Source organism: Amia ocellicauda, chromosome 15 (genome assembly GCF_036373705.1).
Source record: "Amia ocellicauda isolate fAmiCal2 chromosome 15, fAmiCal2.hap1, whole genome shotgun sequence".
Taxonomy (NCBI): Eukaryota; Metazoa; Chordata; class Actinopteri; order Amiiformes; family Amiidae; genus Amia; species Amia ocellicauda.
Genome location: NC_089864.1, coordinates 2585494 through 2652927, shown reverse-complemented (window position 1 = coordinate 2652927; position 67434 = coordinate 2585494). Strand labels below are relative to the sequence as shown.

General features: G+C 43.0%; 4 protein-coding genes and 1 long non-coding RNA gene across 6 annotated transcripts; 4 read left to right on the top strand and 1 right to left on the bottom strand.

Annotated features, from left to right (window-relative positions):
• Window positions 1–7624: 7624 nt before the first annotated feature.
• Window positions 7625–15026, top strand: LOC136771774 (uncharacterized). Of its 2 annotated transcripts, none has more exons than XM_066724287.1 (5): window positions 7625–8325; window positions 9562–9605; window positions 9895–10164; window positions 12816–13094; window positions 13263–15026. In XM_066724287.1, exons 2-5 carry the CDS (start codon window positions 9575–9577, stop codon window positions 13577–13579), a joined length of 897 nt encoding a protein of 298 aa, XP_066580384.1. In that variant the 5' UTR covers window positions 7625–8325; window positions 9562–9574; the 3' UTR covers window positions 13580–15026. The 2 variants fall into 2 exon arrangements, with proteins under 2 accessions (XP_066580384.1, XP_066580385.1); XM_066724288.1 differs by lacking the exon at window positions 7625–8325 and adding an exon at window positions 8672–9003.
• An 8284-nt stretch (window positions 15027–23310) lies between these two features.
• On the bottom strand, window positions 23311–25706 carry LOC136771679 (uncharacterized). Its single transcript, XM_066724141.1, has 3 exons — window positions 25558–25706; window positions 24420–24809; window positions 23311–23525 (listed from the first exon to the last, which is right to left on the bottom strand). The coding sequence occupies exons 1-3, from the start codon at window positions 25598–25600 to the stop codon at window positions 23329–23331; spliced, it is 630 nt and encodes a 209-aa protein (XP_066580238.1). The 5' UTR covers window positions 25601–25706; the 3' UTR covers window positions 23311–23328.
• Window positions 25707–29362: 3656 nt separating this feature from the next.
• On the top strand, window positions 29363–34767 carry LOC136771378 (uncharacterized). Its single transcript, XM_066723654.1, has 5 exons — window positions 29363–29425; window positions 29624–29778; window positions 30879–31211; window positions 31452–31754; window positions 31890–34767. Exons 2-5 carry the CDS (start codon window positions 29739–29741, stop codon window positions 32207–32209), a joined length of 996 nt encoding a protein of 331 aa, XP_066579751.1. The 5' UTR covers window positions 29363–29425; window positions 29624–29738; the 3' UTR covers window positions 32210–34767.
• A 2972-nt stretch (window positions 34768–37739) lies between these two features.
• LOC136771755 (basement membrane-specific heparan sulfate proteoglycan core protein) lies at window positions 37740–50164 on the top strand. The gene is made up of 10 exons (XM_066724254.1): window positions 37740–37808; window positions 39649–39695; window positions 41019–41351; window positions 41762–41806; window positions 42126–42416; window positions 44510–44800; window positions 45477–45767; window positions 46025–46339; window positions 47348–47434; window positions 47897–50164. The coding sequence occupies exons 2-10, from the start codon at window positions 39656–39658 to the stop codon at window positions 48340–48342; spliced, it is 2139 nt and encodes a 712-aa protein (XP_066580351.1). The 5' UTR covers window positions 37740–37808; window positions 39649–39655; the 3' UTR covers window positions 48343–50164.
• A 5520-nt stretch (window positions 50165–55684) lies between these two features.
• Window positions 55685–62653, top strand: LOC136771667 (uncharacterized). The gene is made up of 7 exons (XR_010822357.1): window positions 55685–56711; window positions 57220–57309; window positions 58649–58695; window positions 59407–59748; window positions 60735–61016; window positions 61414–61683; window positions 62517–62653. It is a non-coding gene; the product is annotated as an uncharacterized LOC136771667 (long non-coding RNA).
• Window positions 62654–67434: the final 4781 nt, after the last annotated feature.

The following is a 67434-nucleotide window of genomic DNA, read 5'->3' as shown; positions in this document are numbered from 1 at the left end:
CTGACACTGGTACATCAGTCTTCTGTCAGTTGAAACACATTATCTCAATTCAGATTTCAAACCGGTCAACATTTCGGACAATGCTGACCGAAGGATGAGACTCAGATTCAGAGCACTCGAGAACATGGAGTACAGTATGTCACAGATGTGTTCATCTATGCCACCTCAGTTCAGGAAGGCTAGGGCCTCTACAGTAGGCTTTACCACACTACTCCCTTTTTGCCCCAATAACAGGTGTCTTTTGTCGCTGATTCTGGCACACATGACACTGAAAGTGAACTCCAGTTACAAAATGTATTAATAGAAATATGCAACTCCTTGGATCCCCACCTGGACTCCTTTTGCCTCAACAGGGCAACTGGTCACCTAGAGCACATCAGGGGTTGGCATCTTCAGCACCACTTCCCTATGGCTCTGGATATCTATGGGGGCCACCTGATGCAAAACACTGCTAAGGGTTTCTCCTATGAAATCTCAGAGAAAGGGTTAAGATTACACACTCGCGCCTGGCCAACTGAAATTGCACCAGGGCATTTGGCACTTACCATGGTGTGTCTGCCTCTGGAGCCTCAACTAGGGCACAGTAGACTTCTCTCTCAGGGAGTCAACAATAGTATCTCACTCTGCGGGGGCACCACTACCAGCTGCTGGCGGACCAGCCTTGCAGTCCCAACTCTGCCACCCAGCGTATTGGCGGCCACCAGTGGCCATGAGTAAAAGCCTGATCCCACTATGGTCTTGGGAGTCATGGTAGATTGGAAAGTCTGCAGCTCAGTTCTTTCAAACAGTTATTTCCAAATTGGGCCAATCACATTCATGCCCAATATGCCTTGGCTGCTGCTCATGCTCTTGTCCTTCACTATGACCACTTCCTTTTTGGGCACATCAATGCCACCAACTGAAAGGTTCAGCGTATCCTACATATGGTATGGGCAGTCCATTTGCAGAACGCAATGCGAACTAGGATAGACCCATTCATCCTCTAGCAGCTCGCTGGCCTACATAATTCTTAAATAAAGTATAAATAATGTTACTTGTGAGCCTGTCTAAAAGGCAGGGAAGACAAACCCCCTCCACCATCACTTCCACCTCTGGACATGCAACAACAAGAGTGGAGTTCCCCCTACCTCCACTCCAGGGTTCCCCGCCACTTGCCCTACAGTGGCCGGGCCTCCAAATTTAAAGGTCCTCATCAGGGTGCTTCAAGGTGTACTTCAAAGGGCACTCACGTTGGAGGTGGCCAGCTCAATTACACTGTGCACAAATTGGCCAGCCCTGCTCATTCCAGTGTAATGGTGGACTTCATTGATATTGCCCTTGTACCACTCTCCCGTGATGTCTAACTGACCTAAGAGCAGGTGACATTGGTGGAGGTCCCTATAATTCCCATCTGAGTCTTTCTCCAAGGTGCATGCATTTCCATTCCTCTAAGGACAGGTCAGGTGCAGGGGAAGCTGGGGCAGCGATATTTTGACTGCACACCATCTTCTGCCCAACCTTCCTTCTTCAAGTCTTTGTCTGCCTGTATTAAGACTTTGCAATGAAATGTTAGGATGTACCTGTCATTTCAGTTCTTTCTGGATTGGCCAATGTTGACCCAAGAGCAACTGGTCCCGGAGCTACACACAGTTGCAGGGCATCCTGCTCAACCAGTACAGCTAGGAGAGGGACCAACATAGCTTTACTGTGCCGAACAGAGTACAAAAGCGAGGTCACGGCCTTCATCCCATCAACTTATCACAGGAGTAGAGCCTCCAGCTCAACCAACACAGCTCTACTGTAATGCATACTGCACACAACAGACCAACAGACCACTGACTTATGCCTATGATTGAAAACAAATGAGCAGGGGCCTCCTGTATTTCCTACAGACGTGTATTGATGCCACCAGGAAAAAAAAAAAATGATGTATATATATATATACTGTACATACACACACACATTATTTTAATTTAATTTTTTTATTTTGGGTGTGTGTTGCTGCCACACAAAAAAAAAGTCCAAGACCATTTGTAGTTCTTATAGGTAACCTCGCTAGGGTTGGCCGTGAACCGGCTCGGGAGCACGGAGCCAGCTCCAGGACCCAGAGCCGGAGCGGAGCTGGACAGTTTTTGGTAGTTGTGCTCCGAAGCCGGAGCGGAGCTGGAGCTGGCATTGCTGGAGGTAATTATAATGACACCTTCACTTTCTCACTCTGTTCAAGAAGTGATTCTATAATCTCAGGGCACATCTCTCATGAACCAATTCCAAAAGAAGGATTTTATAGCCATCTGTTATCTGACATGTCCTGACTAGTTTGTTCAAAAAGTTGGTTGCCAGGGAGTTAAGGTCGCATGCTGGAGTCACGCCTCCTGCACCTTGTTTGCCACTAGGGTTGCCACTTTTAAGATATGAAGATACCGGACCCCAGGAGGCGGGGAGTTGGTGAAATGTAAACCGAGAGTGGGTGCTGGCGATTTGACGATGACGGGGGAAGGTTGAGTGCAAATTGTACACTGATAACATTTTTAACGACACATAGATTACATTACCTAAAATAAGCGGACATCTTCCAAAAATACTGGGCAGGGGGTCAAAGTACATACACTATATGGCCCAAAGTATGTGGACAACTGCCCATCAAACATCTAATTCTAAAATTATGGGCATTAATATGTAGTTGGTCCCCCCTTTAATGCAATAACAGCCTCCACTCTTTCCACTAGATGTTGAAACATTGTTGAGGGGATTTGCTTCCATTCAGCCACAAGAGCATTACTGAGGTTGGGCACTGATGTTGGGTGATCAGGTGTTCGATGGGGTTGAGGTGTGGGCTCTGTGCAAGGCAGTCGAGTTCTTCCATACTGATCTTGACAAACCATTTCTGTATGGACCTCGCTTTATGCACGGGGGCATTGCAAAGGAAACAGGAAAGGGCCTTCCCCAAACTGTTGCAAAATCATCTAGAATGTCATACCGATGAACAGTTCTTGTGCTGACGCTACTTCCAGTGGCAGTTTGGCCAAATATTGACTGAAGGAGGTGATTACTTATGCATTAAATTATTTTGTTTTGTGTTTGTAATTAATTTATACAATTTGCTGATTATATTTTTCACTTTGACATTATGGACATTTTCTATGTTGATCAATGGCAAAAACTCTTGATTAAATCCATTCTGATTTCAATGAAATGTGGAAAAGTCCAAGAGGGGTTAATACTTCTGAGAGCTACTGTATACACCTGTCAGCATAGGGTGTGGCTGAAATCGCCAAATACACTAATTAGAAGGGGTGTCCACATACTGTTGGCCTTGTAGTGTAAAAATACAGGACAGTCCGTTAAAATACTGACCATCGGGGAACCCTAGTTGCCACAGACATCTTTACAATTTTCTACTTTTTCATGTTTGAATGGTTAAACAGATATTTGTTATTAATATTTTGGTTTTGTTAAACAGTTATTTACATCAAATAAGTAAAAAAGGAAATGTTATATATAATGATCGATTTTATGTGGTTCCGGAGCTGGAGCAGCAGTGTGGAGCTGCACTGGAGCCACTCCGGAGTTGGAGCCGGAGCTGAACCACTGGAGCCACTCCGGAGTCAGAGCCAGCAAACCCGGAGCACTGCCAACCCTAAACCTTGCGATACAACAGAACTGGATAAGGATAGAAACATAATAAACTTAATAACATATTGCTTGTGTGAGACAATGTAACACAACTCCTTCAGGATCCAGTTTGTGAAGAAGGTGTCTGGTGTCTTGAGTTTCCACAAAGTCTTGTTGAATGCAATTCAGGGGCACTATTTTATACCCATGTAGCTTCCTGTGTTTACCTATTTCTGCCATCACAAACAATGCTACTTTCTGCTTTGATAATGCTACTGGTTTTCTATTAAAACCCTTCTGAATATTCTCATACTGATTCTGTTTGTAACAGGGGTAACATACTACTGAATGTATATCCAGTCCTTTTATATTATAACAGTGCATGACCACAGTAAAACAAAGAAAACAGAAACTATCAATTAGTCCCTTTGAAACAATGTACAATTCACTACACACACATACACACAATATATGCATATGCATTTTAAAGTCAAATTCTTAGTTTCCATTTAAACTCTTATGTACCAGTTTTATTCACATGAGCGCCATGACTAATCAATACTCAACAGTTTTAAAGTAATCTATTGCATCCACTAAAATACCTTAACCAATAAAACTAGATCTACGTGTTGTCTGCTGTTTCACATCCTACTAAGCTGCAGTGTTAACTGAAAAGAAATAACATTTGCAAAATAAACCAGTATTTTCAAAATATAACTCAAACGATCACAATATTCACGTTAGCCATTATACAAAACAGCAAAAGATCGTTTTACTTGTTCACAATACTCTCTTAGACTTATACAATAGTTTTTAACGAGAAAATACTCGTGCATAACTAAGTTTTAAACGCATTTTCTAATATTTATGCATGCGATTGTGAACAAACACGAACGCATTTCTTTTTAAACTAAGGCTTCCTACCAAAAACACCTTCCCACACTCGCATACATATAATTAACATTATGTAAATTGAGCATTCAGAAAACAATTACAAAACGTATAGAAACAGAGACATACCTGAGCACATCATGCAGTCCAATCAGTGTAATATTAAGGGACCCCATAATGAAAGAATAAGAATTGAGAATAAGATTGAGGCTCCCCAACTGCCTGTAACAAAACTAGTGCTACAAACACCAACAGCAATTAAAATAACTGCAGCATTATATAATGTTACATTAACAAAATTAAAGTCCTTACAATTGTAATATTAGTTCATGCCATGGTTAAAGTAAAAGTGGACAATGTCTGACACACTTGCAATTCCTGTTTATCTAGTGAAACGGGGATCATATGGTATATGTGCACATTACAAGTGACTTAAGCACGTCAGAAAAGTCAGTACAGTGTTAAGTGCTGTTGTGAAACTCGGTGTAGCGGGTTTAACACTGTACGGTGCTGCGCAGTGCGAATCCCAAGCTACACTTACTATTAGCATTTTGTCTGGTACGTTTCTAATTCGTATATTTTGTGCAGCATTTTGTTCTTGTTTCACGACAACACAACACAATGAAATATGTCAGGCTGTTTCTAACTAAAGAGACACATTTTAGAACGATTCGCAAGAGCAATAGAATGTGAGACGCAATAACCAATGTAGTAGTGGGTTTATCATCTTAAGTTTACTTTGTCAATGGAGGTACAATTGTATTATTTTAGTACCTCAATGGCCTCTGTAGACAGAGAAGAGAGGGGAGAAGGAGGAGGCGGAGTGTAAGAGTCCGAGATTTTGCTAATTTCATGTCACCATAAAGTGTGAGAATATCTGCTGTCGCTACTGCATTTCCTTGCTGAGTCCCAAAACGTGTAGGGAGCCGTTACTGAATAAACTCCAGCACAGACGTACTGTACAATGCTGTGCTCCTGCCTGCTCTACGGCCCACGCTAGCGACACAGAGAACCAGAGGTAACCAGAGGTCTTACAGTAGTTTCAGTTCTGCTACCCTAGGTCTACAAATGGGTGTTGTCTGTAGTAACTACAGTGTTTTTGTATATCTCAAATGTATGTTTATAAAGTGGTGCTTTATATATATCAAAGTAGCAATGTTTGTTTTGAGTTGAGTGTCGCCCTCTCCTGGCCAGTTGCAGTTAATATGAAGATGCCTTGCCAAGTTTACATATACATCCCCAAAGACACTTAAAATACACGAGAAACATCAAAACTGCCATGCTATTTTTCAATGGTGTACATTCACAGCTGCTGTTGTCTACGTACATAGGTGTCTTTGGTGACACTATGCTGGCTGTGTGCACGGTAACAAGCTTGTCCATCTGTGTCTTTGTTTCTGCTGTGTAGTAATGCAGTATGAATCCTCTATCGCCCTCTTGTGTTCAAGTTGCTTTGGCTGAGTTTCTATTAATTCAAATTTCCGGGACTGATACTCCCCCTGCTGGAGCCCGAGTCCAAGTGCTTTTGATTTTGATATGCAATTTTTATATTATAAATGGTTTTAAAATAACGTTAATGGATTTTAATAGTTTTATTGCACTTTGTATTGATATGTTGATGGGTTTTTTTTTTTTTTTTTTGAGTAATGCATTGACTGTTCCTTTTTTCTTTTAAATTGATCAGATGGTTTTATTTGTTTCTCTGATTTATCTGATGTATTTTCTGTTAATTTCAATGCATTAGTTGTTTTTGTTGGATTATTCTGAAATATTGTTGTTGTTTTGGCAGTTTGCCATCTTTACACCAATTATTTTTGACCAATTGCTTTTGAGTTCACTTTTGGATAAAACATTTTAGGATTTTAATGTTTAGAAATGATTTTAGAATCTAATTAAAAACAAAAAGTTATAATTTGTATTGTTTTTTTTTTATTGTAATGTAAAACACTCAAACTTAATAAACAGTATTTTAATTCAAATATTGGCGGCCATATTAAGGGGAGTTCCAACCTGGAGTGAACATGAATGCTGCCTTTGAAGGGCCCTTCCCAAAGTGTAAGCGATGTACACTTCTATGGAAGAGAGTGCAGTGGCATTACCTCATCACTAAATGCCCCAGGCTCAGGATCACTGCAATATACAAGAAAAATTGTGTATTCACATAAAACATTGAGTCTTAAAGACAATATAACGAAAAACAAAACACAAAGATGGAATCAGAAGATGGTGCCCCCACCTACCTCACCAACAGAATCATAATACATATCAGATAGAAGATGTAGCACCCCCTGTTCAGAGGCCAGATGCTACAACTATTTTGGGGCTTGTTTCCTGAACTGAGCCCCACACCACACTACCTCTCTACAGACTTGCTTCAATTCTCCCTTCCTTGCAATGCCTGGTAGAGTTGCCAGCCACAGTGGCCTTGGACCCCCGAAAGTTTACTTTCTCCTGATAGCATATGACAGGATTTATTTTTCTCCCTCATGTACTGTTTGTGTTTGTTTGTTTGTTTGTTTGTTTATTGCTCTGTTATTTATGTGTATCTGATGCATATTTTCTTTTTACGCTGGGTTGTAAAATGCTCTGTAGAAATTCTTGGGAGCTGTTTAAAAAAGAAATAATCACTGTAATGAATGAGATCTGCTGTCGCCCTCTGCTGGCCGTTTGCAGTGTATATATATATATATATATATATATATATATATATATATATATATATATATATATATATATATATATAGATAGATATATAGATAGATATATATATGGACCTGGAAAGCTACCATGATGCCTTGCTATATTTGCATATATCACCCAATGTGTTACAAATGTTAAAACTTAACAATCGCGATGTCCTTACTACACAAATCTGCTTCCTTGTAGCGGTTGTCCGCTGTGAGAAGTATGTGCATTTGTAAGCCATATTGTGTAATGGGGCTCGTATGCCCACCCTAACCTCATGGGCATTGATTGAGGGTTGGGATTGCAACTAGAAGCAGCTGCGCGGTTCCCTGCGGCCTCTGGGTGTGAAGTTGACAGGTAATGGATGATTGTTTTTAAAACGATTTTAAAAATGAATCTTAATTGTTTTTAAAGATTTAGTTGCTTTTAAACCACTAATTGTTTAGGGGTTTTTTTGGTTTAGTTTTGTTATATTCTTTTGTCAAATACATTGACCGTTTTGGATTTAATTTTAAATGCATTGGACCTTTTTTGTTTGTTTTTTATTTTTACCTTTTTAATTGTTTCTTTAATTTGTCCAATGCACTTTCAGTTATTTTCAATGTATTTGACTTTTATGTTGGTGAGCAGTTTTTGCTTTAATCACATTTGTTTTGTTGTTTTGGGCACGTTTATTTTGAAGTTAATTGTTTTGTTTTTTGTTAAAATCACAAAGATTTTAAAAATTAAGTGATTTTAAGAATTGATTTTTAAAGATTTTAATCATAAGTATTAAAAAATTGAATTGTTTTTTTAAATAAAATTGTAAAATACTATACCAAATAAAACAGTACTTTGCGATTATTCTGCGTTTTGGGCTTTGTATAGATGTGTGGGTCGAGCCTGTACTGGGCATGCGCAGCTTGACGGTGTAAAAACCTCCCTCCACGCGTGACACGTCAGGACTCGAGTTCAGTTCAATTCCTGCGTCTAAGTGACCAAAATAAAGTGGAATTAAAAACAAGAACTAACATATATTGATAATAAATACCAAAATAGTCAAGAAGGAAATTCATAGGAAGTGGAATAAGGAGAGAGAAAACAGAAAATGAAAAGACCATGAGGGGGTGCAGTAGGGAAAGGGCGAGAGGACTCCAGACTGAGGAGATCATACAAGTTGTGAGTATACCTACTTTTGTGAAATATGATTTATAAAAGCAGTTATTGTCTATGCATAGCCTGTCCTAATCTTAATTGTCATTGCTAGTAAACAGCGAATGAAAACATAGGTTACTAAGTAGTAATAAGTTACTACTGTGATGGCAGCAGGAGAAACACTGACGAAGTGGTGCTTTCAAAGGGGATTAAAACAATAAGATAAATATATGCTTGATCTGAAAAGGTTGTTCCTGCTCTCCAAGTTCGTGTTTTTTTAGCTACGGACTAGAGGATTAATATATTTAGCCTTCACATTACATTACTCTTGCTTATTTGATCTGTATTGTTGTTGTTGTGGTTAAATAATTACAAATACTTCCTTTTGTAAGGTGTAGACTACGTGGGCTATTTATATACCATTATGTGCCTTTTGTATATTTTCAAATTAACTTAATCCTATTATAGTAAACCAAATGGGGACCCCAAAAACTATATTGTATTAGACTATTGCTGTGTTGGAAATTTCAATAAGACATTGTGCATCTAACAGGGAGCGCTTAGTGCATAGAAATCTCAGCGCGGTCCCTTTAAGAGCAGACTCGGCATGACGGAGCTGCGCAGAAGGGCGTGTCTGCGCAAGTAATCCGGCTGCCGTGCAGTTCACACCTGCTTCATATAACAAGGGCTACGGGATACACAGTGAGTCGCAGCTGAGTTGTAGATAAATGCGAAAAACTATTTATTTCATTGTGAAAAGAAAAAAACCCACAATGGCGGCGATGTGTTTTTGCGGAAATGTCGCAAATAGGCTGTAGTCATGTGGTTACAAAACCTGAAGAGTCGCGCAGCAGCGGTTTGTAACGCAGTCAGACTCGAGGACATGTGAGCATGGGCTTTGTCGTCTCTGCTATACATACAGTACTTTAGAGAAAACTTTAGAGTAAAGCGCGCTGACCTGCGACTTCTCAGCAGACACCCTTATCCAGGATGACTTAAAATTGTTACATTTCATTATTAAATGTGATTTTGTTGCATTATTATTTTTTGTTTAGACTGGACTCATGCTTACCATACAGTATTGTATGATATTGACCAACTATATTGAACTTCATCACGTTTGCCAGCCTCTTCCACAGGTGAAGGACATGTCTGGACATGTCTGTCTGTACATACATGACCAGGGAAACGCAGCATGCTGATGTGATGGGAGAAGCTGGTTTGTTTGAGAGGTGACCTCTGTCTCTTTCTGTATTGCAGGGTTTTAGGAACAATGCTGAGACTATGGTTTCTCCTGTTGGCGGGTGAGTTGCTGGCATGTGCCGTCTCTCCTCTCTAATCTGGGCAAGTTCACATCAAATCCACGCTTGCCCCCCTCAGTTTGTTACAGACTGTGCCAGTATGTGCCCAGCTGAGCTTGCATTGTTTAAATTTTTTGATAAATACTATATATATATTTATTTAACCAGGTAGTATAGTGCACATCATACATCATATGCTAGTGAAAGTTAAACTGCATAAGCCACCTTGGAGACATGTCTGACCTTTATAGTAATACCCACATTTAACAGAATATAGGTCTCCTCTTCCCAGGGTCAGCGCTGTCGGAGGACGTCAGTGCGTCATATGGGCAGAACGTGTCGTTCAGGATTGGCGGCTACACAGAGGTGGAATTCTCGACCAGCAGGCAGACCCTGATGTTCATCAAGGGGAAGCCGCTGCCTGCTGACTTCCAGGGCCGAGTGTCCATGGAGGATGAGGAGTTACGACTGCGGGGGGTGACTTTCCAGCACCAGGGTTTATACATTGCCTACAATGGGGAAGCAGAGAAGCCTGCTGCCACCATGAATTTAACTGTGACAGGTGAGAGGGAAGGAAAGGGGGGGATCTATTGACCGTGGTGTGGGGCACAGGTTGAAGGCAATGCTGTTTGGAGTGCTGGGAGAGACAGTGGGGCAGCAGTGAGGAGTAGTGGTCAGGGCTTGTAAGTGCCCTGGATAATAGTGTCACCGCCCCAAACACTAATAATAATTTTATGAAAAAAACCTACTTCAATGCTTAATCTGAGTTTGCTGGAGTTTGAAGTGCATAATCAACTTATCCTGGGAGGAACTTATGACTGAAACACAGATCTCTTGCCCAATGCTGGCAGCAGGCCCAGCACCACGAGGGGGCTAAAGGGGGCAATGCCCCCTCAGTTTTGTATCTGTATTATGTTCTACAATTTGCCCCCTCAGTCATGCCCACCCGATGTGTTGATGTTATTCTATTCTGCTACACAGCGCTAACACCATCAAAGTTTTCAGGGGCACACAGCTCACTTTTGGTAGGTCATTTATATTAATATTAAACTGTCTATGTGCTTCATTCATGCAACTCCATAGCACCATTCATTCACCAGTCACACACATTTTACCAGGATTTTAAATTTATTTTTGGCCTTCACACCAAGAAGGGTGTGGTCAATTTGACTATTTAGGTTTGCTTTCAAAGTTAAGTATGCCTACAACAACAACAACAAAATATTGCACAGTGATAACAAAATATCTAACGTTAATTTGTAGGCAAAGTGAGTTTTGCAGTGCTCACAATTGTGTGGAAAAACTGCAACATTACAGTGAGTTTGACGATTTCAGGGAGAAATACAAGGACACGGACAGCCCACCCAAACAAACGGCAAAGAGACAGGTACACAGATTTTCAAATCACTATTCACAAGTACGTGTGGTTGGTTGTGGTAGTGCAGTGTACAGTATTGTTTCATTTCTGTGATTGTAAATGCATTGTATTGGCATGGGAAAGTGTTATGTTGGTATTTAGCAATTGTTTTGCATTGCATAGATGGGTATTGTGCATGTGGTGTAGCATTGTCATAACTTGCATTTTTTTTTAGCCAATTTTGAATTATCCATGTTGTTAAACTGTAGCCTGTATTCTTGTGGCGGGACGGCCGTGTGTGGCTACAAATGTTTCTCCTGCAATGAGGCTCCTCACACATTCTCCCTAAAATCTTACTCATTTGCCCCAAAATGTTCTGTGCACACCCACCCTCTGGCCCCTTGCTTTTGCCGGAGGGAGCGGTATCGGTCACCTCTCTTTTTTAATGTGACAAATCTCATGCATTGAGGGCTATGCAAACACATTGTGTGTAATTGTACTATACATCCCGTTTTATCATGTTGTGCCCCCTCAGTAATTTCTGATGTCCCCTTGCGAGTTAATCCTGCTGCCGGGACTGGCTCTCAGACGATCGGTTTTGATTTATTAAAAACTTTAATCACACAGGTAGATTGTTGAAAATGCATTGTTTGACACTACTGTCACTACAAATATTAATGTGTAACAGTGAACCAGAATGTGTCCAATTTTAAAACTACAATCTATTCTTAATTCAGCAAGTTGCTCTTGGGTTGATATTGAAATATTTTTGCACTTTCTGCTGTAGAAAGGTGAATTTTGAATGTGCCTAGAGGAACTTTTCTTTGGCTGAGAACTATTGTATCTTACAATGGGAGTCAATGTGCTCAATCGGCTCCTGAAAGTCAATGTCCCCCACAACATAGGAGGCAATGACTCCTATAACTTTCTCAGTGATGCCTTTAGCTCAGGCTCTGTCCGGGCTACCCAGAGTGTCAGATTGCATCAGGGTCTGCAACATGTGGCTCTTTAAGACCTAACTTGCTGCTCCCGACAGCTATTCTTTTTTTTTGGCCAGGAAACATTTATTCATTTTTTGTTGCCTTTCCATTTAGACCAGGGGTTCCCAATGTCTGGTGATGGAGGGCCAATTTCCAGAGATTGCATGGGATGGGGGGGCACAGTAGAAAATGAGCCACCGATGAAAACTAAATTTCCCAAATGATACCCTTTTATTTCCTATTAATTTCTGTTGGGGAACATTTATGAACATTTATAAATTAGGTTAGCTAGTACAAGCACCAAAACCAGTCAATAAATGTTATATTAAAAAGAAAGACAATTCATGCATAAGTCACCCGAAAACTGCAAATTCCAAAGTTGCTTACACATTAACAGTGCATTGTGCAACTGAAACAACTGAGCAATAATTATACCAATATTTATACATATTTTTTCAAATGTTTCTTATTATCCAGTAGACTTGCTTGATGTTGAAATACTGTCCCGAGCTTCCTCCTCTTGATACTTCATTGGAATATGCTTTACAAACGGCCATTCTGCTGTCCCGATTGGCACAGATGACATTTTCAGGTAACCAGGCATGTTCAAAGCGCATATAAACATAACATAGCACTTAATTACTACTTATTTAGAAGTGGGAAAAGCAGCACTATCAGTCAGAAATATCGGCAATTTTAAAACAAAAGCTGGACGATATATCGGGGCTTCCCAAGTTCTCTCTCTCTCTCTCTCTCTCTCTCTCTCTCTCTCTCTCTCTCTCTCTCCAGGACCAGGGCTGGAGAACCAATTCCAGTACTGTAGTATTACCTTTTAATAAGGTGTCCTCATGCTGTCCTGTATCTTTTTCCTCTCAGCTCAAACTGGAAACCTCTCCCTGCCGCACGGAGTGGATCTCTCCCTCCCCCTGTTCACTGCAGAACCAGTGCAGGTGCTGTTTGGATCCGCTGAGTCTACCACAGTCCTACTGAACAGCTCAGGGCTCCCTGGCCCCGGGTACGAGCACAGAGTGTCAGTGCAGAGCGGCTCTCTGACCCTGCGCTCACTCACAGCAGCTGACCAGGGAAACTACACAGTAAGGGACTGCAGCACCAACCGGACCATCAGCACCATGTCTGTGTCTGTCACTGAGGAAGGTGAGCGCATCTTGGTTAAGGCCCACACCAAAACTTTTGACCAGTTAGATAATTATAGATATTGTTGATAGTTATTTGAAAAAAGTATTTTGTTCCTTTTTTGTGTAGTTCAGAAAAGCCCCATTGAATTCGAGCTGATTTTTCACTCCTACCCCCCACCCCCTCCAGAGTCCACCACCGCTGCTGGGAACATAGTTGTACTCATTGCCATCGTGAGCCTGCTTTTAGTGGCTTGTTTGCCACTTTGCTTGGGATGCTGCTTACGTCTGAGGAGAGGAAACCTCATCGATACAGACCAAGGACTCCCCCAGGTCAATGCCACTGAGAACGGGAACGCCAACAGTCATTCCCCTACAGCACTCCAAGGCCCGAGCAGCCAGACAGAACTGGAAACCAGCCATCCCGCCGTTGAGACGGACATTCTGCTGCCCAGTGCAGGGGAGCCCTCTGTGGGAGCGGGGCTGGAGGAGGTCCACAGTGAGTAATCGGGGTGGGGGGGCATAGAGCCAATGTGTTCCGTGTCCTACCAAACCAAACTATTTGTAAATTTTTATGTTAGGGGGCAGCTTGTTTACACCTCATAACCCCACTCTCCATTACTCAATGGGACTGATGGCACAGTGGTGACCAAACAGTCCTTTCATTTGAAGCTTCTGCATATAAGCTTTTAACTCTAATAAGCTGTCCCACTCCTTACTCCCTTCATATATTTTTTACAATTTTACTATTCAGCATTAACATGTCATATTTTGTATTTTCATATTTTAAAACTTCTTAGCCATGGATATCATAAACATTGTTTTCCATTTGCCAAGTTGTTTTACACAAAGCCTGGATGATTTGAATCAAATCACTTTTACATTCCCTCAATTCCCCCACTGCCACATCAAATCTAGACCCGGTTCCTTATGACCGTTCATTTGATCTGTAACACATTTCAGTACTAATGTAGACGCAGAGGTGTTTTGTTTTGCTGATCCTTAACTGCACACAGACATTACATATAGTAATAAGGCTCAAAATAGGGGCCAATCAGTGATGCAGTGTTCACTCCTAGATGGTTTCTGATTATTTTTTCATTAAGACAAACTTGTTACCTCCTCCACATTCCTGTGGACGTGTAATTGGCTGGAGTTGCTGTTGTCCACTGCTTTTCAGCCCTGGTCCTGGGTCTCTCAGGTGTTGAGTCCCTGCCGGGTCATTCAGTTCTCTACCTCAAACACCTTCCAAAAACTGACCGTAATGACAAAGGTATAATCAACTTTAGTCTTACAAAGCTTCTGATGAAGTAATTTAGAAGTCTGGCAGACACTTGAACACTCTTCCCACTTCTGCGCTCTCTCATGTGACTCCCTGTATTATTGATTTTATTTGATGTACTGTTTGTTTGATTTTATCTACAGTCTGTTTCTCCTTGTGCCAGAAGCTTTGCCTTAAAGTAAAAACAAATTAATATGCAAAAATTACCCTGTATCACTTCATCTGATAAAATGTTTACATGAATCGAAAGAAAGAAAAAAAAAAAAAATACAATTCCCACGCAAAGCAGTGCTCAGGGAACCAGCTTAAACGGGCTGTAGCACAGAGAGGGTGGGAACATTGCACTGAATGTTAAATACACAATCTACCTGTAGTGTGAGACTGAAGAGTCTACTAGCTTGCTGGGTGTGACTGAGTGAGAAAAAGAAATAGTTTTGGAATTTCCCTATCAAGTGTTTTACTCTGACAGCTGCCATTAGGTGTGCAGATGAAATGAAACCAGTGATTAATAAGATGGTAGAGATGTAGATTTGACCCAGTGGCCGGAGAGAAGTTTATACATGATGATTGTTTGTATTTATTTGCGCAGATACAGTGAGGGGAAAAAAGTATTTGATCCCCTGCTGATTTTGTACGTTTGCCCACTGATGGAGAAATTATCAATCTATAATTTTAATGGTAGGTGTATTTTAACAGTGAGAGACAGAATAACAACAACAAAATCCAGAAAAACGCATTTCAAAAAATGTATAAATTGATTTGCATGTTATTGAGTGAAATAAGTATTTGATCCCCTATCAATCAGCAAGATTTCTGGCTCCCAGGTGTCTTTTATACAGGTAACGAGCTGAGATTAGGAGCACTCTCTTAAAGGGACTGCTCCTAATCTCAGCTCGTTACCTGTATAAAAGACACCTGTCCACAGAAGCAATCAATCAATCAGATTCCAAACTCTCCACCATGGCCAAGACCAAAGAGCTGTCCAAGGATGTCAGGGACAAGATTGTAGACCTACACAAGGCTGGAATGGGCTACAAGACCATCGCCAAGCAGCTTGGTGAGAAGGTGACAACAGTTGGTGCGATTATTCGCAAATGGAAGAAACACAAAATAACTGTCAGTCTCCCTCGGTCTGGGGCTCCATGCAAGATCTCACCTCGTGGAGTTTCAATGATCATGAGAACGGTGAGGAATCAGCCCAGAACTACACGGGAGGATCTTGTTAATGATCTCAAGGCAGCTGGGACCATAGTCACCAAGAAAACAATTGGTAACACACTACGCCGTGAAGGACTGAAATCCTGCAGCGCCCGCAAGGTCCCCCTGCTCAAGAAAGCACATGTACAGGCCCGTCTGAAGTTTGCCAATGAATATCTGAATGATTCGGAGGAGAACTGGGTGAAAGTGTTGTGGTCAGATGAGACCAAAATCGAGCTCTTTGGCATCAACTCAACTCGCCGTGTTTGGAGGAGGAGGAATGACCCCAAGAACACCATCCCCACCGTCAAACATGGAGGTGGAAACATTATGCTTTGGGGGTGTTTTTCTGCTAAGGGGACAGGACAACTGCACCGCATCAAAGGGACAATGGACGGGGCCATGTACCGTCAAATCTTGGTTGTGAACCTCCTTCCCTCATCCAGGGCATTGAAAATGGGTCGTGGATGGGTATTCCAGCATGACAATGACCCAAAACACACAGCCAAGGCAACAAAGGAGTGGCTCAAGAAGAAGCACATTAAGGTCCTGGAGTGGCCTAGCCAGTCTCCAGACCTTAATCCCATAGACAATCTGTGGAGGGAGCTGAAGGTTCAAGTTGCCAAACATCAGCCTCGAAACCTTAATGACTTGGAGAGGATCTGCAAAGAGGAGTGGGACAAAATCCCTCCTGAGATGTGTGCAAACCTGGTGGCCAACTACAAGAAACGTCTGACCTCTGTGATTGCCAACAAGGGTTTTGCCACCAAGTACTAAGTCGAAGGGGTCAAATACTTATTTCCCTCATTAACATGCAAATCAATGTATAACTTTTTTGAAATGTGTTTTTCTGGATTTTGTTGTTATTCTGTCTATCACTGTTAAAATACACCTACCATTAAAATTATAGACTGATCATTTCTTTGTCAGAGGGCAAACGTACAAAATCAGCAGGGGATCAAATACTTTTTTCCCTCACTGTATGCTGACTGCACTGTTTTGCACAGGATGAAGGGAGATCATACACTATTAATCATGTCATTAATTTTTAAAAAGGAATATCAGGGTGTGGGTTAGTTTATCCTATTTTTTTTTTTTCAGACTATGCAAAAAAGATACCTCAACATCCAGAAATGATGTTTCTGAATTTAATTGAATTGGTTTCAAATGGTGCTAATGGAACTGCCATTTTCCAAAACTATTTATTGGTTAGTTTTTAAAGGTTGTGTTGTATAATGTGAAAGCCATATAAAGCTTCTTTATTTTAGTTTTGTGTAATGAGTTCAGCCAAATGTATTTGCACAGTGTTTGTATGTAAATATCCCACCTGTTCGTCCCTCTGGTTTCAGTTCAATGTCCTCTCCAGCACTTTATGCGAATGCTGCAAACATTTTTGTATTTTCTGTTACTTTAATCTGACATTTCTATTTTGTTTTAAAATAAAATAAGAAAACCAGTTACACGTGTTGTGGTGTGATTAATTCTACATGCGTTGGAAGCTGTTTCTGTGGTGAATTTGTTTTTAGCTGCTTACACAATGAAATTCAACGATTTTTAATGTAAATAAACATCTTGCATTGCTGATGCCAGGGGTGACATCGTGAACTGTAACCCCGTTTCTGACAAGGGCTGTGATGCACTTTCCAGTAACCGCTGCCTCCAGTACAGGGTCAGCCACAGCCGGGGCCTCACCCAGCGGGCACAGGGCACAGGCAGGCCTCGCCAGCACAGACGAGCATTATTATAATGTCTTCTATTGCATTTGAATTGAGCACTTTTTATAGTTGTTTCACTTGATTTAAATGTGAAATAATCGTTATTGGACGCTTTAGAATGGCAGTTGCATTGATTTAATATTTTTTTCAGAAACTAGTTCTAGTCAGACACATTTTGCCTTATTCTGTCAGTTTTATTCTACTTGATGCTGGAAAATTAAGCCTGTTCCTCAATGAAACCAGCTGCTGATAAAACCAGTTTGATCTTGGTTGTTATCACAGTCTCACAGTGCTGTACCATAGGAAACCTCATCCATTCACTGAAGAATTTGCTGCACAAAGTTCTGTAAGGGATAAATCACAGTAACCATCGGCACCGTTTGGAGTGCCACTAAAAACATATCTCCCTAACTTTTACCCTAATTGATTAAGGAGCTAGTTGATTGGTTATTTGATACAGGAGTAGTGGTGTTTTTATTTGTTTATTTAAAATGTTGAGCACCAGCCTGCAGTACATAACTGAGCTCTAGAATGTGAGACACAAAAACAGTTGAAAGTAAATAAAATTGAATCGATTAACAAATTGACACCACAAAGTCCTGTTCAGGGGATTGTCTGTACACTTTAATGCGGAACAGCTATTTACTGTATAATAAAGTGCAGATATTTGGTACAACCACTAGATGTCGCCGTTTCCTTATTCTGTCTAAACGTCTCCCCTCTCAGCCTTTCTCTGTGGCTAACTTCATCAATAGTAATTAACACATAATGTGTTTCACATGGTTTAAATGTATTCTTACACACTTATAAAGGAATTTAACAGTCTGGACAGAGGGGTATTCAGTTCATCTGGGTTAATCATGGCAGTTCAATACCCAAGAGACCAGAGACAGTGGCCCCTCGGCAAGTGAGTGGGAGACCCCAGGGTCACACTACTGCTCAACTGCATCAGCAGGCTGTAGCTGTAAATGGAGGCCTAGTGTTTCTAAGTTCCAGGCAACATTACCATATCAGTGTATAGTAATGTAATGAATACATTAACTACAGCTCTCTCACTCAGTCCTGGAGGGCCAGAGTGTCTCCGATTTTGTTCCACCCCACTTCCCAGCTCCCAGGGGCCAAGCTGGGCTGACGAGTTGAGAGACTGGGTGAGTCTAATCCCTTCTCTTCCGGCTGCACAAAAGTGTACAGGGAGTGACACCAATATGTAATTAACAAGGAGAATCTTTCAAATACCAGAAGCATTCAATCTTTCCCTGCAAACTCTATGAGAGTGGACAATGTGAATGGGGTCACATTCCCTTCCCACCGAGTCCTGGGCAGGTTTTCATTAAAACGTGCAACGTAAGAAATTCAACAGCATTATGGAGGTTTGTTGCCATCTAGTGTGTACTTTGTGTAGAAATGAGAATCCCTTTCATTTACAGATTTATGTATTTAACTATTCTCCCTGTTTCTGTGCCCTGTCGCGTTTCTCGCCCCATATTGAATAATAAATTAAGTGATATATTTTCTACATTAATGCTTATTGTGACAAATATGTTTAATAATCCGAGTAGTTTTAAGGTTCAGTTGAGGTCAAATTTTATTGTCCTTATTTATTAATTAGCAAATCTATCCTATACAGTAAGTAAATAACTGACAATGGTAAGGTATTGATTTCTGCTTTGTTCATGGGGTTATGGGTAATGTAGTTCCTAAATAACTGTGTCGTAGTTCCTGATATTTGTCTATATGTTGTTTCATCTTATAATAATTGGTGGCAAAATGGTGCAGTACTCACCCATCACTGAGGAGCCACTGTGCTCAATGGTGGCGCTATACTTTAAGTACATTGTGAACAATTGCCTTTCTCTGGTTATATTATCTTGTAGAAGGCAAAATAGACACTAATAATGAAGCCCACTTACGATTACAAGAATTCATTTTCTATTGATAAACTACAATATTTTACATACTAGCATGACACTCGTCCTCCTATTAAATACATAAACCTGTTAAGCAATGGAATATTGTACTTTCTTTACATAATACCAATTAGAGGTTCTGCGTTTAAGTGGGTCTCAGTCTGTTTGGTGTCGAGAGCCGCTGCTGTGTAATTCAGTTCTTCCTTCATTGTGACGTGGGTTTGGTTTGTTTCGTTTTAAAAACAGACGGAGAACAACACGGAGGCCTCGGTCCCACTGGCTTAAGCGCCGTGTGGCGCCGCAGTCCCAGCGCTGCTTCTGTAAACCGGCCGCTCCAGCGCAGCGGAGTAACAGGCTGGTCATTAACACTAAGCCACTTTTACCGAGGGGTTACGTCACTTTGTAACGATCTCATTATTACACGAATGAGCCCCGTTACCCTCGTGTACAGGGATGTACGGTTATGGAGGCCCTAGGCAATTGCCTATAGCCTGTAGGGAGCGCCGGCCCTGCCTCCGGTCTGATCGTAAGCTGGTCGGAGCCGCTGTTTATTAAACTGGTTTCCTATCCCCTGATCCCACGTGTCCTGCACATGTCCGTCCGTGCGTGTTTCTTGTCTGTGCGGGTCTCTGTTCGTGCGGGATGTGGGGTTGCAGGCTGTGACGCAGATCCTCGACCCGGATGTCAGATCAGTCTGTGTCTGTACTGAAGGCTCGGCTGCGCGCTGCTTCACCACGCAAAACACATCAATCCGGTGCAAAACAGTGTGAGCTGCGCACTGTGCACAGAATCGGGTCGGACTGTAGAAATCGTGTAGTGTGACCCCAATAGGTTGCTGTGCGTCCAGACCGCACCCTCCGCCGGCTCGCATCCAGCACAACATCCCCCTTCGCCCCTCCGTCCCGCTCAACATCCACTCCATAGCGACGACGTGCAGGTGACTGTACTGTCCACGTCGCGCCGAGGGATCTAGCTGCCTCTTAGCTATTGTGTACTAAGAATGGGCAACATGCAGTTTGAAGTCACTGACGTGTAGCGGAAACCGGGGTCAGTTGTTAGCTGCTTCCCTCTGCTCCACTCATATAAACCCCCTGGTCCCTTCTTTCAGTGCTCATGTATTCCCTGGGTTTCTTTTAGCGTTTGCCTATTTGTCTCTGAGCCATTGAAACTTACGTTGCAATGATCACTGTCTCCTGGATTTCCTGTACTGTCTTGTTCGCCCTGTGTTTGACCTGCATGATGAACCTCGAGTACTGGACTGTCCATATTGCCCAGTTTGCCGGACCACAACCCTTGCCTGTTCCTGGACTTGTCTACTGCTCTGCACATGGGTTTGTCCCCTTCCCTCCAGTCTCGTCACAGACCCCATACAAGAAAGGCTATGTTTGTGTTTGCAGAGTTGTTTTATGGTCTGAATCCCCATTAGATTTGCATATATGTCGTTCTGTACCACAAAGGTGGACTTAAAGCCAGATAACAAGTGGTATCCTTCTCATTTATTCAAACTGAAGAGTTACAAATGTGTTTGAAAAAAGTTTCAAAGCAAAAAAGTTTTAAATAAAAGTCATATACATGTGTGTCTATAGTCTCCAGGTGTGTTTATACTCTGATACAGTGCAATGAAAAACACTTAATGGATGATGGAAAGCAAATGGGTGAAAAAAGACTGAAGCTGGTCCTGCCCTGTCTGCACCCATGAAGCCCCGGAGCAGCGCGACAAACAGATGAGGGAGAGTCACACTGAAGACTTACAGGTTTCACACATTCACAGCGTGAAAAGTGGGCCTGTTCCTGCTTCAGCTGTGCAGAGCGCTGCATGACACTGGATGCAGCCTAAGTCATATGATAAAGCATATACAGTAAAAAATATATAGATCTTTAAAAAGTTTACCATCTGTATAAAGCAATATACCACTTAAGATTTTAATTTCTGAGTTAAAAATATGGTGTTTCTATTACTTAATACTTACAAGTTTCACAACTTGTTACATTGACCAGGGCCGGCTCCTGGCAGAGGGGAAACACAGTAACCGCTTCCTGTCTCCCTCAAAACAACCACAACGACAACACTGCTTTTAAAATGAAGGGTCTGATGATGATGAAATATGAATAATAGATATAATCTGAAAATCAATGTAACTACAATCTTACAAACAGTGATTTCCATTGTATTCTTTTTGAAAATATATATTTGAATTCTTCCTTAAACACATACTACACACACATAGCTAATAATTTAGCCATAGTTTGTATGATCAGTGCTAGTGTGTGCGTGCCAATTATTTTGGTTAATAATACATAATTTTGTATTAGTCTAGTATTATTGTTAATATGTATTATTCTAGTATTAGTATATGAAGCACGCAATCAAAATTTCAACAATAAACAGAGCAAACTGCTGTAAATATAAGAAATTCATGTAATATTGAAATATATTTTTCGGGGGTGACGCCATCCCCCAATCTCGCCTGGCTGATCCTGCAGCATGCGGTCAATGTTAACATGGATTTGAAACATTATTTATGTCTGATGTCACCTCTAAGAATGTAAAAACGTTGTGAAATCGTAGCACACAGACGCAAGTGGTTTGCCCATTATTTTTCATGTCGGTTTTGAATGTTAAAAACCAAAGACAGAGAAATACATCCTCTTGTTACTTAACGTGATGTGATTGGATTGTAAACGCTTTGCAGTGGCCGGGAAGATAAAACAAGAAAGTCACACTTAGTCCTGTTTAAATTCATAAAATGAAACGTTATATAACTGATTATTTAAAAAATAATAATTATTTAAAATAGGAACTGCATTCAACCGTGTATGTAGCCTATATATATATATATATAATATATATTTATATTATTAAAAAAGGAATGTATCAGTTCAATTTGTTATTTTACTTGCATCTACTCGGGTAAACCTCTGAATATGAACAAAACTCCTCATTGGTTTCTTGTTTCTTGGCGCGTTGTGGGTTTTCCCGTATCTCTAGTGTAGCGTAGTTCAAACCTCCGTCTTCTTTCTGCAAGACACCAACAAAATATCTCCAAACCATGAGGAGTTGTGCTGGGTGTTACATCCACTTCACATACCTTTCTCCGTCATGCGTCTTCTGTCACGCTTTCCATTACAGTTTTAAATAGCTATGAAGAAGAAGAAGAAGAAGAAGAAGAAGAAGAAGAAGGCAGCATAATCTCACGTTTACCCGTCTGTATTCACCGTATTCGAGATTCATAAAGCAATATTAATAATTCGTTTCCTATTAATTAGAAGGCTCTTAATAGCTATACATAGCAACAACAACAATATTATTATTATTATTATTATTATTATTAATAATAATAATAATAATAATAATAATAATAATAATAACAATAATAAGAAGAAGAAGGCAGCATAATCTCACGTTTACCCGTCTGTATTCACCGTATTCGAGATTCATAAAGCAATATTAATAATTAGTTTCCTATTAATTAGAATACTCTTAATAGCTATACATAGCAACAACAACAACAATATTATTATTATTATTATTATTATTATTATTATTATTATTATTATTATTATTATTAATAATTGCATATAGATTTCGAATGATCTATTCAGTATTGTGAAAAGCAAAGAGAATAACCTTTTCACTAAACTCACTCGATTCCCCTTTTCAAAGCCGACTAATTAATAGGAAACTAAAAACGAATTACTACTATTGCTTTGTGGATCTCGAATACGGTGAATGCAGACGGTAAACGCGAGATTGTGCTGCGTTTCCAATGAACGGGTCTCTGTCTGTATTTCACAGAGAAAGAGTCCATACCTGATCACAGTCTTCCTTTCTCCTCTGATTACCTCTCGTGTTGGAGTCTTGCGAGTCTTTGAAAACTGATCATGAAGAAGTTTCACATGTTAATATTTGACATGAACTATGAAGACACAACAAGCACAAATACTGTTTTGATCAGCATTTTAAGATTAGACTCTTGGTCGATGGCCGCCTGTAAAGACTGCGGCCCCAAACTGGAGCTCAGCACTGAACCTCAGTCAGTGGTCTTACTGCTTCATTCATGCATTTGTTTATTTACCTACCTAGTTCGTTTAACATTTATAGTAAAACTGTTGCACATCACTTACCATGTACAGCAATATAACGTCTCCTCAGCGCTAATAACATTTGATGACATCGAGGGTTAAAGTGTCATACAGAGAGATACAGTAACCGCTCTTGCCTGGTCTGTGGCCCAGGCAGAATCCGCAGACAGCGGCGAGCAGCGCGCAGAGCAGAGCCGAGACCGGAGTCACCCAGAGCGGCAGCAGGCAGCTCGTCTCACCGGGGCTCTGGGTGATATTGCGCCTCTCCTCTGGGAAAATAAATACAGGAATCATAACGTCCCTGTCCGCTATCCCTGTAGCCCGAACACTGTCAGAAGTAACGGTTCTAATAAGAACATTTGATGTGTCCCGGGGTTGATACTGTGCAGGTTCTTATTATAACCTTTTACCAAGGTCCCCATGCAAACAAGGATCCTTAAAGAACCTAAACTGTATTTTAAGTCAACCGCGATCATGATGAAAAGGCTCTGAAATGATCCCTTGTGTTTCCGACGGACCTCGGGGAATCGAACCCTTTAATTCAAATAAACCCACGAAGAACCCAAAGGATCCAAATAGAACCGCTAAAGAACCTTCCATTTTTAGAGTGTACATTCCCTGTCCTCTACCCCCTCAGCCCATCCCATCCCATCCCTGTCCTCTGTCCCCGCAGCCCGTCCCGTCCCTGTCCTCTACCCCCTCTGTCCGTCCCGTCCCTGTCCTCTGTCCCCGCAGCCCGTCCCGTCCGTGTCCTCTGTCCCCGCAGCCCGTCCCGTCCGTGTCCTCTATCCCCGCAGCCCGTCCCATCCCTGTCCTTTATCCCCGCAGCCCGTCCCGTCCCTGTCCTTTACCCCTCTGTCCGTCCCGTCCCTGTCCTTTACCCCCTCTGTCCGTCCCGTCCCTGTCCTTTACCCCCTCAGCCCGTCCCGTCCGTGTCCTCTATCCCCGCAGCCCGTCCCGTCCCTGTCCTCTATCCCCGCAGCCCGTCCCGTCCCTGTCCTTTACCCCCTCAGCCCGTCCCGTCCGTGTCCTCTATCCCCGCAGCCCGTCCCGTCCCTGTCCTTTACCCCCTCAGCCCGTCCCGTCCGTGTCCTCTATCCCCGCAGCCCGTCCCATCCCTGTCCTTTACCCCCTCTGTCCGTCCCGTCCCTGTCCTCTCTTACCGCAGCTGTGCAGGCTGATGTCTCTCTCGCCCTCATAGACGAGTCTGGTCCCGGTGCCCACAGTGATTCTCCCTCCTTCTTTCCCAGCGCAGTAGTACAGCGCCAGGTCCGCGTCGCTGATGTTGCGGATCCTCAGGCTGACGGAGCGGCTGGAGGAGTTCAGCTCAGGGCTGTAGCGCGGGTCTACGTCTCCCACAAAGCTTATAGGATTAATCTTGTTTCCTGCAGTTTTCATTACTGAAATGCCCAGAAGCGGCGGTGTGTCATCAGGCTGTATAAACCACATGGTTTCGTGCTGGAGTGTGATGTCGCAGGGCAGGGTGACGGTGTCCCCGGGTCTGACGGCTCTCACCACGGCCGCTATAGCGAGGCTCCCCCGGAGAGCGACGCCTGCAGCGGGACAGACCGGAGCAGACATGAGCTGGTTGAAAACATGACAATATTTAATAGTTCCCACCGTACAGGATAAAGTGATGCTAAATTAAATTAAACACCTTACCCAATATTATCACTGTGAAATAATTGCCTTTATATTTCAGCTGAATACAAAATAGCCTAATACATTAAAGGGCCTATAGTGAAATATTTTATTAAATTAGTAAAAAACAATACTTAAAATATCTGTTTGTTGGATACCTTTTAATTTTTTTTAAATAACAGTTTATTGTGAATTGTGGGTTTGTCTGTTTTTTAGTTCATAAAACATAAACAAAAATATATGGTGGATTCATCTATAAAAATATAATTTCAATGTAATCAATGTAGGATTTACGCGCTGTTTTAATAAGTAATGTTGTGAACAGTAGATAAATTAATATCACACACATTAATATGTAAAATAACACGATTGTACTAAGTATTTGTATATGAGTGATAGTTAGCGATCATCACCAGAAGATAACTTTCAAATTAAGACGATTACACAACGTAACCGATCTGCAGGTTGTTATTAATGTATATTAACTCAGCTCAGTAGGTTTACATATGTTTAAGAAAGTTGTTAAATTCTGCAATATTACAGGCAGTTATATGATTGCAAGTCAATCAATACAAATCACAAATGCAACTGTTGTAAATTATAATGGAACAAAATCAAATGCTAATGGGCGCTTGCTATTTAAGAAATTGATCTACTCACAGAGTAAGGATATCAGGATGGTTCTGCTGTGAAGAGCATCCATGTCAACCGCTGGCTTGTACTGACTGCACTTCACTCATGTTCATGATCGACAGCAGCTGATCAGCGGGCGGAAATAAAGATCAAGGCGCTAATGGAGTGATTGGCAGAAAAGTAGGCGTCCTTCTGTATTTTTGTGATACAAATTGAATTCTTTGAAAACGTGTTAACAACTCCTCATCAATGTATATTTTGTTTTACACATTACGTGTGTGGTTAAGCATTTTAACACAGGGATTTTGTTATAATATGAATTAGAGAGAGTGTCCTAGCAAAGCTAAACAAAATGTATCAAAATTAGAAACGAATATTTTGTGGAAAATATCAAAACATTAATTTTATCAGTAACATCTCTCATGAAATCGTACCAGTTGTATTTTTCTTCAGTAGAAAACTGATCTGCATCAATTGCGTATCATAAAGATTTGGAGTAAACAATGTGAAGGAACTTTTTAATTTTAATATAAGCCGAATAATAGAGACCTGAGGTGGAATGAAAGTTGGAAACTCCTTCAACCCTCCAGGAGCGCAGCAGCTGTGGAGCCAGTAGCACCTGGAGATGTTTTGGATTCAGCCAGTTAATATGCTGGACCTTTCCTGCTGTGCTTTGGTTCCTGTGGAGTGGAACTAAGGAGTGTACATCAGTCATCAGTGTCCAACAAGCGGCGAAAAGTGACCACTCAATTAAATTAATAATATTTATGACACATTAATCACTGAATAACACTGCCTCAAACGAAGGGAATGAAGACTTTAGACTTTAACTGCATTTTTTAAGTATTTTACATAAGGTTATTAAATATAAACTATGCTAGTGGTTCTCAAACCTGTCCTGAGGGACCACCTACCTTGTTGGTTTTTGTTCCAACCGAGCTCTCAGTTACTTAATCGAACTAATAATGTCCTAAATGAGAGCCCTTTCATTATTTTTAAAAGTAGGGGGTTTAAGTTAAGTATAAAATTATAAGGCAATTATCTTATTAAGGAACCAACTTTTGTATCAGTTACACAATTTAAAGATTCAAATGTAATCAAATTGCTTAAATTAAGGGTTCAAAAAAGTAGTTGGAACAAACTCCTCCAGGATAGGTTTGAGAACCACTGATATACGCAATTTAAAGGGGTCTTTTGATTAGTTATATACCGTGTGAACAACAACTAACACTATTCATTAAAAACAGACGAACATCATGGTCTTGGTTCCCTCCGGTGCAGTTTGGTTTTAAGAGTGTGAGAATGTGAGCTGCGCTGTTTGATGTTTCACACATACCTGCTCAGTGGCACAGGGCTCGGTGGCTGAGCCTGAGTCTGCAGGGCTGGCTGCTGTCAGTGAGCAGCCCCTGACCACAATGTCTGTTTCAACACCCAGCTCAGATGTGTCTCACAGCAGCTGGAGTGACAGGGCCTGACCGCACAGCACACTGACAACTACTGTCTGTGTGCAGGAGTCTGGGCCCAGCGGGGTGATGGAGGGTGAAGAGCTGTAGAAAACAGGACGAGCCCCTCTGTGTGCAGAAGCTTGATTCTGTATTCCGGCAGCTGCAGGGAGCCTGACAGGAAGTTCATCAGTTCATAGTTACGTTATAGTTATTATTATAATTGTTATCATTTTGTTTTGCTTTTATCTCATTTGTTAGTCTATTGCTTGGAACGGACTGGACTTTTTCTGACTCTCGCTATTATCTCTGGAGAGATAGCAGAGAATGCGCCAACATGTACTATTGTTAGTCACACACACTCTTCGGGTTGCAGACAGAGAAATCCCAGGTACAACGCATCAACTTAATAACATTCAATAACAACAATCTTTCCAGACACATGTATGAATCAGCATCGCGGCGCATGTTTCGTGTAGGCCTACGTGTAGCACGCCGGACCTCAGGGGGCGCCATACGGGCAGAGAATAGACAGACAGATACACTTTTAACATCTGTTTATTGTTATTAAATTACATTGTACAAGTCACTAAAATCGTGAAAACATACACTGGTACAAACCCAGACGCAAACAGAGAGCAGTGCAGGGGACAGAAGACTGTGAGGATTTGAGACATGTTTTCTTTTACTAGTATTATTTCATCTCGATGATGATGTTATCACTAATTACAAAATACACAAAAACAATACGCACATAATAATGATGATGATAATAATAATAATAATAATAATAATAATAATAATAATAATAGGCCTTTTGAAGTCAAATTCAGAAATTTCCTAATATCTGATTTAGCTGATGTATTGCTCTGTCAGCGTCTCTGCGTCCTGCGCGTCACAGCGCTGATTGGCTGAGCAGGAGAGAAGCCATGTGTGACATAAGAAGGTGTTTAAAATGCATCTCCTCATCCACATTATTACTATTGTGTCCCTCGAACTGCACATTCGGTTAATATCATTCACATTTTCTCCCACTAAATACCCACGTATTTCCTGCTTGGCAATTTTGGACGAAAGGTAAAATGTTCTTTGCTTTCCGTGGACGGAATGAACAATCAGCATCCTGATCAAACAGCGATGATCAAGGCATTGATCCAGAGACCCGGGTTTGCAACGAGATCAAGATTTAATTCCAAAGGAAAGTTAGAAACTTGCTCACCATAAACCCCCTGGATTCCCCGGCCCTCCTAACTGCTTGCAAGTGCAAAGACCGCATCTCGCAAGCCTCCCTGAAGGGCCCCGTGATGGCGCCGCAGTGTTTGGAGAGAAACACAGACAGACAAGAAAAGTGCACCGGACATTCATGTTTAATGTGAAGGATAATGTGAAGCGAAAACACCCCCCCGGTCACAGAATGCCCATTGTACTAGCAATGCTAAAGTTAATAAAATAGTTTGCTAACTTAGCTAGATTGCTAGAATATTTTTCTAGAGCACTTACCCAAATGGACTCTATTGTTTTTGGTTGTTGGAGCAAAAGTTATTTTGTCTATTGTAAAGTCACGTTTGTATTTAAAAGTCTAAAAATGTTATATAGACCTATATGAAATGTAGGTCTAAATTGAGTTAATACAAATATAGGTCTAATGGAGATTACATTGGTTTGTGAAACCAGCATGTGCAAACTATTATGTAAATGAAAATGTACGATGATAGATATATTTCTATCTCTCATCCAGATTTATTTTAAAACAAGTTTATATTCTGCTAAAATAATAAAATAATATCTGTTCGTATTCTGCAAGAATCATTTGCTGTACTTATTTGTTTGATTTGCTCAGTTGAATGTCATGTCCGAAGGTCTTTATATGTGGAAGACATAGTGACTGCATTCGCACACCAAGGCTCCTAAACAACATTTCTAAAATCAGTACTTACTGAATTGCTGCTAAATATAGAAATATTTTGCAAATTAAAATGTTTACTGTCTATTTTTGTAATGTGTTACAAAACTTTGTAACTTTTAGAAAAGACCAACACTAAATGTGTATATAGATGTTATAGTTATTTACAATTATGTTATTCTCCTATTTTTTATTATCTCAGGTCATCTTAGTGTTATTACATTTGCTTTAAGTGCTAGTTATTTACCATTATTTAATTGTCCTGTTTTTGTCTGCTATGTAAACATGTTTTTATTTTTATTTTTTTACTGCTAATCAATGTGAAAACTCTGATTCTGTAAATGCTTTTTGACGTTTGATTATTTAATGTGGGGTTCGGGAATATAAAAGTCATGAATAATAGTTAAAAGGGTTTGGGAAAAAGATGCACAGGGCCCTGCAGACTGGAACGGCCTCTGCTGTTTGATCTGCGCGTCTGGCGGGCTGTTGTGCAGCTTGTATAACAGGAAAGGGAAGTGACGCGTTATTTGGAAACCTGTTCCTGGTTCTGGTAAGTGTTAGTGAAAATGATGTCTAACGCAATCCAATAAGAAACTTCACATTTATTAGCCATCCAGCAGTGGTTTTAATAGGTCCTGCTGATAAACATGTAAACTGCTGTTATGCGGAGTATTGCTGTGTTTCGGTGTGTTTAAGGTGTTACATTAAAACAGATTCTCCGCGTCCTGTTCTCTCTCCTGTGACGTAGTTATGCTAAAACGAGCGCCGTTCCTGCCAGGGGCGTGGTCCAGCCGAATAAGCCGCCTGATTGGTCGACAGCCGGGAGCGCTGATTGGACAGTGTGAGCTCCGTCAACAGCTCCTATGCTGCTGTTTGCGCTGCTGGTGCATTTCTTGACAGACGGTGAGCTTCCGTCACTGGTTTTACTGCTTTACGTTTCTGCTCAAAAAGCATCGGCCCCTGCGTTTCCACACTGGGGTCTGTGCCTCTGCCCGCTGCTCTGAGCTGCTGGAGGGACTGGGGACTGAGTCCAGAGTCCAGAGTCCAGAGTCCAGTCCAGAGCCCAGAGCCCAGAGCCCAGAGCCCAGAGCCCAGAGCCCAGAGCCCAGAGCCCAGAGCCCAGAGCCCAGAGCCCAGAGCCCAGAGCCCAGAGCCCAGAGCCCAGAGCCCAGAGCCCAGAGCCCAGAGCCCAGAGCCCAGAGCCCAGAGCCCAGAGCCCAGAGCCCAGAGCCCAGAGCTCATACTGGGAGACACAACTGAGCTCTGAGTACAGACCTGGGAATGTGGGAGGGGTAACTGTCAATCATGTTGTATGCGGCCAATCACTTTGCAGGAAATACCTGTCAGATAACAATGCACGTTTACTCTGTGGAGCTCAGTGTGCATTGCCAGCATCTCCAGAGTATTTAAAAAACGGAGAGATCTTAGTTTTTTAATGTGAGTTTTAAGACATGTCTTAGCTGTGCAGGGCGCTTCTCAGAGCTGCTCAGTCGGCTCGGTCACTTTGTCTTCAGTCTGCAATGGGGTGCTGGAGAAACACGAGCTTTACATTAGGATTTACAATTCTGTACATCAATAAAAACCTAATCGCACACAAACTATACCGCACCATAAAGACAACCGTATCTTTGTAAATAATGTAAGTCACATTTTCGGTGTTTATCTGTGTTTAACCAGAATACATATTTTTACAATCATTCGCTATATTAATTTTAAAGCAATCGAAGTTACCTTTAGGTCAGACAAGTTTGGTAAGACAAAACAATGTGACATTATGCTTACAATTAAATTGATGATGTTCAGACAACGCATAACTTTCAGGATAATTTGACAGAAGTGTCTTTTTCTGTTCCTCAAAGCAAGTTTAAAGTCTAGCTGAGTAAATTACCTTAGGAGATAGCTCTGATTTAGCCTGAATTAGTTAAATCAGTTAGGAGGAATGGGGCCCAGGACATATTTGTATAATTTGTATAATGCTTATTATCTCTCTCTCCCCCTCCCAGTGTCCTCTGCTTCTGTCCCAGTGTCCGTGTCAGTGGGGCACTCTGCTTCTCTGCCCTGTGATGGAGCTGTAGCTGCTGGGATTCCTGAGGAGAAACTCTACATCCAGTGGAGTACGAAGGGTCAGCTCGTCTATGAGAGTCACAATGCATCAGTCTCTTTAGGGGAAGGCTTTGAGGGCAGAGTTGAGGTCCCCAGAGAGAAGGTCAGAGGGGGGGACTTCTCTCTGACCATCCGCGGCACCCTGCTCTCTGATGAAGGCCTGTACGAGTGCTTTTATGAGGGAGGGGATGCAAGGTTGATTTTCCTGACACGTGTTGATCTCACTTTTACAGGTAAGGCCTGATCTTCTGATGGAGGTGCCTTTCCACAGGTGTCCAATCAGGCCTGCAGTCTGTTAGAGAGAGGCTCCCTGGCTTCACACACACAGGCACAGGCACAAGTTCAACACAAGTACAAAAAGAAATTGAAACCCAGCTAGACAACCAGGACCACAGGCAGGCAGACACTTGTAAGAGCTGTAATGAATGACTGATGGGTGACATTAATCTCTGCTCTGTGTCCATTTCTCTCAGCTCACAGTGACTCCCTCACCCTGCGGTCTGGAGCCAATCTCACACTCCCCCTGTACACAGCTGAGCCAGTGGAGGTGCTGTTCTCTAGCCAAGGGTCCAACTCCTCTGTCTCAGTGTGCGCTGTGGAGAGGGGCGCAGTGAGCCACCCTGACACCGGGTACGAGCACAGAGTGTCAGTGCAGAGCGGCTGTCTGACCCTGTGCTCACTCACAGCAACTGACCAGGGAAACTACACAGTGAGGGACTGCAGCACCGGCCGCACCGTCAGCAGCTTCTCTGTGTCTGTGTCTGCATCTGTGGCAGGTGAGGCTCGGGGGGGCACTGCAGTTGTCCTTGTCCACACAGGGACATTGATTGTGTTTGTGTTACACACTGCTGTGATGAGAGGAGCTGTGTGGCTCATTAGTGATGAGATGTGTTGTGTGTTTCTCTGAGCAGACCCCCCCCAGGACAGCACAGCTGCCATCGCTGTGTCAGTGTCCCTCGTCCTCGCGATCCTGCTGGCTGGGGCTGCCGGGGTCGTGTGGAGGAACTGGAGGGGTTCTGGGGGGAGACAGACGGGGACACCTGGATACAGTGTCACCTACAGCCACGCTGACGCCCCAGAGCCGCAGAGTGTGGAGCTCAAACCTGGAGAGAAACACACACTCAGCACAGCCTCTAATGAGCTGACCCCAGCAGCTTCCTCCTCTAGTCCAGTGCCCAGTGGAGTCTCACTTTCTGCAGTGCCACTCCTCAATGGGACCCAGTCACCCTGAGTTACCCAAGAAGCCCCCACCCATCCTCTTCCTCCCCCAGAATCCATGGCAACATCAGCCCCTCCTCCTCCTCCTCTCCCAGTCAGCAGTCCAACCTGTTCTCCTCAGTCCCCCAGTGGAGACCCTGCTGATCACAGCCAGGCCAGCCTGCTGAAGATGATGAGGATGATGATGAAAGCAGCACTGGTCCAAGAGAAGGGTCACTGGTCAGCCCCCACTGGGAGCTTAAGAAGAAGGAAAGAGCTGGAGGAGGAGGGCGAGGAGGGGAGTCAAAGCCCCCAGAGAGAGGAGCCGAGCCTAGGAGCCCACACTCCCCCAGGAGAAACCAACTCAAAAACACAAGAGTCCTGCTGCACAGCTGGGGGTCCTTCAGGCCCCGGGGCCACAGAGCCGGCTGCCTGTCACTGCACAGCCAGCTCTGGATCAGTGTATGCAGCTGTGGAAGAAAAACCATTTTCAATCAGATTGGAGTGTTAGTTGCAAAGCCTTTAATACATGCAGCGTGGAGAGGAACAGTGAATCAAGAAGATCCCAAAGTCGCTCTGCCTTCATTTAAAAGTCAGAGGCTTTTATACACAAAAAAAAAAGATCTGGTTACAATCACAGTCATTACTATATTATCTTAGAGAGTTAGCTAAGCAGAATATATATCATTATAAGACAGAGTTCATAGGTCAACACATGGATTAGGGAGCAGGCACTTCAATCATACCGTTTGACATTGTCTCCAAGATTCTCATCGTAAATAACAAACAGAAAACAAGCTTCCTTCTGGCCTGTCCTCCTGGCTTGACCTTATCTTTCTTAAGTACACAAGAGAGTAGAATAGATATGAGGGAAAGAATTCTAACTTTCCTTCCACACAGCCCGCGACACTTCAGTCCTGTGTGTCCGTGTCTCGGCCTCCTGTGGCAGATGCACTGTTTCCACCGGACTGTGTGACACTTGGGCTTTTGTGAAGAGGCTGTTACTCTGTTAATGGGATTTGAAAATGGTTTTATTGGAAATTATTCTCACATTTGTAGCACAAGAATAAGCTGTTATTTATATTCTGCCCTTGCCTTTATAGGTGCCTTGATATAATGTTTTCATATAAAGCTGTAGTTTACTTACTGAAAATGAAAAAAAACAACGCAGCAGAGTGCTCCTCAGCCTCCGTGCGTCTTCATCTCAGGTTTGCCAGTCGAGGTCAACGGGAAGATTGTCTGTCCTTAGGTCAGCTCTATCTGTGCTGCTCTGCTGGTCTCATCGGGTCACACTGGACATCGGTACAGGGTTCGCCCAGCCCAGCCGAGCCCAGCCCTGCAGGGTTAGAACAGGCTGGTGCTGCCTGACTGAATAAAATTGCCCCCTAAGTATTGTATATACCCACTGTATAATAATCTACATGTTGGGAGAACAGAGTACAAGGATTTTTATATAACATATTCATATACTAACTGTTGGGGATAATTAAGTTTGGTAGGCATACTGATTATTTAACCTACTGTAACTCATTGTATTGTATTCTTATTGTAGGATTAGCCTTTAACAGAAGTTGCAGAGTTAACATTGTCATATCTCACTGGAAACGTTGCCGTGGCAAGGGTGGCTGAAATTTGTCATTATTGCAGAAATAACATAACATACTCGCGCATAACTATTTCTGTTAAAGTCTAGACACTTGAACTCACGGCCGTCCCCTCACCTCTATTCCTGGGGCCAGACGCGGGGGGCACGGGGGGCAGGCAGGGCTCACACTGGACCGGACAGCAGACCAGCACTGATGAGCACTACTCATTTATTTTGTAGGGTTCATAAGGGCATTTCAATTATGTTTTTTAAGGTCTCTGTTACTTGTACTTTGTTGAGGTACAGCACTGTGCGATGTCTTAAAGTGTATGATTGTTTATTACTGGATGCTTCATACTGGCAGGTCAAATGTATTCCAGACACTGTTACTGCTCCGTTTCACATTGTTCTCTCAAAGCTATATTATTGTATTATCATGCTGATCTCTGCTGATGTCACAGGCCTGTAACATAGGCCACTCCAGTATCAGTTCATGAGCCAAAGACCCTGTTCACATTTGAGATTGAGGACCAGGGTTGCCTTAACTCAAATGTTAATGGGGTCATGATTTTAAGGCAGCCCAGGGCCAGGCAAACCTAGTCCAGCTTTTTGACCCAGCCTAAATATTTCAAGCCGCCTAACTGTGAATATGAGCGCCGGCCCTGGGCAGCAGTGCATGACGCAACACGAAACATGACCCCAGAGATGCGTTACTGATTCAAAGAGACGCCGCTTCTCGCCACTGCAATATAGACACAGACACCAAAAAAGCTTAAACTTAAAAGGCAAACTGTTGTCTCTATACTGTTTTGAATGTCATATCGATCTATAGCCTTAAATGTACTGTTACATTTCACTATTTCACACGTGTTTGTGTGTGTATATATATATATATATATATATATATATATATATATATATATATAGTATAGGCTAAGTAATGAGTTATAATGTAAACTGTAATGCAAATACTTGGTCAATGAAAATAAAAGTGTGCAGCTGGTAAACTTGCTATTGTTTTTCTTGTACTAAGTATGATTGAAGTCTGAAATTTAACAGTATGCACTTTACATGTGAAAATTGCATTGTGAAATTGTGAACGGGACCAGGTAACTTTATTCACTTACCCGAATTTTGCATTAAAACGATATACATTTAACCAAAGCAGGTTTCTATTCAAATCAATGCATTTTACAATGAAACCAGCTTTTTATCCAATCCGAAATGCAATTAGAGCTGGGCAGTACAATCACAAATGCTGGGAAGATGCAGAAATTAAAGCGCTGTTTACAATGTGGATGGAAGGTACATATTAAAGAAACCGCAGGAAGTGTACAGCGCTGCTGTCTGAGGATATAACTGTAGAAGCATCACAGGCTTCTTTCGAAGGGTATCAATCACACACACACACATGAGTACACATACATGTACAGGCACAGGCACAGGCACAAGTTGAACACAAGTACAAAAAGAAAATGAAACCCAGCTAGACAACCAGGACCACAGGCAAGCAGACACTGTAATGAAAGACTGATGGGTGACATTAATCTCTGCTCTGTGTCCATTTCTCTCAGCTCACAGTGACTCCCATCTCCCTGCGGTCTGGAGCCAATCTGACCCTCCCCCTGTACACAGCTGAGCCAGTGGAGGTGCTGTTCTCTAGCCAAGGGTCCAACTCCTCTGTCTCAGTGTGCGCTGTGGAGAGGGGCGCAGTGAGCCGCCCTGACACCGGGTACGAGCACAGAGTGTCAGTGCAGAGCGGCTCTCTACTCCTGTGCTCACTCACAGCAGCTGACCAGGGCCAGTACACATTGAGGGACTGAAGGAACCTGCTATAGAAAACATTTCCTTAACCGGCTCATCTTAAACACTGCATGCTTTAATATAACGTCATTTAATCAGATTAGAGTTTGCGAGCATCAGCTACAGCACATAGAAGGATGAAACTGGTCCAAGTTTCATCCAAGGGAACAGTTTATGCATGCCGTGCAGTCCCGGCCCCCCAATGTCTGAGGAGAACTCGTCCATAGAAAGACAAGCATGGGGTTTGTTGGGAACACAGCATGAATGGACTGCATGGATGCCAGGGGGTTGGCGATGTTGTTGGACAGTTCAAAGGCTTTCCTGTACATCTGTCTGACACGTGCTGTGAGGAATCACAGTGCTATCTGGTCTTCCAGGCCGGAAGGTACTGGTCGAGGTTGTTCTGGAGCAGTGTGACGCCACAATAGCTGAGGTGGCCCTCCATCTTTAATAAGACAGCTGGGGAGTTTAATGGGTCATCAAAGCAGAGTCAAAGAGCGCAGTAACAAAAGACGAACAGAGGCTATGAGCAGGAGGTGGGCGAGCAGGATACAGCACAAGCAGTGGTTAGTTTGGACAGCATTTGAATGCAATAATACCTGATTAGAGATCAGTAATTTCTGCTTTCACCCTCAGATTGTTCTGGAGGAGAGAGACGGATTCCAGTGTGGGGTCCAGCTGTGGGGAGACATTCTTCATTCCCGAGGAGAGATCAAAACTGTGTTAAACAGGAAAGTGCATTGAGAAGATAAACACTTCAAGAAAAGGGACTTATCGGCACAGAGCTTCCATAGGGCAGAAGGATTTAGGATTTTAATTTTTAGATTTTTAATTTTATTAGGATCCCCATTAGCTGATGCAGATACGTCAGCTACTCTTCCTGGCATCCACACAAAACATATACAACATGATCAACAAAGGAAAGGACATTAACACACAAAACAAGAATACAAATAAAAGTACAACTAGCAAGATTCTGCCCTGCATACAACACCTAATTATATATATTTTGTTTTATTTAGTTTTGTATTTATTTATTTATTAGCAGACGCTCTTGTCCAGGGTGACTTACAAAATATAAGAGCAATACAAAGTGCAATAATACAGTGTAGTTCAAGGCATAATACATTTTACATATTCACAATTTACACAAGTGTATACGAGATATACAGTAAACAATATACAAGGTCTTACATCCTAGAATGTAAAAGCTGATAAGTTGTAGACAGGATGTTGTCAAACTATACTCTTGTATACTCTTGTGAACTCTTACAACATATACATCCTTGTTACTTTTACATTAAATATACAATCAATAGTTACAGGTTCTTCGATGCACAACAAGAGCCAGAGCCAGCAGCCATGAAGTGTTGCTTCACTCGTTTCACTGTGTGCATTAGTAATATGAACTGGAAGTGAGATGCACTCCACTATGACTCGATCCAACACTGTGCGTTGCATTCGCTGTGTTCTAGATGTTGGAACTGTGTGGAGACCTCTGCTGCAGGTCTGGTGGGGTGTGTGTGTGAGTTGACTATACAAACACTTTTCAATACATTAATGTTTCTAACAAAAGCAAGAAGTGATGCTGTCAGCCTCTCTTCAACTTTCAACCAGGAAAGACTGTCATTCATGTTATGTAGACTAGATGTTTTGCATTGAAAGGCAAGCTGAGCTGCTCTGTTCTGAACCAGCTGTAGCTTTCCTAAATCCTTTTGTAACACCTGTAGGGTTTTATTTCATTCTTCATAATAATTATCATAATCATTTAATAGTAATTTAGCAGACATTTCAATCCAAAGTGACTTGCAGAAGCTGATCCTTAGGATTGGGAGTGGTAGCTAAAAACAATGCATAGTCTGTGTAGGCAGCAGAAGGCTTTGTTTGCTAGCCAGAGACCTGTGCATGAGTAGTGTCGTCTTGCTTTTTCCTGTTGGACAAGTCGTGGCTGTTGGGAGAATGGGCACACCCTCCCTCTGTCTGTGGCAGCGGCGATCCTCGTGTGTGTGCAGTTAGGGAGACATGGTGTGTGGTAATCGAGTGGGGAGGTGGAGTTGTGTAACGCTAGTGAGCTGTCAGTACCTGTGATTGTTCGTTGATTTGTTTTAGTTTTTTCTGTCTCCTGCCCCTCCCTCTTTCTCCTCTCTCTCTCTCTCTCTCTCTCTCTCTCTCTCTCTCTCTCTCTCTCTCTCTCTCTATCCCTCTCACCAGAGTAAAGGGAGCAGTTGAAACCAGTAGAATCTGTGTGAGTGTTCATTGCCCAATTTTTATTTTGATTAATATTTTCTGTGGGGGCTTGTTCTTCCATTCCCCTTCCCTTGTCTTCCTTTTCTTTCCCTCTTCTCTCTTTCAGTCTTTATTTTGTCTAAATGAAGTTATTTTAAATTAACTGGGGAATAAAGACAGACAGGAGGTAGATTTCAGGGACATCGCTTGTGTGCGTCACACGGTGGAGGCTTCTTTGTCATAACACTGATTATTTACTCTGAGTATTTTTGTATGTGTTTATTTATACTTTTATGTGTATCTATTTAACTATTGATTTACTTTGTCTCTTGTTATGTATTAATTTAAATGAATGGTTTGTATTGTTAGCTCTTTGAACTAGGACGTCTGCTTATGGTATATTGTATTTTGTATTGATGGAATTACTGCACTTTGTAATGCTTTGAAATGTTTATTAAACTGATCAATAAAAGTCTTCCTGGATAAGGACATCTACTAATAAACACATATTAATAAAATATTAATATAATTATAATGATGATAATAATAATGCTGTAGATATTCATTTGTCCTTTTATGAACTTCTTTGTTGCTCCTGTATACTGCTATGGGCGGTCGTGGTTGGTATTCTGCCCGCTCTGTTTAACACAAATACTGCAAGTGGAGTCGTGGCTCTCAGCGTGATTCTGTGCAGTACTTGTGAGCAGCGTCAAGGCCCTCGACTAGAGACTACAGATCATCCCAGTCTCACTGATCTTTCGCTTTTATCTGAAGAGAAAATTAGTGCTTTTGGAAAATCCATAGTTGTTCTGTGTGACTCCAAACAGCAGCAATTGATTGTGTGAGTCTGTGACGCAGGCTGGATCTGCACTGTGCCATCCTTACAGACAGGCACAGACAGGCCTCTGACTCATGCGCTGGGCAGGGTATTTTCTTTTACACTTTATTGCTCATCAAATTTCAGTCCTGGGAATCAAGTCGACTTTTAAATATTTTTTTACACCGACACCGACAATAAAGCAGACATCTTTGATTTCTACACCATGTTGTAAACCATGTGTGTACCTGGGCAGATGGGGAAAGAAATCCCACCTGATGACAGACTCTGCTTAACCCCCCACCTCATGAAACCAAAATCAGGGCAAGAGTGGCTATGAGATGTCTGTTGACGAAGTACGTTGGCACTTCTTAAGTTTATTTGCTAAAGTTAGCTAACAATTTGGTCACAGCAGCCTGTGTGCAGAGAGTCACAGTGGCCTCTCTACACACAGTCTCCCACAGGGCCAGGGGACGTCTCCAGACATGTTCAAGAATGTGACTCACTCCTACCTGACAGCTGGTCCTGTGTACTACGATGTTCTGCTCTCTGTGGTTGGAGGGAAGAGAAAGGGAGGATGTGCCAGGGAAAGCAGATGAAGCTTTTCTTTCTCGCTCTTAAGTAAAGTTTTCATATCAACAGCGCGTCGTCCCTCTGTGTGCAATAGACCTTATGAACAGTGTCAAGGCTCTGTGCTGTAGACCTTATGAACAGTGTCAGCATTCAAGCTCTGAGAAAGATTTAATTGATTAAGGAGTAGAGGTCAGTGATTAATACATATTTTTTTTAATGCATCAACAAATAACATTGTTTCCAAAGAAGTCTGAATGCTCTCCTCTACGCAATGTACATAAAACAGCACATCCCCAATCCCAGGTACCTCAGGTTTGTCAGAGTCTGGGACCCTCAGTAAGGGCCTCCCTTTCTCCTCTGACCGTCGGCCCCAAACACTGCTGATCACAAAATGCTCCTCTTCCCTGGTCCCGGGGCACCACTGTCCAACTGGTTTGTGATCTGGTCTGTTTGTGTTTCTCCTTCACAGAGTCACAATGCTCCTGATAATTTTCACTGCGACTTTTCTGACAACGGGTGAGTTTCCATTGAAGTCATATTGTTCTAGATTTCTCTTTCCGTCCTCCATTTCCACAAATTAAATGTAGTGTTCAGATTATAATTCCAAACCTTCCTCTACCTCTTATCTTGTCATTCTGTGCAGAGTATTATCAGTGTTTAAAAAGTCTTCAGTTACCAGCAAAGTTTCAGGACACTTAAATGCCAGTGGGGACAGTGTCACAGAATGTACCCGTTATTAATAAATAGTTTAATTATGTTTAACCAGCATGAAAATACAGATCAGCAGCTGTAGGTCAGTTAAAGCAGATTCTGGACCAAATCATTTTGAGTATATTTATTAATTGTTATTATATATTTCTTAGCAGATGCCTTTATCCAGGGTGACATAAAAGCAATATAAAAGAGCAGTCTGCTGATGCAGATTGTGTCCACGACTGCACGAGATCAACAGACTTTGCACAACATATTACCTTAGAAAACAACATAATTACATAAAGAACAGAGCTGTAGGGTCACACCTGGAGGTCAGAGGGGGTTCCTCACTAGTGACCAGCTTCCCCTCTTCCTCTGAGTTTATTTTGATGGTGCAGTGACAAGAAGGAAGCAGTCACAACTGATGCACACAGTGTGAATCATTTATTATTGTCAGCTGTAACTGAACAAACATGGAACACCATGGAACACCATCAACATATCATTCATACCATTAACAAATTGCTCAAATATAACAGTTATTATACTGTGCCTGCTTCAACTCACCTTTGTAATAGATTTCTTGATTTTCTTAGCACCAAGATTGATAATGTTCTAAATACTCCTGTTTCATTTGTTTCTCCTCTTAGTATTGTTTTTTTTTTACTTCTTTTTCAAATTTCTCCTTACTTGGTCTTGTTTCTCTTGGTAATGAGGTATCACAAATGAAAGTTGTAACTTCCATAGTTGATCCTATTCCAACTTGTTTGTTTAAATCATGTTTTGCTTCTTTGTGTCCTGTTGTCTTGAGTATAATAAATGACTCCATGGGTACTGGTGTTGTGCTAGCAATCTTTTAGCATTTTTAATTCTTCTCTTAAAACTCACTTTTTTAGGATTGCTTTTCTGTGATTATTATGTGATTTACTGTTTGTTTGTCTTTGTATTTCAATGTTTTTTTCCTTGTAAAGTGCTTTGAGATGCAACTTTTAAAGGCACTATAGAAAATAAAGTTGTATTATTATTATTATACTCATAGAGAAGAGAAGCACCACTGCAGATTTAATATTATTCCAAAACTGACTGATTTTACATTTTATTTATTCATGTATTAGTTTTGTCTTCTACTCTCTCTCTGGTCCCCAGTCTCCCAGGCTTTTCCCATCTCAGTGTCAGTGCCCGTGGGGGACTCTGTCTTTCTGCCCTGTTATGGAGCTGTTGCTGTTCGGATGCGTGAAGAGCAGCTGCACGTCCTGTGGAAAACTCAGAGATACACATTGATATATTCACAACATGGAAGTACCTACATCAGCCCAGGCCTCAAGGGCAGAGCTGAGATCCCCAGGGAGAGGGTTACACAGGGGGACTTCTCTCTGACCATTCGCAACGTCAGCTTCTCTGATGAAGGCCAGTACGAGTGCTCTTGCAAGGGTATAGATGATCTGGAGTTATTTGCATATTATCATCTCATTGTTACAGGTAAGGATTGGCTGATATAAACAGAACTAAACTGGCCCTTTCAGCAATGCAAGACAAATACACATGGGCACACAGCAGACAGGGGAGGGATTGAGGCCATGGAAATACACAGTCAAAGCCACCTCACACACAGTAAAAACACTCAGTGGCCTGGGCTCTGAGAGAGAGATGCCTTGCTCTTATATCGGGGTGCAAGTATCTGCCCCATTTCATTCATGCTCATTGTTTATAGTCATGTATTTAGGGCATAACAGGGCATCGAGAGCACGTGACACCGCTGTACAAGAGCAGAGAGCCAACAGCTGGACATCCTTGACTACAGACAGACAGACACTTGTAGGAGTGGTAATGAAGGACCACGAGAGATTGATGGATGACATTAATCTCTGCTCTGTGTCCGTCTCTCTCAGATCGTCGTCACGACTCACCCGGCCAGCAGCCTGGAGCTGATCTCAGTGAGTTTTCTCTTCAGTTTTACAAAAGCCTCTTGTTTGACACTTACTTTCACAGCTGATAACACAGGAAGTAGTTGGCATACATTGTGTGTGACATCATTATACAGCAGTGAGAGGCATAACCCTGAGAGCAACCTGCTTTAACGGGTAAAAAAGGTAAAATAGGTGTGGTAATGGGGGTGATAGGGCTTCATAGGGGGAAAACTGACTGACCTGGGAAAAGGTTTTCCAGGCAGTGGACTGATTTATTTCCCTCTGTGCCCTTCTGAGATCATAGAGACCAAGCAAAACCTTACATTGTCCTGTCTTTGTTTCTCAGCTCATAGTGACTCTCACACCCTGCGGTCTGGAGCTGCCCTCTCCTTCCTCCTGTTCGCTGCAGAGCCAGTGGAGGTGCTGTTTGCTGCTGCAGGAGATGGAGCCTCTGTCTCAGTGTGCGCTGTGGAGAGGGGTGCAGCAATCCGCCTTGGCCCCGGGTACGAGCACAGAGTGTCAGTGTGGGCTGGCTCTCTGAACCTGCACTCACTCACTCCAGCTGATCAGGGCCAGTACACAGTGAGGGACTGCAGGACCAACCAGACCATCAGCACCATCTCTGTCACTGTGAGAGGTGAGCAATCTCCACTCTCTATTCAGCTTTAAAGAAGCCTCTAGTTCATGACATCATTATATAGCACCAAGATGCACAACCCATAGAGCCTCCTACTTTAAGCCAGCCCTGTAACCCTGTGCAGTGTGTTGTTGTCCTGTTGCAGGGAACACGACGTGGCCTGTCCCCTTGTTGAGTGCAATGAGATGTGTTCAGGCATAATAACATTAGCAGTCTCATAGGTCTCTCACTATACTGGGGGCTTTTATTCAGTGGGCCTCCTCCTGTCTCCAGGGAAAACCACAAGGGACAGTGTGTCATTGCTTGGGTGGCAAAGAGGTTGACTTGAGTCCGTCCCAGATCTATCATTTGGGGGTGCAACCTCCATTCTGAGCTGTCTGGCCTTCCACGAGAGGGAATGTCTGCCGCTGTGTTGGACACCCTTGTACAAGAGCAGACAGCCGACAGCTGGACATCCTTGACCACAGACAGACAGAGGAGAGACTGAGACTGATTAATTACATTAATCTCTGCTCTGTGTCCGATTCTCAGATATTGTGCTGCGTCCACAGGATAAGTTTGCACGCCGTATAATGTAGTCAGCTTGAAATTGGAAATTTTGTTTTGCACGCCTGACATCTTGGCACTGTTGCCTAAGCTAGCATACCTGTCTTATCGTCACCATCTTCTGGCGCTTGTTCTGTCCCTTCAATCTCAGTCTCAAGCTGCGAGCTTGTTTTACTCTTAAACAAGTCGCAGATTTTGTTTGGCACATTTGGCCATGTCGTCTTGTAAAGCTTTTTTTTTATTCTGGCTTTTTCAGATCCCCCTTTTCTCTTTCTATTCTCCATCTTGTCTTCATGTATGTCTTACTCGCATCTTCTACCAATTTGTAATTATGTCAATCAGGTGGCCAATCGTAACCTCCTGGGGACCTGGGCTGGGATCAACCAATTTGGGATTTGGTAGGGGCCATTCTCACCCCCAAATCCGCATCCAAGTGTTTGGATGTTTCTGTTGAGCTGACTTCTGAGATAATTTTCGAGGAAAAGTGTATCAGTAGCAGTGTGTGTGATGCAGAGCCCACACTTCTGCAAGTGTAGCCTACATGAGTACATGATTTATTTATTTTAATAATTATTGTGTTTAACGACCTTGTCAATGGCCCTTGTGGCCCAACAGCCAGCTGGGAATCTTCCCATTCCTCCCAATTAGCCACTCTGTGCGTGGGGGACGCGATGGTGGGGCCTCCTGTCTGGGTGGTGCCCGTCTCTCTGCCCACATTGTGTCCAGCATCTTCTGCTGTTTGGACAAGGCCTTCGTCATCTCCCCCGTCTGGCGAAGCAGGGTCAAGAAAGATATCACTTCTCTAGAGGCAGTTCAGAGGTGAGCAACCAGATTTATTCCAGGTTTTAAGTACATGTCCTATTCTTTCATTGCAGCTCTCAATGTGCTGTAAAAGAAGAAATGGCAGGTTACAGCTGACAGGAGACTTTTCACAAATGCCATGGGCGGGTCTTCCTCCTGCCAGCAGGGCCCATATTGAGCAGCTTTAGTACAAGTTTTCACTGATTGATGGGTCAGAAGGCTGTTTCCATTCGGTTATAGCTGTCTTTCAACTTGAAAGGAAACCATTGGTTTTTTAAGTATTTGAATAAATACTCAAATACTTTATTCTTCCTGTTTTTTTTTCTTCATTCAGCTCAACTCTGATTGGTTGCTCCACCCTTCACGAATAGTACCGATCGAGTCATAAATATTAAACATGTTTTACAAGCATCGTAGGGGCTCTGACTAGCTTATGATTGGATCAGAGGGATTGCATTGCATAGCGGCCCCTCTCACACAACATATTCTTCGGTAGTGGGGACGTGCCCCAACCAACCAGGCCAAATCGGGCTAATGTCGGGCTAAAAATCATGTTGTGTGACCTTATATTAAGTGTAGTTGACCCTCTTCTCCAATTGCAGCACACCAATCAACTGTATTCTGCTTCCCTATGCTTTTGAGCAACTGCCCCCCACAATGTCTCTGTACGTCCCTGCAGCAGAGATGCTGTTAGTTCTAAACATTTGACCAAGCAAGCCTTACTTTATCCTGCCTTTGTTTTTCAGCTCATAGTGACTCTCACACCCTACAGTCTGGAGCCGCTCTCTCCCTCCCCCTGTTCACTGCAGAGCCAGTGGAGGTGCTGTTTGCTGCTGCAGGAGAGGGAGCCTCTGTCTCAGTGTGCGCTGTGGAGAGCGACGCAGCGAGCCGCCCTGGCCCCGGGTACGAGCACAGAGTGTCAGTGCAGAGCGGCTCTCTGACCCTGCGCTCACTCACAGCAGCTGACCAGGGAAACTACACAGTGAGGGACTCCAGGACCAATCTTACCATCAGCACTGTGACTGTCACTGTGAGAGGTGAGCAATCTCCACTCTATATTTAGTTTTACAAGAGCTCTGAAGTATTTAAACTTGGCCTCACAGCCGATAACACTTTTAGCACATAGGAAGTATCCAAGATATATGATCATGAGTGACATCATTATACGGCACTGAGGGACACAACACAGACAGCCTCCTGCTTTAAGCCAGACCTGTAACCCTGTGCAGTGCGTTGCTGTCCTGTGGTGTGGGGACAGGGGGCGTGGCTGCGAGACACACAGGTCTGCAGCTCTGAGGGGAGTCCAGCCACAACACAGGTCCCCATCCGCAGCACACACTATCACACAGGGCCCACTCGCTCTGTGACCAAACTCAGAGCATCTTTACAGAAACGTCTCTACAGTCACAGAGCTGACAGCAGTGCTGCAGTGTGGGCTCTAGTCCCTGCATCTCTCAGTGTGGAAGTGAGGAGGTGAGGTCTGAATGTGGATTGTGATACATTGTGTGACGTCATCAGACAGCACTGACAGGTACAACACTAAGAGCAGCCAGCTTTAACTGGTAAAACTGGAGAACGGACTGGCACGTGAAAAGGTTTTCCAGACAGTGGATTGATGTAATTCCCTCTGTGCTCTTCTGAGATCATAGAGACGCCTCAGCATGGTTTACTGGAGACACCCCTGCCTTACAATCTCCTGTCTTTGTTTCTCAGTGCACAGTGAGACCCTCACCCTGCCGTCTGGAGCCGCCCTCTCCCTCCCCCTGTTCACTGCAGAGCCAGTGGAGGTGCTGTTTGCTGCTGCAGGAGAGGGAGCCTCTGTCTCAGTGTGCGCTGTGGAGAGGGGCGCAGCGAGCCGCCCTGGCCCTGGGTACGAGCACAGAGTGTCAGTGTGGGCCGACTCTCTCACACTACGCTCACTCACAGCAGCTGACCAGGGCCAGTACACAGTGAGGGACTCAAGGACCAATCACACCATCAGCACCGTCTCTGTCACTGTGAGAGGTGAGCGATAGCTTCAACAGTGATCGGAGCTAGAGGGTTCTCTGTGATTGGAGATGTTGGACTGTGGCAGCTTTGGTCTTGTGGGAAATGTGGCAAAGCAGCTAAACAGAACAAGGGTGAGGTACACAAGAAACAAGAATGTATTCCCATCCCACTTGAAAAATGCCTGTCGTCCCCCTGAGCGCCAACTGGCCAAGATGTTGGAGATGATTTAACTTTGTTTTTCTTCTCTCTCCCTCTCTCCTCCACTCCTCCAGTCCCAGTGTCCGTGTCAGTGGGGGACTCTGTCTCTCTGCCCTGTGATGGAGCTGCAACTGCTGGGATCCCTGAGGAGGAACTCCACATCCTGTGGAGAACACTGGACGAAACGGTGATGGAATCAAGCCATGGACATGCCAACCCCGGCCGACGCTTCAAGGGCAGAGCCGAGGTCTCCAGGGAGAGGGTCAGAAAGGGAGATTTCTCTCTGACCATTCACAACGTCGCCTCCTCCGATGACGACACCTACTGGTGTTTTTACAAGAATGGAGACGAGCTGGTGTTTCTTGTATATTATCGTCTCATTGTTACAGGTAAGGACTGGCCGATTTACATTGAACTAAACTGGCATGCTGGCCCGTTAAGGAACACAAGACAAATACACACGGGATCATGGCTGTGGAATTACAGTGAAAGCCACCTCACAAAAGGAACTCAACAAAACAGTAAAAACAAAACTGAGGTACCTGGGCTCTGAGGCAGATGCTCTGCTCTTATGTGACTCCCACATCTCCACACAGTACATCTATTAGGCACCACTCAGTCCTAGGGGAGAGATAAGAGACCTGGGTTCTTTGGAGCTTGTCTGACAGTGTGAACAGTGAAGTGTAGGTGATGTGTACTGCAATATAATAATCAACCCAGGAAATAACAGCTTAAACTAGTGTAATCTATAAATGTGTGCTTTACTTGTAAAAAATAATATAACTATATAACCAGTAAAGTTTTTAGTTATTAAAGTAAATGTGCTAACCATCTTGCTAGAGTTATATAAATGAGATGTTTTTCCTCTACTCAGACATGGCGTCTCTCTCGCTGTGGTTCCTGCTCCATCTCCACAAACTTGCCCGGTTCTCCCTGCCGCTCCTCTTTCAGCTCTGGGTGATTGAATGCAAAGTCTAGTTCTCAGGTTGCGATGGTAAACTATCAATCAAGGTCTCAGGATGACTTTTCTGTAGCTAATCGCCAGTCTTTCTCCATGCAGGGTTCCACGGTGAACTATACCACCGCCCTCCAGCTCCACTGCGTTTCTCCTGCCACTCTCACAGCAACCTCTATTCATATGCTCCTTCCATTCCCCCCACATGTGCTCTCTACTGCAGTGCTGCTCCCCAGTTCAACTCAGCAAACCCCTCAGTCTGGCTTGACCCGGGGGTTACACTTATATAAGGCTGTAGGCATCTGCCATATTTAATTAATGCTCATTCTTTTTAGTTAGTAGGACACCGCAGGGCATTGAGAGCATGTGCAGGAGTGGTAATGAAGGACCACGAGAGACTGATGGGTGACATTTAACTCTGCTCTGTGTCCATCTCTCTCAGCTCGTCATGAAGACTCACCCGGCCAGCAGCCTGGAGCTGATCTCTCCATCCCTCCCGACACCAGCACTCCTACTATCTCTGTGGAGGGTAAGTTTTGTCCTCGGCTTTACACGAGCCTCTTGTTAATTTTGAAACTTGCTCTCACAGCTGATAACGCTTGTAACACATAGAAAGTAGCTGCAATACATTGTTGGTGATGTCATTATACAGCACTGAGAGCCACAACCCTGAGAGCCTCCTGCTTTAAGCCAGACCTGTAACCCTGTGCAGTGCGTTGCTGTTGTCCTGTGTGTGGGGACAGGGTGTGTGGCTGCGAGATGCACAGGGCTGCAGCTCTGAGGGGAGTCCAGCCACAACACGGGGCTGATCTGCAGCACACACTGTCACACAGGGCCCACTCACACTGTGACCAAACTCATCTTTACAGAAACGTCTCTACAGTCACAGAGCTGACAGCAGTGCTGCAGTGTGGGCTCTAGTCCCTGCATCTCTCAGTGTGGAAGTGAGGAGCTGTGGTCTGATCTTTCTCTTCCTCTTCCCTCTCTCCAGATGGTGACCTCTGTCCCTGGGCTATGGCTTCGATAGTGATCGGAGCAATGGGGTTCGCGGTGATTGGAGGCATTGTGCTGTGGCAGCTTTGGTCTTGTGGGAAACGTGGCGAAGCAGCTAAACAGGACAAGGGTGACGGGCACACAAGAGACAAGAATCCATTCCCCTCGAAAGATGTCTACCGTCCTCCTAAGCACCAACTGGACGAAGTGTTGGAGAAGCCACCTGTAAAAATTATGCCCGACATGTGGTCTCTAGTCATCAAGAAGATCTTACTGACCTTAAACCTGATCAGTAGGGCAGACCTGGGGCCCATCCATGAGGTCAACCAGACTGACCGTTGGCTATCTCCTGCAGGACAGGCCCTGTGGAGAGCTGGGCTGGAGGAGGGAGAGGAGGGAGAGGAGGGATGGAGGCTTCAGGGAACAGTTCCCAGTGATGTCTAATCAAGTATCAGTTTTTAGCCACACTGAGCCTCCTGCAGACCTCAGTCTACAAACACCACACATAGGTCTGACTCCAGCGCAATGCCCAGCATCAAGTCAAAACTGTAACAGCTGCCAGTATGCTGGCCATGTTTACCCCAATTGTTTCTTGTAATTAGACTAACGGCTTTGATATCTCAATGCTGGAAAGTTTACCCCAATTCTCTCTTGTCACTAGGCTAATTGGTTTGATATTTCCTGTTAGACATTTTTTACTGAATAGAGCAGGTGTGGTTTGTGTGCATAAATGGTAACATTCCCCTATGAATCCATTGGTCTCTGTCTTTGCCTCACTATACTCAGTTTAGTTAGATTTAAACTAAGATTGGGTGTTTCCATCATGTGCTTAAAATCTATAGCAGTTCTTTGGACACATCCTAATTATTTTGATATAAACACTGGTGTAATGGTGTTCATTGGTTCTTCCAAGAGGTAGGAAAGTTCTACAATGCTGGGATTCTGTCTGCTTTTATAGCATCACTTAAGGTTCTGTACTCTCAGTTTGAACTCAATGTCCTTAATCTTAGTCCTAGTCTTCAAGCAAGGCTCTCTAAAAGTTTCAGTTGATCATCATCTCTCAGACTGTCTTCGATTAGATTCAGATTAACTAAAATTTGACTTGCCTATCTGAAACATCTTCAAACATTGTTCCACAGTTTGTGTCCTAGTGCATATTTTGGCCATTTAGTCTTGCCCTGCTCTAATAGAGGTGGGCTTGATGCAACATGTCCTTTAAGTCCAGATTTGTAAACACTAGGAGCTGTGAGAAAACTGTAGATGCTCATAGCTGCAACCTATTGTATCTCCTGAATGAATCCAAGACATTTGTGCTAATTTAGTATTAGGTTTACTGTGGTGTATAAAGTGTACTATAGAAAATATGGTGCTCTGGTAATTGAGACAATAGTGTACAGTGGTGGGTTCCAAGTGTGATTCAACTGTCTCACCTACTGAGCTGAGCCATTAACTGAGCTCATCACTCTTCTAACCAGTGTGTTTAACAGATTTTGTACAGCGGGGACATTTCAAGTTCAATAATACATTTTATCAGGCACTGGAATTCTGTTTTTCACTCACGTATAATTTTGCAGGAACATATACAATATATTGTGTATTTTTCTTCAATATTGAATAGAAACACTGAAAACAGGAATGTGGAATTATGGCTGAAATTGCAATGTTGGAAGCGTCATACTTTTCATTCAGAGAAAATCTCACATTACAGGAATAGATGTTTGACTGATGATCTTGAAAGAGAGGCCTCTCTCTCTGACCTGTTTCTCAGCCTATCGGTCAGTATAGCATCATTGCCTGGCTGACACTCACATACAGTGAGCTGCTCAGTGGCTCCACAGTGGACATTTTCATGCCAACCTTCACAGGGAGTGGAGACTACAGCTGCTCTGTAGTTTGGCACATTGAGACAACTGGTCTCCCAGAGAGAGAAAACACAGCTGGATATTGTTTCATTTTATTCCTAATAAACAATTTCTTCATTGGGTCCTCCTTCTTCCTCCTCTTCTCCTCCCCCTCCTCCCCCTCCTGAATAAACATGGCTTATCTGTGTCACATTCAAAACAGAATGGTAAAATGTAACACCCTGATAAAATGACTAAAATAATAGACCAACAAATATAGACTACAAATACAAAACTCAATACGTTTTTATGTTTTACGATCAACAAGACCATTCATCGTTTTCTCCTGCAGATCTGTTGTAATGTTGTAAGGAATAATTAAATAATAATCCAATGCATGATTAAAGCAACGTCTGTGTTTTCAATATACGTCTGCTGTGCTGTGCTGTGTTGTGTTATCGTGTTTGGATACAGATTCGATACTGTAATGAAATTGGTTGAACAGTTAGATCACACCCACAACACCAGGGATGGCGAACCTTTTTTGGCTGGAGTGCCCCAAGGAAAGAGGAGCAGGAGAGGAGGATGGAGTGATCGACAGTGTCAAATGCTGTGGAGAGGTCAAGGAGGATGAGGACTGAGGAGAGGGAGGCCGCCCAAGCACAGCTGAGGGAGTCTCAGTGGAGTGAGCTGTGCAGAAGCTGGATTACAGAGGATCAAGGAGTGAGTGATGGGAAGGAGATGCAGAGAGCTGATGGTAGACAGCACGCTCGAGGGTCTTTGAGAGGAAGGGGAGTAGTTCTGCAGAGAGGTGGGGTCAAGGTACATTTCTTGAGGAGTGGGATGACAGCAGTTTATTTAAATGCAGGGGAAACAGCTAGAGAGGAGGAGTTGAGTAGGGAGGAGATGAAGGGTAGTAGAAAGAAGGAGTAGAGCAGTCACTTGGAGGAGGCGAGTGGGGAGAGGGTCCAGGGCACACGTTGGAAGAAAAGGAAGCTTGGTCGGTGGGAGACTTGGGCGTGGTGGGAGAGGAGGGGGGGACTTTTGAAGAGCTTGCGGATGTCTGTGATCTTGGAGGAGAAGAAGGACGCAAAATCATCTGCAGTGAGAGATGAGTGGTGGTCTGAGATGTCCATGGGTGTCACAGAGAGTGTTGAAAGGGAGCAGCCTCTAGAGAAGATGAGGTCTAGCTGGCGGCCAGCTCTGTGAGTGGGGAGAGACAGGGAAAGAGAAAAGTTAAAGGAATGAAGGAGAGGAAGAAATCCAGCAGAGTGGGAGGGGTTGGAGAGGTGGATGTTGAATTCTCCCAGGAGGATGGTAGGTGAGGACAGTGAGGGGAGGGAGGAGAAAAGAAAATTGAGTTCATCCAAGAAGGAGACGAGTGGACCAGGAGGACAGTAGAGAACTGTGTTTATTCTGTGGTGCATCTGCAGGTCACGAGGACTCGGTCAGTGTGCTGTACGGAGACACCCTGTGCGTTCCTCTGCACACACAGCAGGACATGCAGGTGCTGTTCAGCCAAGGAGGGGGTGCGTCTTGTGAGCTGTGCCGGGTGGACAGAAGCAAGGTCACCGCAGGACTGGACCGGGGGCAGCAGGTGTTATTGGAGGGGCAGGAGCTGAAGATCCGCAGAGTGACTCTCAGAGATCAGGGCACCTACACTGTGAGGGATGGCCAGGGCAACACCATCAGCACCGCCAGGGTCACTGTGGCAATTGAGGAATTAGCACTGTCAACTTTTGTTTTTAAAATTATGTTTATTAATGAGTTAATTGGCAAAATCACAAGAGTCCAGCGTGCATTTCACACCCACCTGCTTCTGCCTCGTACATAAACAGAGAGTAACAGAGTGATGAAGATGCAGCTTGCATGACTTCGAGTTCCTGACATTCGTGATGCAGATCAGAAAATACAAATCAAGTCCCCTAGAGGGCAGCATCACATTAACTTCAACATTAACCACTTCAGCACCATGATATATGCATGTACGTCAAATGAAAACCCTGAAAAAAAAGTTTCAGGGTCTGTTCCCAAAGGCAGTCCTCGTACTTTACAATGGGTATTGAAAGCTGGGGAGGGCAATTATGTGATGTTTTTCTACAATCGCATGTTGTTAAGAGCTTCCACTGTACCTGTTTGCGCATCTAAAAGTCTTCTGTCTATTGTGACAATCCATTAAACTTTAAAAGTATATAGTTGTATATTACTATTGTTAGTTGTACTTGTTTATTTGTAATTGATGTAGTTTTTAGCAAGAGCTATTATATGCTGTGATGAGATGCGTTGAATGTAAAGCAATGAAGCAGCGTCTGCAGCATCCAGATCCTTCACAATGCTGCGCAGAGCCCTGTAGCGCATCCCCCCCGTGTTTATTGTGTTGGACATCTCAATAAATGGCAGAGCAAGGCGCTGATGCCACAGGTTTTGATAGTGACTGAGTTTTAGTTGATAATTACTATTCATTGTTTATTATTATAGTGTTTCAGTGTATTTTCATTTGCATTGTTGTATTTATAGTATAGTGTATTGTTTGTTTTTATATTACAAAAATGTATTATAAAGTATAATATTGTAAATTAAAAAGTTATGTATATTGCATTTACATTGTTTTGTTTGTTCAGACAAATGTATTTAACTGTTTACTGAACATGGATGAATATCGTTATTTTCAAAATCTGGCACTTGGGAAGGGTTTTCATTTTTTCATCTGAAGGTGAAGTGGTTAAACATCCAATGTCAAGCTTCCCAGGGTTGCTTCGTATTTGCAGCTGCTTGGTGATTGCTGTCTTCATAGTGCTGTGCATCCAGAGCACTTGAAGAAACCAAGAAACTTAAACATGAAAATAGATTTTTAACTACAACCATATGTTGGCGTCTTGTTTTTGTAGCAGTTGTGAAAGCTATTCTGCTCATGGCCTCCTGTGTGCAATGCGTGGGGTTTCACACAGTGCGCTTCCTCTGTTCCAGCCCGTGAAGAACACCTGACTCTGAGGACCAGAGACGCCTTCTCTCTCCCACTGTACGGCGGAGACGCAGTGATGGTGCTGTTCCAGAGAGCTGGTCAGCTTCCCACAATCATCCGAAACACAGGCTCTCGTGGCCCCGTGTAGGACTGGAGATTCACAGTGCAGGACGACACTCTGATGCTGGACAGGGTCACTGCAGATCATGAGGGCCAGTACACTCTGCAGGACGACCAGGGAAACACCATCAGCATCGTCACCCTCACTGTGGGAGGTAAGACTCACCTCTTCAACGTTCTGCCCGAAGCTTTCACATTACGTTCAAAATCTGAATAATACAAATTTTCCTATGTGTGCACCTATTAAACAATCTCACGACTGTTTTTATTCACGGTGTACTTTGTTTCTGTTTTTGCCTTCTAACATCACATCAGCTAAAGATCTGAAGAGATCTGATGATGATTTGACACTTCAATCCATGCTGACTCATTCCTATATTTATTTTGAACACTGGAATATTTATTTCCCTGAAATCAATATTTTAGAATACTTTTTAAGATTCTATCTTCTGGGTGACTGATCACCGCTATTGATAATCCTGGGTATGGGGTATGATTATGCCTTGTGCCAGTAAGAGAAATAATCGCTGCACACTGTGGCACTGTGCGTTGTCTGGAGTGCCAGTCTCTGTGAGAGCTCCCTGGTGGGCTTTACATTGACGGGACAGTTACTGAGAGAGTTTGTGTTATTAACTGTCATTACTATGTTTTTCTGTCTTTACAGGAGCTTGGAGTATTCAGACAATAATGGTGGTAATAGTACCATGTGCCTTTATGTCTCTGATGTTGGGTGCCATCATTTGGGAGATTTGTACATGGAAATGGAAAGCTGAATAGGGTCACAAATAGAAGATGTTCGCCCCACAGAAAGAGACAAAGTCCAGCAGCCAAAAGAGAACTGATGCCCAACTATATTTCAGACCCCACAAAGACATCTCAGAGATCCCAAAAATGTAAAGCTCTCAGCAGTGACGGCAGCAGAGCAGAGACTGTGTGGCTGTCCACTCACCCAGAGCCAAGAACACAGAGTCTCCTTGTCTCTAGTGCACATAACACTGCAGGCCCAAACTCAGGGCCAACCCTGCCAGCTCTGCTGACCAGAGTGAGGAAGAGGAGGCACAGCCGGAGGAAGTGAAGGGAGTCTGCACAGCAGGACTGAGCACTGAACACTGAACACTGAACACTGAACACTGAGCACTGAACACTTTATTTCTGACATGTTAGACAGAGGCTCTTGTATTGATATGAAGGATGATATTTATGTGATATATTATTGGCACACTGTATAATGAACTTCTCTGTGGTGTGGAGGGCCTGGCTGAGCATACAGGCTGAGTCTGGGATCTGCTGCACTTCAGATCTTCTCAGGATATTTTTTATTGTCTTTTGGCATAATGCTGATACTGATGACTGTTTTTATTACTATATTATATGTTCTGATTATGAGATACACTCTCTTTTAGGCAAACAAAAGTCTCTATGCAAGAAAGTGTGAGGTGTACTTGCACTACGCTTTAATATTGAGAATGTATGCACTGTAATCATCTGGGTGTGTGAATTGTGTAGGTTCAGGAGCTTGGCTGAATGTGCGCACAGAGGCTGGCACTGCAGTGCTGGTCAGGGCAGGAAAGAAGGGATAAATTGGGCATGGAGCTCATCAGTCATCAGACGAGCAACACAACAAGTCTATCCACCCAGTCTTCTGTCCCCAGTCCACACAGAACTGGAACTGGAAATTGGCACCACGGGACAAACTGAGCAACTCCAGCACTGCAAACTGTGTGTGCACATGTACCTCACTTGAAATGGGTTTTGCTGTAATACTAACTTTCAATATTAAGTTAAGAGGAGTTACATGTTTCTAGAACATAATTATAAAGAACATTAATAATTGAATTATATATATATATATATATATATATATATATATATATATATATATATATATATAGTTGTTTTTGTTGCACTTTGTATTGCTCTTATATTTTGTAAGTCGCCCTGGACAAGGGCGTCTGCTAAGGCATAAATAATAATAATAATAATAATAATAATAATAATAATAATAATAATAATAATAATAATAATAATAATAATAATAAGGTAGTATTGCTACAGGCTGGACAGGCTGGGCCTCTTGTGTGAAGTGCCTTATCACTTTTAACCCAAATCTGCACTTTATTAACGTACTAGTTCTCCATTGTTAACTCAATCAAACCACAAAGAAATTAATGTTTTAATTTTAAAAACTGTAAAGTCTTATTTTTATTTATTCATGTAATTGTTTTGCGTGTTGTGTGTAATGCACTGGGCAGTGTTTTGAATGTGAATAAAGAAGTGCTGCTCTAAAAGACTGAAAGTCGAGTCCTTTGAACATTTCCGTGGACTGTGCAGCGCTTAACAGCAAAAGTGAAATGAATAAAACTGTCCCCACTGTAAATAAATGCATCAACAAATAACATTGTTTCTAAAGATGGCTGTGAATGCTCTCCACTACGTCACTGTACATAAATCAGCACATCACCAATCCCAGGTAACTCTGCTTTGTCACAATGGGCCTCCCCTTCCCATCCGTCCCGCTGGGTCTCACTCTGAGTGTCTGTGGATCTGGGCTGTCGTCCCCAAACACTGCTGATCACAACGTGCTCCTCAGCCCTGGTCCCGGGACTCCACTGTCCTACTGGTCTGTGATTCAACTGTCTCACCTACTGAGCTGAGCCATTAACTGAGCTCATCACTCTCCTAACCAGTGTGTGTGTAACTGATTTTGTACAGCGGGGACATTTCAAGTTCAATAATACATTATATCAGCCACTGGAATTCTGCATTTTTTATCTTGTTTTATTTATTTAATGTATCAGGTTGCAGGCACATATACAGTATATTATTCTTATTTTTGAATATCGAATATTAAACAACACAGGAACGTGGAATTATGGCAGAAATCACAGTGTTGGACGTGTTATAGTTTTCATCCAGAGAAAATCTCTCAGTGCCAGAATGGACAGTTGACTGAAAATGATACTGAAACAGATGCCTCTGTCTCTGACCTGTTTCTCAGCCTGTCGGTCAGCCTCTCACAGTGTCATTGCCCTGCTGACACTCGGACACAGTGAGCTGCTCAGTGGCTCCACAGTGGACATTGTCATGCTGACCTTCACTCAGTGGCGACTACAGCTGGAATAATGACTAATGTTACTTTCACGGGGGTTTAGAGACAGGGCACTAGACCCAGGTGTGGAGAGATATAGAACGGTTGATCAAGCAAGAGGTCATGGGCCAGCTGGAGTCAGGCTAGAGACGTGATCAGACAGGGCAGGCGTAAGGTTAGGTAACAGAGAACCAGAGTCCAGGAATACACAGGTCACAACACTAAGGTGGTCAGAATAAAGAGGAGAGTGTTTGGACACAAAACTCAGGAGTGACCGAGACTTCGCAATGACGTCTGGGAAGAAGTGACCAGGACCAGGTGTGTGGGAAGCTGGGGAGACGGGGCTGAATTAGGGATGATCAAAGTGAAGTTGAACGGCAATCCAAGGGTGCATCGCGACCCCTGGTGCTGATTCCAGGAAGTTCATGAGGAGAACAGCAGAGTTACATACCAACTCATATAGACTACAAATACACAACGTTTTTGATCGACAAGAGCAGCAAACATGATGATGTTGGTTGTTGTTTCATTCTCTCAGCACATTTGTTGGTACGTCGAAATAAAATTAAATCCAATGCATGAATAAATAAAAAATAAAACACGTTTGTGTTCTCAATAGAAGTATCCTGTGTGTTGTGTTGTGTTATCGTGTTTTATTATCTTTCATACATAGTAATACAATAGGTTTAACAGGTTCACATCCACTACACACTTTTCTCACACATTTCTCTACCAATAGAGGGCCAGGAAATATACACCAGGAAATACAAATGTGTTCTTCGGGCTGGTTGTCTTCAGGCAGGTACGATACTGATTATATTTCTCTTCTTCACTTTTGGATGAGTAGAAATAGCCCCCGTTGTTTAAGCCGGCATTGAGGTATTGCCAATTTAAATGTGTTTTCGTACAAGTTTGTCTACGCAGCTGTGACAACCTTCCTTTAATTTCTCCGTGTAATGTCGCTTTAATCGGGTCTTCTGTGACATGTAACACTGTGCGTTATTAGGTGTCAATGTGTGCCAAGAAATTAAGGGATTAAGGGATTCAATGTGTGTAAAGCAAACCTGCGGAGATGAACTCCTGTGGCTCCTATGTGTCCATTTATGAAAAACAAGTCGAGCCAGAACTGAGCGCGTCGTCGTCGTTGTTAGAAACGTTACTAGAAAATCGCAATAAATAAATACAGTTGACTAACCATATTGTACGAATGCTGATTTCAATAAACATATTATTAATAGCCTCGATTAAACATTTTAAATGTAATTCTGACAGGTTACACTACTTTCCATTTACTTTCACTTTCTTTTCAGTTTGTATATGTAGGAACGCAACTGTCCCGCAATAATCCTCAGCATCAGCCACTCAAGTGTCCGGTATCAGGATCGTAACCCAGCGCTGCGGTGGGTTTTTTAGTTTTCTTTTATTGTACGAAATCACGCATCACCCTGCGATCCAATTAATCTTACATTAACATTAGAAATGAGTCTTAGTGATGCGGTTGGGTCACTGCACTCCAGTGGGGGGAGTCGGGTTTGAATCCCGCTGTAAGAAGCATTGATACAGTGCATTGCTTTTTACACTTCTTAATTCATAGAAATGCTTCTTTACAGGAATGACTGGTGATGTGTGCATTAAACAGCCTTGTGATCTGTTTCAATGACTGTAATGATTATTGCTTTAAATATTTTGAAGAATAGGAGATGGAAGTCCAAGACTTTAAATAGTAATTTCTCTTTTAACAGAAATTACGCTATTTATCAACATATGTATACATGTGTACAGGCTGTTAATTCATATTAACTTGAATAAATACTGAAAATATGACCTAATGTAACTGTAATAAAAGGGTGTCTTATCAATGGATACTGCTAGCACTGGAAATGTAACAGTAACAGGCTGCATTTAATAGTGTTTTTGTCGGGGTGCATTTAAGTAAGAATTGAAACTGACATGCAGTATGAGAGGACGATGTGAAGGCATGATGCTTAAAGTTACAGTTCACTATGGTGCATAATATGGCACATATATTTTATTTTCAAGTGTGTGTATTGATCCTGCTTTAATTTTATGGAGAAAGCAGAACATTGATTAAAGTTGTTATTATTATTATTATTATTATTATTATTAACTGCTGCAGTTTGCTGACAAAAATGTAAACCAGTAAAATATATGAAGAAATATCAATCTTGACTATAAGTTTGAAATAGTATATACTTAAATCCCACACAGATCTTGTAGGTTGATTGGAAAGATGCTATAGATCAGGGGTGGCTAACCCTGGTCCCGGAGAGCCGCAATCCTGCAGGTTTTCCGGTCTCTCTAAATGACCAATTAATGGATACCTTGAACACAGGGACATTTTGCCTAATTAAGACCCACAATTGGTTCAATTAAGCAGTTAACGATCTGGATTGAACAAAAGCCTGCAGACCGTGCGGCTCTCCATGACCAGGGTTAGCCACCCCTGCTATAGATAAAAATGACAGTGAATATTATTAAATATTATTTGTTTCAGTTTTAACTGAACAGAGGAATTAACATTGACTTCACTTTAGGCCCCTCTTTGATATCCTTTCCCCTCCATGTTTCTCCCCCATGCAATATTTCCCCCCATTTCCCCTCCATGACTTTTATTTCCCCCAAATCTTGCAACCCTAGTTGGTGCTGTCCACCCCAGTGGTCCTGTGCCCGGTGTTCAGCTGCCCTGTGATTCAGTCTGTTTGTGTTTCTCCTTCACAGAGTCACGATGCTCCTGATTATTTTCATGGTGACTTTTCTGACAAAGGGTGAGTTTCCATTGAAGTGTTTATTGATTTCACCTCTGTTTCAGTTTTATTCCTGCCCCTGCATTTCCACACTGGGTCAGTCAGCTGTGTTTGTGCCTCTCCCCACTGCTCTGAGCTGCTGGAGGGACTGAGAGCCCAGAGCCCACAGCTCAGTTTCTGCAGAGAATATGATCCTATCTATTAGTTGTTGGGGTGCCCAGCAGCCAACTGTGCTGCTGACAGTGTTTTGTGGAGTTTTTTCTTCATTCTTTGATTCTTTTGTTGTATTATCTCAAGGGGGGCTGAGAGAAAATACAGGGGGTGGCTGACGGTGTTTTGTTGGACTGTTTGACCACGACGTTACTTCATAATCGTATTATTTTCAGGGGGGCTGAGAGAAAATACAGGGGCCCCCTAAATAGGGTCTAGCGACGCCACTGATTTATACCATCTGTTTTTTACACATTGAACTTGAATGTCCATACAAGCTCTAATCTCTAAATTACTGACACAAACTGCTACATCTCATTTGACACTGGCTGTCATCTCTGATAATGCAATATTTCTGTTTGCTGAAAAACATCTGCTTAGCTTCCCTTTGGTATTTAACATTAAATAGTTGACATAGAGAACTTGATTTGTGCTCTTGTTATTAATATCTGTATCTTGCATCTGATGTTTTAATAGTTTTTAATAGTTTTTAGTTTTAAATAATTTCCATCTCCCCATTAGGTTTCCCAGTCTCCTCAGGTCCTGTCAGGGTGTCAGGAAAATTTGGGGACTCTGTCACTCTGCCCTGTGATGGAACAGGAGCTGCTGGGATCCCTGAGGACCAGCTCTACATCCTGTGGAAAAGAACACTTCAGAACATGTTGGAACTCAATGGCGGAGGACTCTTCCCTGGCCCAGGACTCGTGGGAAGAGCTGAGGTCCCCAGAGAGAAGATGAGACAGGGGGACTTCTCTCTGACCATTCACAACATCTCCTTCTTGGATGTGGATTCATACGAGTGCTTTTATGAGGGAGACACGAATCTGATTACATTTCTCGGCCACATCGAACTTATAGTCAAAGGTAAATTGTTTCTCAATTACTTTTTAGGCGAAAGAAGAGCTCAGTGTCACAAAACCTGATTTAGCACAAGAATAATAATTTGTGTCTTTGTAATCCATGGCTTATGCTGCAGGTGTCTGCTCAGCACAGTCCAGTCCACATCAGTATGCTACACTACAGTATATTAGCACATTATGAGCCCTGCACATGGAGCACTGAGAATCCCACAGCACAGTGTACAGTGTACTGGAATACATCTCCCGACATTGGTTTTTTTTACTTAAGCATGGGAAGTAAAATGACTTTGCACTTTGACTGACTGTGACATTGGTAGCCCTATTCAGCAGGGTTGACTGAGCTGAGGAGAACCTGCCACTGACAAAGCAATGGAGGGGTTGAGGGGTAACCAAATAACTGAGTTTTGATCTCAGTTCGGGTACAGAGGTTAAAAGCCCAGAGCCAACCGCACTGGACTGACTGACCACACTGCAGAAAGCACTGATACAGCAGAATAATTAATGTGCCAGTACTGGGTGCTTACCTAGTTTGTAAGTAGATGGGGGTGAATTGAAGTTGTTGGAAAGTGCAGCTGGATACAGATAAATACTGAGTAACTCCAGTACAGACTGACACCAGGTCCCATGTCTGCTTCTCTATTGTCTCTGGATTATTGGTACTAATACTGATTGATCATCTAATGCAACGCACTTTATTCCTTAAGTGAATGGAAGAAAAGTGTAATGCTTCAATACATAAACATATATTCAGCACTGTCCCCCCTCCTGAGCCCACAATCATGTTGTCTTGTCCTCGGCCTCCTCAGGGGACTGTTGTAAAATGTATTCGCACTGTGCTCCACTCAGGTGCTTCAGAGAGGAGCTCCGGAACAGAGAGCCCCTGGGGCACAGAGGTGGGGGCAGGGTATTGGTGTTCACCAGGCTGTGCTGTAAGATCGCCCTCCTTTCATGGTGCGCATGTCGTGTGTTTATTCTGTGGTGTGTCTGCAGTTCACTCGGACTCGGTCAGTGTGCTGTACGGAGACACCCTGAGCGTTCCTCTGCACACATAGCAGGACGTGCAGGTGCTGTTCAGCCCAGGAGGGGGTGCGTCTTGTGAGCTGTGCCGGGTGGACAGAGGCAAGGTCACCTCAGGATTGGACCAGGGGCAGCAGGTGTTTTTGGAGGGGCAGGAGCTGAAGATCCCCAGAGTGACTCTCAGAGATCAGGGTACCTACACTGTGAGGGACGGCCAGGGCAACACCATCAGCACCGCCAGGGTCACTGTGGCAGGTGAGCAGCCTGTCTTTAGCACTCTAAACACCTTTACTATCAGCGGGTCCTTATATATATATATATGAACAACTGCTACAATTATGTGTTTATATATTATATAAAAATTGTTTCCCGCAGCCGGGTAAAAATCATTGCCACTTGGATAAACAAACACGTGAACAGTGAGAAAAGGAAAAAAAAAACACAATCCTTCGATCATTAGCCACACACACATACACAACCCCCCCCCCACCACCCCGTCAGCATACCACCTTGATCAAGCACATTTCTGGGGGAAATCCTGGTATGTAATTAAACAACTGGAATTATTTTCTCCTACAACGCATGCTGGTCTGCTCATGTCCTCTTGTGTGCAGTGCGTGGGGTTTCTCACTGTGCGCTTCCTCTGTTCCAGCCCGTGAAGAACACCTGACTCTGAGGACCAGAGATGCCTTCTCTCTCCCACTGTACGGTGGAGACACAGTGATGGTGCTGTTCCAGAGAGCTGGTCAGCTTCCCACAATCATCCGAAACACAGGCTCTCCTTACCCCATATATGCCTACCAATTCACAGTGTGGAATGGCATTCTGACGCAGGACATGGTCACTTCAGATGATGCGGGTCGGTACACTCTGAAGGACGGCCAGGGAAACACCATCAGCACCGTCACCCTCACTGTGAGCGGTAAGACTTTCCCCTCTTCACTGCCTGAGTGTATGACATTATGCTGAAAAGCAGAATAATACTGCACCTTTACCATTTCTCCTACTTGTGCTTTTAAACCCTCATATTAAACAACTCCAAGCTTTTATATAATCATCTTTGTGTGGGACAATAGGCTACTATACAACTTTCACCTGTTTCATTCATGTTTTAATGCCTATTGTTGTTTTTTTCTCAAAAACAAAAAACTTGTTTTCAGCTGTAGCTCTCCCTTATATAATCTACATACAGATCTCACCTAATGATTTGAAGAGATCTGATGTGGTTTTGAAACTTTAATCCATTCCATCTTTCTTCGATACTGTGATTTTCTATTCCAAATTGATATTTGGATAGATGTGTGTGTGTGTGTATATATATATAATATACACACACACACACACACACACACACCTCTGGAAAAACCAAGAGACCACTTCTAGTTCAGAAATCAATGTTAAGCGTTCACTTTTTCCAGAGCTGTATATAATGTATACATATACAGTACTGTGCAAAGGTTTTAGGCAGGTGTGAATAAATGCTGATCAGCAGATCCTGCAGCAGCAAACGGCACCTGCACTAGAGCGTGAACAGAGACAGCAGGGGGGTCAGTAAATCAGCGAGTCAGACCTGGTTTGATTCACACGGCTCTCAAACTCAATTACATCTTAAAAATAAAACTAGCAGTATTCAGGCATTTCTGTATTTGAAACAGAACAGTTTACAAACAATCTGTCCTTACCTGTGACATTGAGAATATAGTGTCCCAAGAACGTCATTTTACGGTTCTCTCCCTCATATAAACACTCGTACAGGCCTCCATCAGAGAGCAGGGTGCTGTTAATGATCAGAGAGAAGTCCCATTGTCTGATCTTCTCTATGGGGACCTCAGCTCTGCCCTCGAAGCCTGGGCCCGGAAACACTGATCCACTGCTGAACACCCACACGTCCTGACCGGGCATCTTCCACTGGATGTAGAGTTTCTCCTCAGAGATCCCAGCAGCTGCAGCTCCATCACAGGGCAGAGATACAGAGTCGCCCACTGACATGGACACTGGGACAGGAGCAGAGGACACTGGGACAGGAGCAGAGGACACTGGGATGGGAGCAGAGGACACTGGGACGGGAGGGAATGAAGACACGCATAATACATCAATAAAGGCAGTCAATTAGACTCCACTGAAAACAACCACCTCAACAGCAGGCAGCCCTCGAGCACCAGATTTCCCTTCAGTGCCTATAATGGACTGGCTTAGTTAATCAATAACCATAGTGTGCTCAGATTGTAGAGACTGGCGATTTAGAGTGAGTGGTCAAACTGACAGGAGCAGAGCAGGACCCCACAGACATGAGGTGGTCTGACCGGTCACTGTGCATGTCCAGCAGGGGGAGCTCAGCTCAACAGCCCCCTGTCCAGTGAGTCAGTCGCCGAGAGGGTTATTGCAGCTCAGTGTCTGTCACTCAAGCCAGTGAGGCGAGAGGCCCAGTGCGTCTCCCAGTATGAGCTGTGGGCTCTCAGTCCCTCCAGCAGCTCAGAGCAGTGGGGAGAGGCACAACACAGCTGACTGACCCAGTGTGGAAATGCAGGGGCAGGAATAAAACTGAAACCGAGGTGAAATCCAGAACAATAAACACTTCAATGGAAACTCACCCTTTGTCAGAAAAGTCGCCATGAAAATAATCAGGAGCATCACGAGTCTGTGAAGGAGAAACACAAACAGACTGAATCACAGGGCAGCTGAACACCGGGCACAGGACCACTGGACAGCATTACAATACATACAGCTAGAATTAGGGACAGGAGAAGCGCAGGTCTTTATGTTATTGTGCATTGCATACACACACTCCTGGTCAAACGTTTTAGAACACCCCCATTTTTCCAGTTTTTTTAAATTGAAATGTAAGCAGTTCAAGTCCAGTGATTAAACTGCCATGGTACAAAAGGTAAGCAGTAAACTGCCAGAGGTTAAAAAAAGTTTAGGTTACCAGAAACCGAAAAGTAATGTACATTTCAGAGTTATATACCGTGATACTACACCCTCTTAAGCATTATTTGTCAGTGTTACACACAGCTCCTGTGCATAGAAGTGACACTGTATTCCTACAATGCACACATCGTTTGAAAGCTTATTCTCTGGGCTACCAGCGCGTTTCATTCTCAAACACATCCGACATTACAGTTTGCGTCGCCCACCGTCATTCATTGCCCGGGGGGTAAACACAGTCTGCTCCGAGGGGGGTCTCATTCAACAGTCACAGATCACTCCGTTTCGATCGGACTCCTTGGCAAATAGGCTTGTTTTGTTCAGAACAACCTAATTATCAACCCAGTATATATTATTGATGTTCTATCAAACAGAGAAGTTCAGATCCAATTATGTAAAATTGCTGTGTAATAGTACACTGTAAACGGAGTCCATATTGACAGGTTGAGCTCTCTACAGGCGTGTTGCTTCTACCAAAACGTTCTGGGGGGGTGGAAATAAACATATATTGTAGGCCACATACATATCAATAAGGATTATTGCAACACGTTTCGAAGCTGAATGACAAAAATAATTAATGACTAAAAACAAATCCAAAAACAACCGGCAAAGCGAAAGAAATCAACAGCAAAAAGCTTTTATTCTATTGTTTTTTAACGACGCCCAGCCGATGGTCTCTGAATCTACCCAATCAGCGCTCTCAGGCTGTCGACCAATTCTAGTGGATTTATTGGCCTAGAACTCGCCCTTAGCAGTAACCATTATCCACCCCGTTTCCACTGGCCACGTTTGGCTGCACCTCAGCGTGGCCGTGCCGTGCCGGGGGGTTTCCACTGGGGCTCAGCTGCACCTCCGCCTGTGCTGGACTGGTTTCAGGAGCGCAGTTTCTATATCGTATCGGCTGAGTCCCACACGGGTCCGGGCAGTACTGTGACGTCATGACGCAGCACGTCTGCATTCTTACACTGTAACTACAGTGATGGCGGCCGCTCTGATGTGATAGATGCGCTAGAAACTTTTCACAAGAAGGACTATGTGTGTTTACCTTGGGAAACGATTCATCTGGAGCAGATATTAATGCACGGTGCAAAAGTGCCACACAGGATTAGTTGCTTGGAGTGCCTGACGAAATAAAAAAAGAAATGCGTTATAAATACAGGCAAACATGAAATATTCTTCCTGGATTTAAATGTCCCGATGTCTTGTAGTTTCTCTCAATTATTTAAATTAGCTTCCCCGTTCTAAAACTATTAAAATGTTTAAAACGGAGGCTAAATTTTTATGTGATCAATCGTATGAAGAATTGTAGATTTTAATTATATTTGTAATCCCTCATTATCGCTATGTTAATGGGAATCCAAATATAGACACTTTACCGACTGCAGAAATGCAAACCTTACAAACTTACAAAACTAAGCGATTAATACAACTGATCCATTCATTACAGTGTCAAATGGAAAAAGGAATCCCATTCAATTAAAAGCGGATGCCCAGTGGTGTTCTTGATGCGACTTATTTTGCACATGGATAAAGCTACAGGTATACAGAGAAAACATGCCGACACTGAATCTGTGGGAAAACGGTTCAGTAAGTCATGGGCCCCAGAGTGTTGTAGCCGTATTTATATACATTTATGTAGGAGTTTTGCGTAAGAAACTGGCTGTGACTATCATACTGTATTTTTCATGATATAGACATGTATTGACTACAGGACAGATTTAATCCCAGCGCACTGTATTTAATAATGCAACACAGTTCATTCTCACACAGATAAATAATACGTGTTATTCTTGTTTTAAACTCAATTACTGTAGGCTAGTCTATCGATTATGGATGCGGCTGTTTTGCGGGTATTTATTGATCTACCACGACAGCGCCGCAAACTGTCGATGATCTCAGATGATGTTAATGGTTTGATGGGAAATTGTGCGGATTGATGAAGTCTGGGATGATGGTCCCAAATCACTGTTGCATTGTCCCCGTTGTCAGACACGCGGCGATGCGCTTATGTGTTGAAAGTCGCCCTGGCTAAGAGCGTCTGCTAACAAATACATATTATTATTATTATTATTATTATTATTATTATTATTATTATTATTAATAGTAGTAGTAGTAGTAGTAATCTATGGTCAGCACTGCTGGCGTGTGAGCACAAAGCGCATGACTAACAGATCTTACTGTGTATTCGATCTTACTGTACAAGATGTACGTTTTGTGTAATTCGCCCTGTGCTAAGAATTAATTTATTCACATTATGAATCATGTGTCCCGGGTTGGTTTGCGCAGGACTCGTAGGGGCGCTGGATTCGGCGTCACACCGGACCAGTTAATGACCAGTTCATTAACAAACATTTCCGTTCAATCTATATCGTCGCATTAACTCTCATCATCATAATCTCGCTGTAATACGGCTGTCGTGTCACGGAAGCTGCGCTCAGTCGTCTCTCATTCCTGCCATTTGACAACAGCTAACTAGTTACTGACCTGTGACACATATTGTCACTGCAGTGTCTCTGACAGACCGCTGTTCACTGCTGATGTCGCGCATTTTTAAAAAAGTTGAGATTTAAAGGCGACAAAGTTGAAAGTTCAGGTTCAAACAACCGCATCGATATGGTTATCGTGAAGTTAAAGACTGTACTGAACTGAAATGTAGGTATAAAAGGGAATACGTTGTCTAAGCCACTGCACAGCGCAGCACTGTGCAGTAGTGGTTAGGGCTCTTGATTTAGGATTCAAAGATTGTGGGCTCTAATCCTAGGTGCCGCAGTGCTGTTGTACCCCTGAGCAAGGCTGATTCACTTAGATTGCTCCAGTAAAATGCCCAGGTGTATAAATGGGTACAAATGTAAGTCGCCCTGGATAAGAGCGTCAGCTAAATGACAGTCATGTACTGAAAAGTATGCCTCGGAACGCTAATAAGCCTTATTAGTCGCTCGAATGGACAAATATTGTAAAAAGCTACTCTACCTTAAAAAGGACTACGATGATTTTTGGGGAGTTGTCTTTTCAATATTAGAAAGCAACCCTTGGAAAGCTAACAACCCAATCTAAGACACAAACTTGTGGCATTGGAGACACTTATTTGGTTGTCTCTTCCCAGTCCGACAAATGGCTTCTCAGCATGAAACTATTGTAGCACTATTGCACCTTAATGCCACTATTACTTTTACAAATTCTGTTCAGTTTAACAAATTGTAGACATAATATTATTATTAATAATAATTGTATTGGTGTTGTTAATGTTATTATTAGTATTAAAATTCATTTACATCATGTAATACAATATTTGCAGTTAAAACCTAAGTTTCTGAAAGCCCAGAATAAGTATTTTTCGGTTTTAGACGTCTTTGTAAATCTTTCCATTGTTCCGGCGTTTCGGATTTAGCCAGTCCCCTATCGACGCCATAGCGACGGTGTTGGCGTTTGAACCTGAACTTTCAACATTTTTTCTCAAAAGTTCAGATTTTTTTTAAATATACATTTCCCTCTCTCTAATGCTCTTCCGTACCTGACTGTTCGCGTCTCTGCTGGCATTTTAAACATGGCAGGTGCACTCCGGCAAATACCTTTCTGTGGAGACGTCTTTAACTGCCCTGGCTGCTGACGTCCCTGGGACTTGGGTTCGAGACCAGCAAGTTTTTGGTGCCAGAAAGTGGGCCTCCGTGCCGGAACGGAGCCAGTTCTTTTGCGGTGGAAAGGCGCTCTCAGTATTCACGCCGAAACCACTCCAGCGCTGTACATACTA

Coding starts and splice junctions, on each gene's coding strand:
- LOC136771679 (XM_066724141.1), bottom strand. CDS start 25,600: ATGGATGCTCTTCACAGCAGAACCATCCTGATATCCTTACTCT. Junction 24,810..25,557: donor CATCCTGATATCCTTACTCT/GTGAGTAGATCA, acceptor GTCCCGCTGCAG/GCGTCGCTCTCCGGGGGAGC. Junction 23,526..24,419: donor CATCAGCCTGCACAGCTGCG/GTAAGAGAGGAC, acceptor TTATTTTCCCAG/AGGAGAGGCGCAATATCACC.
- LOC136771378 (XM_066723654.1), top strand. CDS start 29,739: ATGCTGCTGTTTGCGCTGCTGGTGCATTTCTTGACAGACG. Junction 31,212..31,451: donor TGTTGATCTCACTTTTACAG/GTAAGGCCTGAT, acceptor CATTTCTCTCAG/CTCACAGTGACTCCCTCACC. Junction 31,755..31,889: donor TGTGTCTGCATCTGTGGCAG/GTGAGGCTCGGG, acceptor TTCTCTGAGCAG/ACCCCCCCCAGGACAGCACA.
- LOC136771755 (XM_066724254.1), top strand. CDS start 39,656: ATGCTCCTGATAATTTTCACTGCGACTTTTCTGACAACGG. Junction 39,696..41,018: donor TGCGACTTTTCTGACAACGG/GTGAGTTTCCAT, acceptor TCTGGTCCCCAG/TCTCCCAGGCTTTTCCCATC. Junction 41,352..41,761: donor TTATCATCTCATTGTTACAG/GTAAGGATTGGC, acceptor CGTCTCTCTCAG/ATCGTCGTCACGACTCACCC.
- LOC136771774 (XM_066724287.1), top strand. CDS start 9,575: ATGCTGAGACTATGGTTTCTCCTGTTGGCGG. Junction 9,606..9,894: donor ATGGTTTCTCCTGTTGGCGG/GTGAGTTGCTGG, acceptor TCCTCTTCCCAG/GGTCAGCGCTGTCGGAGGAC. Junction 13,095..13,262: donor TGTGTCTGTCACTGAGGAAG/GTGAGCGCATCT, acceptor CACCCCCTCCAG/AGTCCACCACCGCTGCTGGG.